Source organism: Lactuca virosa, chromosome 7 (assembly GCF_052849685.1).
Source record: "Lactuca virosa cultivar CGN04683 chromosome 7, Lactuca_virosa_CGN04683_v6, whole genome shotgun sequence".
NCBI lineage: Eukaryota > Viridiplantae > Streptophyta > Magnoliopsida > Asterales > Asteraceae > Lactuca > Lactuca virosa.
In genome coordinates, this window is record NC_136432.1 from 113,166,715 (window position 1) to 113,238,803 (window position 72,089).

Consider the following 72,089-nt stretch of genomic DNA (forward strand, 5'->3'; position numbering starts at 1 on the left):
AAGAAGGAGTGACAAAACCTTTCTTGGTTCCACTTGAAGAAGAGCCATCAAGGGTCCTAGCCTTGGTACCCTTCGAAGAGCTCTTCCTCTTCTTCCCTCTACCTTTCCCGATTGCAAAAACCGGGGCGGAGTTTGGAGTAGGAGTGTTAACAACCGACTTACCCTTAAGACCTGTTTCTGTGGTCTTGAGGAGTCCCTGAAGTTTGCTGAGTGTGACCTCTTCCTTATTCATGTGATATGTCATGCGGAATTGATCATAGCACGATGGTAAGGAGTGCAAAATGATATCTATTGCAAGCTCCTCAGGGAAGTTCACATTAAGCTTCAGCAACCGATCCACATACCTTTGCATTTTCTGCATGTGGCTCGTGACGGATTCCCCGTCCTTCATCATGGTTGTTATGATAGAGCATATGATTTCATACCTCTCTTGTCGTGCACTTTGATGGTATCTTTCCATCAGATCTTGGTGCATTTCAAAAGGGTAGAAGTCCTCATAGGACTTTTGGAGTTCCGCTGTCATGGTGGCCAACATGATGCATGCCACTTTTGTAGCATCCCATTCATGTGCCCGGAAGTCAGCGATCTCCTGGGGAGTTGCAGTGGTCTCATCAATCTCCTTAAGCTCCTTGTCAAGGACATATTCTTTGTCCTCGTAGCGGGTAATCATCCTAATGTTTCTGATCCATTCATTGAAGTTAGATCCATCAAAAGTGACTTTCCCACACAAGTTCATAAGGGTAAAGGAGCCATTAGGATTAGAGCCAGAAGCAACATTGTTTGAAGACATCTGAAAGAAGAGAACAAGATTAGTTTAGATATTAAGAGAGTCCTTAATAAAACACCCAAATGTAATATTAAGGCTAGGATCCAATCACAAAATATTATAACTTAGAAGAGGTATGCCGTAATCCAAGCTATAACATATTTGAAAGGTAGGTGAATCACGATTCACCAATTTCCACCATGAAAAACGAAATATAAATATTAGGTTTTTAATTGGTTCTTAGAAATTCCTAGATTCTTTTGAGATTCAATGAACTTTTCAAAGGCATGTTTCAATCTCGAGTGTGCCCTCCAAGTTTTGTGACTGGGATACCGAGGATCACAAAACGAGGTGTGAAGTAACCATGCAAATCACTTGGTACCCTCAAGGTTTATCACTCAATCGATGTGCCGGTAAACCACACACGCTCCACCGATGATATGGTAAACCTTAAGTCACCCTTTACCTACCTTGTTAAGTCCAAGTTAGTGTGCCGGTTAACCACACACGCTCCACCAACGACTTAAACAAAGTGTAAAGTGTAATTTCATGGATTAGCACCTTATTCACATTTTCCTAAAGTAACTAAGATTGGGAATTTAATAAAAGCATTTAGTTACTTTATAATATTCATCATACTTTTAATGAGAATTTATAAGTCCTTGTCTTACCCGTTCGGCTAACGACCCTCCACCGATCAAGGAAGCGGTGGGTGAGAGTGGACACCCATTAAGTTGCCATTTTATAGGCAACAACCTTATACCCCCTTATAGACTGGCTTCGTGAATGAGGCGTACTAGCGGTAAGACGACTTGACGTTATACATATATATATTAGTAACTTATAATATTATAAAGTATAAGGGTTGAATTTTAGCTTTTAAAATTCTAAGGGTTGGAACTAAAGTTTTAATCAAGACTTTACATGTTCCAAAACTTGAGGGCAAGTTTTGTAAACTTCCAAAACTTTTCATTTCTTATAACTTATGAATTAATTGAGTAATAAAAATGAAGACTCTTCATTTTTATAACTCTTGTGTTCTTTTAATGGCTTTAATAAAAGTGAGACTTTTGGTTTTCCATAACTTGAGGACAAGTTATGGACTCCATTAAAACACATTATGATCATGAATTAAACTACCATGAAGGTTACAAACAATTCCTATGATCATCTAATCTTCATAAGTTCAAGAACATGAATATGAACACTTTCAAGAATCAAAAATTACACTTAAAAAAAAACTTGTAATTTTAATAATTGCCATTGTAAATGGATTAGCATAAACATTACACCATCTAAAACAAGCTTTAAAACATCAAAACAGTTTAGGGTAATGTTTCTAGTCCATTTCCAGCAACAAATGTGCAAACTTTCATACGAGCAGAAAACAGAAAAACGATTTTTTTCAAGCTGTTTGCACACAAAAAAAAAACAACAAACGAACCTGGCTCTGATACCACTGATGGGTTTTGAGCATTCTAACACTTCCTAAGTGTACATGCAACCCTAAGAACCTTGGATCTATGTTTGTCTAATAATCATGCAAAGTTGAATTCCAAGGTTATATTCCTATCTAGCATACATGGGGAACATTTTTAACTTGAATGAAAGATAGAATAACTTACCTTGTTGTTGATTATGATCCTTGAAACCTTGTGAGCCTAGCACCCCAAGTGTGATGCCTCAAATGCTTCACACAACACCAAATGCAAAGGAATAAACTTTGAGAGAATCTTACACTTGCAAAATCGGCTCTAGCCCTCTTGTTTCTTAGTGTCGCCGATTTTGGTGGAGAATGGGTTTCTTATATAGTGTTGACACATCTAGGGTTACACCATGTAAACCCTAATGTGTCATGACTCTTCATTTCCATGACCCATGGGTTTGTAACTCCCATGGAGCATCCTATGGGTGGAACCCAACTTGATAATCCATGGAGCCTCTTAGCCCACTATATAAGATATGGAAGATTTACATAATCTACCCATATATTTAATTAGTTATCTTTTGATCACTTAATTAATTCTAAATTAATTCTTGATTAAACTAATTAAATAATATTATTAATATATTAGAACTTATAATATATTAATAAACCATAAGTGTTATTTCTCTCATTTTAGTTTATCCAATTGCATGGTGCCATGCAACCCAAATGGACCATGCCGGGTCGGGTCAAGTACATACCAGAAATAGTTATGGACTTAGACACCTTATCCAACAGTTCACTCAGGAACGAACATGACAGTTAAGTCCCAAAAGGAATATAACAAGCTGGTGGCAGATGTAGAGAAGATGCCACAGGATGAGAAAGACAAGTTGCTATGTAACGTGAAGGCCATGAGAATGATCAGATTCGCCTTGCAATCTGACACTTTTCGGTTGGTTGGTTCATGCACGACGGCCAAAGAAATCTGGGATAGGTTGAAAGAACTCTATTCAACTGATGAAGATCTTGAACACTCCATTCAAACCTTGCTGCTGTCAGAATTTGGAGTTTTCGAACAGAAACCAGAAGAAAAACTCATACAAACTTTCGATCGGTTCAATCATCTCCTAAGTAAGATGATCACGCATGGAATAGAAAGAAAGTTGATCGAGCAGAAGGTGACCTTCATGAACGGTCTGAGACCAGAATGGATGGCTGTGGTTTCAACCGTGAAAGCGCATGAACAGTTTAAATCCTACTCACTAGCGAAACTTGTGGGAATACTTAAGTCCCATGAGAGTGTAGTAACCAAAGAAGCGAAGGTAGTTTCTGGTGTGGGATCGCTGGCCCTTGTCTCCAAAGGAAAAAGCATTGCAGAAGAAGAAGAAGAGTCTGATATGTCTGAGTGTGACCTTACAAGCGAGGAGTATGCTATGATGGTCACCAATCCAAAGAAGTTTGCACGAAGAAAATTTCCTGTCAACAAGAACCGAAACTAGCATGGAAGTTACAGTTTTGAGAAGGTGAAGGATGAAGCAAAAATCTCTTCTCAAAAGGATGAAGACAAGAAGGAGAGCAAGCTTGCAGAAAACTCTGGGTTCGACTGCAATTACTGTCATGGCAAGAACCACTTTAACAAAGATTGCATGCTGAGGAAAATGGCTGAGAAAAGAGATGGTGAAGATGATGAGGCGTACTACATGCGCAAGTTGGAACAGATCAAGAAAAAGAAGGCGACTAACAGTTCTATGAATGCCTTAATTGTGCAGGAGAATACAGATGAAGATGAGTTCGGTGGCGTTGAAGTTTGGTCAACCGATTCTGAAGATAAAGAGATAAGAAAGCCCACTCATGGAAGAGCTTATGTGGCAAAGGATGTAGGTTCGGCTGGAAGATGTTTGATGGTCACAGCTGGTGCATCAACCGAAAGTGCAAGTGAGGAACCGAACCTGAATGAGGACAAATGTTTTGCAACCAAGCCCGTAAGTGAAAAGATCAACGACTGCGATCGGCTGATCAAAAAGGTACAATCCATCCTTGAATCACTTAAAGTTCCGGTAATAGATTATGAAGAAGAATTAAAAGAATTAAAATTTAAATTTTCTAACTTAAGTGGTAGTCTCATGCAAACTCGCTTAGCGAATTCTAACCTAACTGACCAACTCAGCAGGGTGTCTTCAAAAAGTGAAGAGAGAAGGATGTGGATTGAGCTGAAGGAGGCGGGTTTAAATAGAGCTAGGGATGAAAGTTTTTATTTGCAAAGAGACAATTTAAAGTTTTTAAAACAAAGGAATGTTTTTTGTTTAATTGCTAAGCGCTTATATACTAATATTGCTCAATTGCATTTAAGTTGTGAGATAGGGAAGAAGATTCACAAGATGATCTTGCCCTTCCTTGAATTTAAAGAGGATGAGGTCATCGTTGAGTGTGAATCAATAGTGTCCTCAGAAGAGACATCCATGTCTTACAAAATCGGACTGGACAAGATAGAAACCTTCATTGACTCTAAGGAACATAAATGTATGCTCAAAAATCTTTTAGATGAAAATGATAGGTTAAAAATAAAGTCCGAAACTATTCAATCATTTGACACGTCTAACGCCAAATTAATTTCAGAAAATAAAATGAACTTAGAAAACACGTCTGAATTTGATGAGGAGAGTGAGATGAGCGAAATCTCAGTAGAAGACGTTGTTGATTGCTCTGAGTTTATGAAAAGCGAAACCGAGAATGAGAAACCCCTCATATCTGAAAATTCGGTTGAAATCGCTCGCCTGTCAAGGGACAAGCCACAGAAACTCAAAGAGAAAGCCATGGTTTATCAGAAGGTTCAAACTGTGCCGAATCAGGTCTATGCAGTTACCGGTGTCACTGCAAAACAAACAGCAGAGTTGAAAATCTTGGTCGACAAAGACAATGCTGAAGGGTGTGACGATTACTTCTGGTCAGCCCCTATTGACAACGCAGATGAAACCATAGGCTTATCTGAGCAAACATCATGGAGGGTTAAAGGAAGATATATTGCTGAACCCATCAACAAACCCTCGAGTTTCGACAAACCAAGCACAAGCGGAACTAAAGAAATCCCTGAAGAACCAAAGAAAGAACCGATAGTTCCAACTAGGACAACCTTAACTCAAAAGGAGAAGCCACACGCTAGCTTCAATATCCACAAATCGCAGAAGGAGTTAGCTGAACAGAAACGCTTAAGAAATCAAAGATACATGAAGAATCTAAATGAGCGAAAACGTCATTGGCAATCTCAAAATCCCAACTACGTTTCTCCAAAGAAAGAATCAATTGCTAAAGGAAAGGAAAAACTGAAAGGAAAAGAAAATTTCAGTCCAAATTCCTACTATTCCAAATCTCAGAACCGAACATCGACTTTCGGTTCCAAAACTAGTACGCAGAACCGAACGTCCAGTTTCAGTCCAAACATCAAGGCTAACAACCAAAAGCCTACTTTCGGTCCCAACAAAGGAACTCAGAACCGAAAGTCAAGTCTCGGCCCAAATGTCAAAGCTAACAACCGAACATCAACTTTCTGTCCCAACAAAGAAACTCAGAACCGAAAGTCAAGTTTCGGCCCTCAGTCAAGTTTCGGTCCGAAGACAAGTTTCAGTCCTTTAAACTCACAAACCAAATTAAAACCATTAAAGGATATCAAAGGCAAAGGAAAGCTTAATTCTGAGTTCAATAATAAGAGAAAGTCAGCTAACCCTAGGATTCAAAAGAAAACACCAAAAACATCTAACAACACACCATCTAAAACACCAAAGTTTAAACCAGATAAACCTAAAATCAAGGTTTATACCATCAAAAGAAAAGATCAAACCACTTTACTAAAACAAACATATTTGGTTGATGTTTCTACTGCAATTCCTTTTTCTGTGAAAAACTCACCAGGACCCAAGAAACTTTGGGTTCCTAAATTTGCTTGAATTTGCAGGTGATAAGTGACGAGCAGTTCGATGACGAATGGTATATAGATAGTGGCTGCTCGCGTCACATGACAGGAAGGAAGGAAGAGCTGAGGGAGTTTCGGTCCCTAAAGGATGGTGGATGTGTGAAGTATGGCAATAACTCCTATGGAACAATCAAAGGATATGGGATGATAACCAACGAAGATTTCTCGATTCGAAAAGTAGCGTATGTGGAAGGATTGCAGCATAACCTCATTAGTGTATCACAATTAGTTGTGGGAACAGGCTTGAAAGTTTCATTTGATGATGAGGGATCAGAAATAATTGAGAAACAATCTAAAAAGGTTCTGTTGAAGTCTGAACGCAAGGGAGAGATGTATCCTTTAAATCTCAACCCAATTCGAGGAAAACCAGCTATATGTCTGCTATCAAAAGCGAACACTGATGAAAGCTGGTTGTGGCATCGACGACTATCGCACCTGAACTTCAAAGACATTAATAAGTTGGTGCTTGGTGATCATGTTCGAGGCCTTCCTCTTCTCAAGTTTGACAAGGAATATCTATGTGCAGCGTGTGAGATGGGCAAACAAAGTAGAAAGAGCCATCCTACACGCATCCATACGAAGATTGTTGAAGCTCTTGAACTTCTGCACGTTGACTTATGTGGACCTTCGGCTATCGAAAGCTTCGGTGGTAGTAAGTTCATTCTAGTCATAGTAGATGATTTTTCTCGCTTCACCTGGGTTTTCTTTCTTAAACAGAAATCAGATGCAACTCCCAAGCTGAAGACGTTCATCAAGCAAGTGGAAGTACAGCTGCGAAAGACAGTGAGGAATATCAGAAGCGACAATGGGCTGGAATTCAAGAATAAAGATTTTAAGGATTTTCTGGCAGACAAGGGGATATCTCACAACTTTTCAGCCCCCTATACTCCACAACAGAATGGGATTGTTGAAAGACGAAACTGTTCATTGTGTGAAGCAGCCAGAACTATGCTCAGCTTCGCCTCTCTTCCATTATACTTTTGGGCTGATGCAGTTGCAGCCGCGTGCTACACTCAGAACCGATCTTTGCTCAACAAGAGATTCTCAATCACTCCATATGAGATCTTAAACAATCGAAAGCCCAACGTCAAATTTTTCCACGTGTTCGGTTCAAGGTGCTTCATCTTTAATTCAAAGGAGAACCGAAACAAGTTTGACGTCAAAGCAGATGAAGGAATTTTTCTTGGTTATTCACTCACTTCAAAAGCATACAGAGTGTTGAACAAACGCTCCAAACGAATTGAAGAAACATATTATGTCACCTTTGACGATAATTACATGAAGAAAGATTAAAGGAGTGAAAGTGACTTAGGTGAAATATTTCCTGAATCTGGACAGGTCTCGGTTCCAATATCCAACTTGTTTGAAGAGTACATTCGGTTATTTGATGAACCAGAGAAAGCGGCACACTCAGAAGCGAAAGCAGCAGATAACAAAATTGATAATCTCAAAAAGATCATAGATGAAGCTGCCAAAGAAATGGAAAGTGAACCTCCTAAAACTACAGGTGGTCAACCCTCAACTGACTCTCCAAACAACGGCTCAATGTTCAAGGGGGAGAGCTCATCAGCACCAAAGACAACTGAAATGTCTTTCGAGGGGGAGAATCCTATTCTATTCCCAACTCATAAAGGTCCAAGCAAGGGTGACCATACAGCTCCAAACCCACCCCATAATAGTCCAATCGAGGGGGAGAGTCCGACTTCCACAAAGGATGACAACTTTGATCCTGACACGAGTTACACTTCGCCAGTCGAGGGGGAGAAAGAGACTACAACTGACGAAGGTGATCAATCAGAACTTGAAGAGGAAGTAAATGCAGAGTTGGATCCAACCTATGACCCAAATTATCCTCCATTAGTGAAATGGACCAAGGATCATCCCAAAGCACAAATCATTGGTGAATCATCTGAGAAAGTTCTCACTCGTTCTCAATTGAAAGCGAAACAAACTGCATTATTCTCTAAAGTTGAATTCTGTATGTTTAATTTGTTTGTCTCCAAAGTCGAACCAAAAACAGTTAATACTGCACTTGATCATTCTGATTGGGTTCAAGCAATGCAAGATGAGCTTCATGAGTTCGAAAGAAATCGAGTTTGGAGGCTGATTCCCACACCAAAGGATGCTTCAGTGGTTGGATTGAAATGGGTATTCAGGAATAAATTGGACAAAGAAAGGAATGTCATTAGAAACAAGGCTCGGTTGGTGGTTAAAGGATATTGCCAAGAGGAAGGGATAGATTATGAGGAAACCTTCGCTCCAGTAGCTAGGTTGGAATCAGTTAGAATCTTCCTGGCATATGCTGCTCATAAAAACTTCGAAGTTTTCCAAATGGATGTCAAATGCGCTTTCTTGAATGGAGAACTAGAAGAAACAGTGTATGTTGAGCAACCTCCCGGGTTCGTGAACGAGAAATTCCCTGATCATTGCTATGTGCTGGATAAAGCGGTATATCGTTTGAAGCAAGCACCGAGAGCCTGGTATGAAACTTTAACTCGCTTTCTGAAAATGTCGAAATTTAAGCAAGGTTCGGTTGACCCAACCTTCTTCCGAAAGAAAGAAGGCGAACATCTAATGATAGTTCAAATTTATGTCGATGACATCATCTTCGGCTCCACGAATCCCAGCTTAACGGCTGAATTTAGGAAGTTGATGGAGACTAAATTTGAAATGAGCGTAAAGGGTCCGATTAATTTTTTCCTTGGTTTGAATATTAGACAGGGACCAGAAGGTATCTTTATCAACCAGGAGGCGTATACAAAGAACCTGCTAACAAAATTTGGCATGATAGGAGACTCGAAAGTGAAGGTTCCTATGGCGTTTGGCACCAAGTTAACACCTTCTCTAGAAAAACCTGCCGTTTACATAACACTTTATCGACAAATGATAGGGTCCCTTATGTATCTAACAGCTAGTAGACCGGACATTATGTTTTCTGTTTGTTATTATGCCAGGTTTCAAGCTAATCCAAGAGAACCTCACATGGTGGCGGTGAAAAATATTTTCCGTTACCTGAAGCGAACCTCATCTCTCGGTCTCTGGTATCCTGCTAGATCTGGATTCTTCATTCAAGCCTTTTCTAATGCTGATCTTGGAGGATGTGGCATGGACCGAAAGAGCACTACAGGTGGATGCCAATTTCTTGACGGAAAACTGGTTAGTTGGCAGTCCAAGAAGCAAACCTGTGTGTCACTTTCAACAGCCGAAGCTGAGTATATTGCAGCAGCATCTTGTACCTCTCAAGTCATATGGATTCAAAGTCAACTAAGAGATTATGGGCTGAGTATGAAGAAGATTCATCTCTATTGTGACTTAGAAAGTGCAATAAGGATTTGTCACAATCCTGTGCAACACTCTAAGACTAAGCATATTGCACTTAGATATCATTTTATCAAGGACCACGTAGAAGATGGGAACGTGGAAGTACATTTCGTTCGGTCCTCTGATCAACTGGCTGACATATTCACTAAAGCCTTACCTGAAGCGAGTTTCAATAAAATTTTACAAGGCCTGGGAATGATGGAAGCAGAGTCTGTACCGAATCCTCAAATCTCTTACTAAAAATTAGACAAGCGAAATAGAGCGAACGCTCGGTCTATTTCGGCTCCATAATTTTCGAGAACCGAAATGAACCGAACGCTCGGTCTATTTTGGCTCTATAATTTTCGGGAACCGAAATGAACCGAACGCTCGGTCCATTTCGGCTCTGGAATTTTAAGGAACCGAAATGAACCGAACGCTCGGTCTATTTCGCTTCATTCTTTTAAGATAAGGTTTCGGTTGTACACTTTGTTCACTTAGTTCATCCAAAAATATTTTCTTTTTCTGTTTTTATTATTTTTCAGAAAACTTCAAAAATCCAAAAATATTTTCTTTTTCTGTTTTTATTATTTTTCAGAAAATCTCAAAACTTCAAAATATTTTTTTTGTGTGGTGTGTTTGTTTGCTTGTTCTTTTCATTAGGTCACAAGGGTACCAGTACAACAGAATTTGGAGCTAAGGCAGGTATAATCATTCCCATCTGAACTAGTTGAGGGTCCCTAGAAGCATGCTACTGCATGTTGACCAAAGCCTCTATGACTTAGAGCAAGGCCTTAATGATTCGATCTATACCTATCGTTTCTTCCCAATCAGACTGTTAAAATCAACTCGGTCAAGAGCTACCTTACTCTTCTCAAATGAGTTAAGAGTTTTTCTGCTTAGTCATGACTTTATAGCAGAAGGTACTTTCGGTTCTTTAGCCACCCTCCTTATATTCTCCATCAACTTTCGGTTCACCACTGTAACCCTTGAGACTCTCAGTCTTTACCACTGAGGTTTATGGTTGCACAAAATCTGTGTTTGTGATCTTAGATACGTATACCACGTGCTGAGTGAAACCCACAATCCAACACCAACAACGAATTGACGGTGAATTGTAATATTCAAGATCTAACTGGTTACCTATTGAAATCTCATTTTTTTTTTATTTTTGAGTGATCTTCTATGAATTTGTCTAACACCAAGGCTTTTCTTCCCAAAAAGATCCAGTTTATTTTTGTTTTTGAGATTTCTATCACTTCTTTAGTCACTATAAATTATATCTCACCTACTTGTTCAACAGACCACATCGGTCTCACAAGTACTTCTTCCAATGTTCGGTCTTATGTTAGGAATCGACGTTTGGTTGAAGATAAGCCACCCTAAGCCTATGAATTAAAAAGAAGCCTTTCAATGTTTCTCTACAAACATTTGATCGTTATTTCACGGGGACCCACACAAGCACTTCAAGTCTCTCTTGACTTTGAAGGAAGCGATTCTTGCCCGGAATCACCTGCTTTCTGTCTTCTAATGAGACATCACTCACATCCAATACACATTTTGCTTTATTTCTTTATCTTTTGTCACTCTATTGCATGAAATTTTTTATTTTCCAACATTCTGGTTGCTGTTGGTTCGATTTTTGTTTATTTTTTGGCGAAACAAGGGTAATCCTAAATCTTGGAGCGAAACTGAATTTCAAACGATGATTGAGGATAAGATTTTGGGCGCATGAATTTGAACGGTCTCTATAGCCACGCGTGATGACGTATACCTAGGAGTAACCAACCTGTCACATCGCGCTTTTTCAGGCGATGTTTTAGTGATCGCGTCATTATTATGATGATTTTTCTCTCTCCTGGCAACGGTATATAAAGGGTTTCTAATCTTATTTGTCTTTTACCAGCTACAAATTCTCTCAAATTACAAGGCAAGTTGAAATTGTTCATCTTCTTTCTTCGATCAACAATGGCGACTTCTTCATCAGTTCACGATCAAACTACTTCATCCACATTGCTTTCGATCAAGCCAAATCAGAACATGATTATTGAACTCAATCCGTTTCTATACGATTTGTATATGCTGCAGGTGATTGAGTGTTTGAAGTATTCTCCACTGGTTCTAGCCCTAACACAGGTGGAAGCCGTCCCTATGTCACTCTTATCACAGGTTTACTCTACTGCCTCTTATGACAAGAACAAGGAACGAATCTACTTCCAAATCCATTCTCATAAGGCTTCAATTTCAAAAGGGAGATTTTGTTCCCTATTGCACCTGGCTGTGGATTCATCTGTAATTTCACCAGACTTCATCACCACTACTCAACTTTTCTCGATGCTTTACGAAATGGGATACACTGACGTGCTTACCACAGTAACGAAGGTTAAGAAGTTACCGTCCCCATGGAATGGAATGCTTACTCTTCTCATCAAGAGTTTGGCGGAGAGAAGTGGTGGATCTGATGGCACCAGTAAGGGTTTTCTAACCCTTCTCTACGGCCTTTACAATGGTCTCAATCTCGATTATGGGACGATTATTTGGTCTCAAGTGGTGCAAAGCCTCAACACTTCAACGAGGCATTCTGAAATCTCGTGTGCACGATTCTGGACTCTCATTACACGAAGAACGATTAATTCTTTGGAAATTCCGGTAATGAAGGATGCCCTAGTTGCGTCTATTGCTACGTTTCACACCAAGAAAATCATAATTTCTGATCCTAAGAAGTTCCCTCACATTGGCTCTATCCCAGAGACAATGTACCTGTGTGTCACAATCGAGAGTAAAGTCATGGCGGATTATCGCAAGCTTCCTCCAACGGAACCGAGAGTCCTATCTCCTGAACAACAGGCTGCCCTAGATGCTGTGGACAAGCCTAGTAACCAAGGAAAACGGACTACTACCAAGAAAGAGCCAACAGAGGATGATAAGTCTAAGACTGCCAAGTCTAAGAAGCGAAAGTCTGAGAAAAGGGATTCTTCTAAACCGAAGAAGGTTAAAAAGATGGCGAAAAGGTCCAAGAGTCCTACTCCTCCCAGTTCAGAACACGATGAGGAGGATGAAGAAGAAGAAATTCATCATGAATCACCGAGAGGTAACACTCCTCCCCGATCTCCTACTCCAACCGAATCTCCTCATAACAAACTTCCAACACCACCTCCATGACCGAAACAGACAGTTCCAGTTTCGGTTGCTCCTATTCCCCCACCTACCACATCTCAAACAACAAATTCTTTTCCACCACCACCACCAGTTTCTTCTGTTCCTATTTCTACAACTCCCTTACCACCTCCTATAATTTCCCAATCAACTACCACTACTATTCCTGACTCAACAGTAAGAGTCAACGTATCTGATATGGGGGCGACTACTGAAACAGAACCTCCAGTTACTTCTACACCACTTTCACCCTCACCTTCAACCGATTCCGGTGCCACTCTCGGTGGTGCTAATGATGAGTTTGATTCAACATATTACAGTCCCTATAGGCTTCCTACTGATGAGGATGATGATGCTCCCGTCACACGGCAACACTTGCAGGGCATTCATGAGAAACTGGATAAATTGCTTGATGACAACAAGTCCTACAGTGGTGTTGTGCTCAAAGCCTTTTTGGACACAGCTCTTGAGCAATACACTAATTCCATTGACAAATCCACTAAGGCGGTTAATGAGTCTACTTCCTCTTGCCAAAAGGCCACTGCTGATGTTGCTGATATTGTTCATACTACTCAGATTTTTCTCGAGTCACTTAAAGGGCATGCTGATACAAGTGCAGCTAAGGTGCAAGCCTCTGTGGATTCATTTTCCAAATCCCTTCAAGAAGAGCACACAAAATTTGAAGCTGTTCGTTCTTCCATCCAAGCAAAGAACACTTCACTTCTCAGTTCTGTGTCTTCTCGGCTGGAATCTCTTCACGCTGATCTAGCAAGAGAAAGTGCTCTGAAGGAAGAACTTGCTCTACAAGCATCCACGATTGAAATTCAGAAGGTTCAGCTCGCTCAAGCTGAAAAAGAAATTGCTTTGTTGAAGACGGAGAGAGCTGTTTTTCGCAGCTGTGCAGGGGATATGAAGGATATGCTCACCAACATTCTTGGTGCTCATGATCCTATCCTTACTTTGACCATTCAGAATCATCTCACTACCAAACTTATTCCTGTCCTTGCATTGTTACACGAGATGAAGGGTGTTTCGGAGAGATTTATTGCTCCAAAACAAGGGGGAGAGGGTGCTCATCAACCGAAGGTTAAAACTGAAACTGATTCTGCTCAACCGAAGATCAAAGTTACAACCGAACTGAAGGGTAATGTAGCTTCAGGTTCTGGTTCACAAGCCAAGCAAAAGCAGATTGATGATGATAGATATGACGAATCTGGTGAAACTATTGTTGAGGCTCTTAAGCGAAAGAAGAGGGATAAAGAGCTGGATGAAACCTTGAGGATTGTAAGGGAAGCAGAGGAGAGGGAAATGAGAAACAAGGAAGAAGAAGAAGCCTTAAATTGCAAGAAGGCCTTGTTTCCCCTATGGACTAAAGAGACACTTATCAATCAAGCTATAGATTTTCCAAGTGTTTATTGGTTGGAACCTGTTGCTTCGTTTGACTGTGACAATTCTAAGGACTCGCAGTTTGACATGCCAATAACACGAAAGGCATTCACGTTTCACTGTTTTGATTCGACTGCTGAGGTTCATTTTCCTCATCCTAAGGTTGCTCGTGAGCTTATAGACTTTTATTTGAAGTATGGTCAACCGCAGTACTTGACATGGAGCGCACAGAAGATAATCACTGTCAAGGTACTGAAACCTACGTCTGCTGGGAGGTTTATAAATGTTAATTTTAAAATCACATGAGGATCTGCAAACTCGGTGTCGACTATTTCCCTGGCAGACCTTCCAAATCTAAATCCTCATGACTGGATTCTTTTGTTTAATATTCTGCTCACAAATCCGAGGGAATATGAGCCGATATTGGAGCACTTGAAGAGGATGTTGGCTTCTTACATCCATGAGGTTGCAGCTATGGATCAAGAGATAGCGAAAGTGATGAATAAGAAACCGACCATCAAGTCAACACCGAAACCAGGAGATGTGAATAAGATGAAGATGGGGCAAATAGATTCAACACATCTTACTATGATGTTTACAAAAGGCGAAGCACACAGATTTTTATTCGCTCTTGTTGATAAACATTTATTTTCAACCGACTGCTTGGAGCACATCATCAACATTATTCATCGGTGCAAGCAGAACTCAGAAGCAGGCAAAAAGAACTTCACGGACATGCTTCGGTGGTACATAACGTTTCGTCATCATTTGCTGGCTATCATTCCGAAGGTGTTCAAAACAATAAAGAAGTCTTCTGCAGCTCAGCCGAAGTGAGCTTTCTGTTCCATTGATGCAAAGGGGGAGATTGTTGAGTCTAATTGTGTTGCGTCATGGGCTTATGTTTTGTATCCGGATTGGGTCTGCCCATCCATGATTAGCTAGTAGGGTTAGACTATAAATAATACATGCATGTATGCATTATAAGGTTAACGTTCTTGATTATCGATTATTGTTTTTGTAACCCTAAACACCTCTACAGTCGAAGTTCTTAATCGAGCTCTTCTGAAGTGTTAAAACATTAATCATACGACATATTCAAAGCCATTCTTGTGTTCATAATTACGTTCTTAATTGTTTGTCTGTCTAGAATCTATCGATCCTAATTGAACTTTGTTTCAACAACATCAATTTAAAATGTATTATAAAACTTCACATTTAATTAGTCCATTTTTAAACTGAAATAATATTTTAATACGAACGTATAATTACGAACATATCCTTTCATTATTTATATGCATAAAATATGAAAAATTATTATGTTATAGTTATAAAAATAAAATAAAAACATTGAAAATATTATATTATCATTATAAATTTATATTTTACAGATGAGATGTCATTAAACATTTTATAGGAATAACTAGATTGTAAATAAATTAAAAATATATAAAACTAAACTATAAGAGAAACTAAAGGTGTACAATGAAATATAATTATTAACCATTCAATATTGAGTGATCGAAATAAAAAAAGAAAAAAATATATAAACTATCATATCTAGACCGGTTTGGGTTTGTGTTACAACACTAAAAAACTGCCACTTAAAATATCATGTCGTTCTTAACACCATATCATTTATGTAGGAAATGGTGTTCAGAGAGAGAGAGAGAGAGAGAGAGAGAGAGAGAGAGAGAGAGAGAGAGAGAGAGAGAGAGAGAGAGAGAGAGAGAGAGAGAGGCTCTGATCGCGTTGCTCTCCGTTATAACATTTCTTACCATAACGTCGGAGATGGGACAGTGTTCATAGTGTTACCATGCCGTTTTGCAGGGCCGGTTATGAGGATTCATATGTCGAGGACGAGCCGAAAAAAAGGCCCTTAGGTTTGCAAAAAACCCCTAGATCTTTTTATTTTCTTTTTTGGCTAATTCACCTTAACATCTAGAAGTTCCCAAATCCCACTCTAGATTAATCTGAAAACCAAATAGTATCAACAGAACAGTTCTAAAAATTAAATTTGTATTACCCATGAAGATAATAAAAATCAATATTTTGCTTTGGTAATAACCAAATCTCATTAATATTCACATTTACACCACTGTGACCAGATTTCATATCCAAGAGTTTAAACAAAACTTCTTCCAAAATCAATCTAGTCAAAAAAATAGGATCGTGATTAATCTTCTTAAAGAGCTTCCAATTCGTCTATTTCCATATGTAGTTAAAAGAGGCAGCAAGAAGAAATTTAAGAATATCATTCTGAAGTTGCTTGCTTTCAATCTTCCATGCAAAAAAGTTGCTTGCTTTCAATCTTCCATGCTTGATAGTTACCCTTTGTCAAGCCTCATCTGAGATACCATAATCAAGTTGATCATTGCAAAAAAAACGCATGGCATGTCATTTGTGAATTCCCAATTCCTAAGTCGGTTTTGAGTTTTTAATTGGCCAAAATTTTCAAGCCACAAGATGAAATTGTGTATTAGAATGTTTAAATTGAACGATACCAAATATGTCCCAACGATCTACTTTCTAAAGATATTATCAAGTTCACAGAATTTTCGAAACGAACAGACAAGGAGGGAGCGATCATATAAAAATCCTAGAGGAAGAAAACGTACCTGATCTTGTAGCTTCGATGAACAAACGGAATATTATCCCATATAATCAAACCCAAATGTTAAAAGCAATGCAATTTGGTTGCTGAAGAGAAAATAAATCTTCCCTTTTCAATTTTGGAGATGATTTGCTCCATGATTTCTTGCGATTTGGTTGCTGAAGAGAAAATAGATATGCTTTAATTCTAATTTAGGTCATAATTGAACGTGATTGATAAGAAGAATTGCCACTGTCAAGGAAAAAGAACCAAAACAGTCGTGTAATCTAATGCGAGATTAAAAGTCTAAAAATGTATTTTCGGAATTAACATAAAAAAAATTGGGCCCCCTAAAAAAATGGGCTCTGTGGACATGCCCCACTTGCCCCTCCTTATAACCGGGTCTGCTGTTTTGGGCTGTCACATCAACCATAATGGGGTTTTTTGGATTCATACCCATAGGTTTAAGGATATTAAGTGGTAAATAAAAATAAATGTATATAAATAAGAAAAACCTCCAAAGCGCTTAATAAGAAAAACCTCCCAAGCGCTTATTATGAATTGGTAAAAAAGAACACTCAGACAATGACTAACAGATATCTTGACATCACTTTGGGAAGTAACCAAATTGTATCGGAAAGGTAATAAAAAGATAAGTTAAATATAAAAATCGAAGCATCATTGAATCTTCAATTTGATTCTATTTCATAGACAATTGGGTCTTTGGGCCAAAATGTTCCCATCAAATCAGTTTTAAGTCTAAAAGTCAAAACTGGATTGCAGGGCAATTAATGAACATCTATACAAGTTGAAGAATAGTAACTTTGACTTATTTACATTCACGCGGATGCATACATCTATCTATATATAACGTTTTGTTTGTTTCAAATACAAGTTGAACATAAAAAATAGTTAAGAGCTCTTTCAAGAGAGAAATATATGGAATCTCTAGCTATTGGGTCACTTCGCAAGCCAGCTGCTATGATTCAGTACTCTGGAGTCGTTAAGCCATCTTCTTCACTTGGTACATATACATCTATTTGTTACTTTAAATCCTTCAAATGTCTCCGTTTTTATTTTCATTGTTGAAATACTCTTTTAGATTACTTTGTTAGAATGTAAGGGTCAAATTGGTTATATGGTTGATGATCAAATGAGTCAGTGTGAGTCCTTTTGGATATATAGACCTCAACATCTATCAAATTAACAGGGACTTGATCAAAATACACGTTCATGAAACTTGTCATCCTTCTACACTAATTACCACTAACAAGAATCTGTGTATACTGTCTAGTTTTGAAGCATCAAGCATGTATCTTCAATAAGAATCGATACATGACATTTCAACAAAGGCATGTCAACTATCACATGGCTGAGAGCTTCTACAAACGATCCATGCTCCATGGAAGACCCGAAAAGAAGTTCGAATTGGATGCAACATCTACCAACGATTCTGGATCTGATGCAGCTCATAATACAATGAATCCGATGCAAACCACTGTGAATTTCTTGGACGTTCTTTACAGATTTATAAGGCCGTATGCAGCACTTGGAACGGTGAGATTTTTAATAATATTAAATTACAATGTCGTACTCGTAGTTTCATTATCACCATTAAATTCCAATACGAGTAACTCCAGGTGTATAATATATATAATATCTTATCTCATTTAATAGGCTCTAAATGTAGCTTCAATGGCTCTACTTGCTGTTGAGAAGCTTTCGGATTTCTCACCACTGTTCTTCGTGAGATTGTTGCAGGTAATTTTCGATTGAACTTATGACTATAAACTTTTAGAAGCGTACTTCATAAATCATAAATAAATGCGTTCTAAGAATCTATGTTAAAAAAAATACTACTTTCAGGCTCTCGTTGGAAGCCTGTTGATGCAAATGTATGTCACCGGTTTCAACCAGATATGTGATATAGAACTCGACAAGGTGTATTAAACATGCAACTTATATATATTTGCTAGCCACATATATACATACACACACACACATGGATATATGGCTGATGAGAGTATAGTGTTTCAGGTTAACAAGCCATTTCTCCCATTAGCTGCAGGGGATCTATCTATGAGAACTGCTATTCTCGTCTCTTCATTATCAGCAATTATGGTACTTAATTTACTTATCTGAAATATGTCTCCACGGTTCTTTAGTTTACTTAAGGAAGGAAAGGTAAGGAATTGCGGCTTTTTTTTAAGGAAAAAAAAAAGGATGAAGTATGTTTTTTGAGTTTTTTAAACGAGGGGGCGAAAAGAATAAGCTATTTTTGTTTAGGAAGCTACCAGCCACATATGGGCTGATTGGAAGCAAATTTCCTCCGCTTCCTTTCTTCCTCTTTCTTTTCCCATTCCTTCCATCTCATTTCTTTTACTATATTCCATTCCTTCCGGTTTCAACTCAAGAACAAGAGTGTTAATATTTATTTATGACTTAATAGTATTTCAAGATATAAAACTGAAAGCACGAGTGCACTCAACAATAAGTAAAAGGGGAAATTGTATAAAAAAAAGAAGTTAACTTCGATATTTTTCTTATTTGAGGTAATTAGTATATTTTGATCTATCTCGACGGTATCAAGTATTGTTTTTTCTCCTTGAGGTTTGGGGTTTAAGTTATGACTGTTCATTATTTGGATAAAACCGAATTGTCCGATTGGACAATTTGGATCGAATATTCGGATTTTTGGATTGATTTTTAGCAAAACCGAATTGTTATTTTGGATTTCGGACTGGTTCTGGTTTATAAAATAAAAACCTAATAGTCCAAAAAAACCCAAATAATAATTAAATAATTATATATTTATAGTATATCTTTAATCATTTATAAATTTGCTAAATTATATTGTTAATAGATTAGAAAACTTCATACAATATAATACCTTAATATGTATTTCGTATCAAAATATTTTTTGTCTGTGAAATGCTAAATTACAATAATTTTTTCTTAGTAGTTTTTTATATATTTTAATTCACAACTAAACTTTTTTAGTTTATTTTATAGAGGTGGCTAATATTCAAGTTATATAATATTTAAAAATTTTAGCTCTTGAAAACCGGATTGTAAAAACCGATCTAACCGGATTGTAATTTGGTTGCATCAAATCAGATTTGAATTTAGTTTGGATTTTTCGGATCCATGTTTTGAAAACCGAAATTAAATTGAATTCACTTGATTGGATCGGATCGAACCGATACATCCAAACGAACACCCTAGTTCAAGTCATTTATGTGATACAAATGAAATCATAAGTAATTGTAGTGTAAATTAGATTTACCATTTCAAAAAAGAGAAAAAAAAAATAACCAAACTTTCACAAAAAAATTAAGTAAAGACTTAAAGTTTCAGTTTATTTTATCAAATTAATCGGCTCTAATATTTTTCAAATTTGATCAAGCAATTGTTGTTGAAAGAATTTTTTAAGTAAACTAATATTTTCTATTATTTTTAAACTAATCAGCTCTAATTTTTTTCAAATTTGATCAAGCAATTGTTGTTGAAAGAATTTTTTTAAGTAAATTAATATTTTTCTATTATTTTTAAACGGCTTACATATTCTACTCATCTACTCTAAAATCTTCATTTTTCGTCACAAACAAGACTTGAATACTCGATCTTTGGCTGAGAGACTTGTATTTGTCAACTCCTAATACTGCAATGCCAAAGGCCCTTTGAGTTATTGAAATTTGAAAATACCCCCTAATTTATAATGTTATTAATATATAATTTTTTTATTAAATTGCAATTTTAGTCTCTATGGTACGCACATTGCTTCTAGTTTGGTCATAGTTTTGGAGAATTAAAACAACAATCATCATGGTTTCGAAATCCTTCAGTTTTGTTCTGTACTAAAATTAGCGTCTATATGAATTCGTTAAGTACGTATAAAAATTACCTCTCCTTTTTTGTTTCTTTCTTATTTTGTATGTTTTGTATTTTAGATTTATTTTTATTATTAAATGAATAGATAGGACCACCCACCCCTCAACCGACCCACCCTACCATTCTCAAACTTGTCAGCGACACCCATTTTCCGGCATCGGTTGGCGTATCCGCCACCGGGTTACCACCGTCGCCACAGTCCGAAAAAAACCAACTCGTCCCCCTCACCCTTTTCATATTCGGCAAGCAATCACCACCGCCGCAGTAATATGCACACATTAAAGAAAATTATCAGCTTACTTTATTTTGATATTACATATAATATAATTCAAACATAATTTTTTTTAGCGGTTGGTTAGTCAAAACTTAGTATCATCAAATTAGTAAAATTCGCTAACACCCAGATTAAAACTCGAGATTTCCAATCTAAAAGACAAAGTCTCTACCAAGTAGACTACTTCTACACCGACAAGAAAAACATAGTTTCTTACCTAACTAAAAGTAAGTAATTTTATATAAAAAAACATAAATTAGTTTTAAATATGTAAATCACAGACACCCACGAATAGTGGCTAACTTACACTTGTCACATTTTTATTTAATTTGACAAATGTTATTTTTTGATTATTTTAAATTAATTTTTTTTTCTACATGTCATTTTATAAGTTTTTTTATTTTTTTAAATTTCACATAATATTTTAATATAATACATAATAAATGGATATCAATGTCATTAATAAACTTACCTTTTAATTTCAAAATTCTCAAAATTAAAGCTCATTAGTTTTTTTGTTTTTTTATTTAAATTATTTGTTTAAATTTAGAAGATAAAAAAACATTTTCATTATAACAATTCATTATTTTTCTTATTTTCCTATAAATTCAAAGTTTTTAAATATTTAGACCTTTATATTTAATTTTTTTTTTTAAATTAATCCATGTAATACATTGGTCTCACAACTAGTATATATATATATATATATATATATATATATATATATATATATATATATATATATATATGAATAATTTTGCCACATGTCATCTTCTCTTTCATTTTAACACTTGTTATTTTCTAGATTTTTTTTGAATTATTTAATATCTACTTGTCATTTTTATAGTTTTTTCATTTTTTATTTAAATTCCACCTATTAAATGCCTCCTTATATTAATTAATTTTATTAATATATTAACTAATGTATATAATAACTTTATATTTGTGAATTCTTCTTTCTATTAATATATTAATTAATGTATATGTATATTAATGTAGATAGTACATTCTATTTTTGAATTCATATTAATTAATTTTATTAGTATAGATTAATTAAGACCAAATTACATAAATGGTTCATGTGGTTTACAAAAGTCACAAATTCAGTCATTACTTATTTTTTTATGAACATGGTCATTGTGGTTACCAAAACTTACGTGAATGACCTTTTTTTGCTCACGCCGTTACTTTTGGTCCTTTTAATAAACTCGTGTAATACACGGGTTTCACACCTAGTATATATATATATATATATATATATATATATATATATATATATATATATATATATATATATATATATATATATATATATACCCTAATAAATGAAAATGTTTGTGTCACTTGTCATTTCCTCAAGATTTTTGCCACAAGTGATTATTATATATATATTAAAGTTATGAAAAGTTTTAACAGTAAAGTGACACATTTTTTTGTCAATTTTGGTCCTCCAACTTACAACATTGACCCTTCATCTTTATGCTTTTGTTCACAAACAACCCTTTCACTTTGGTTTGAATTTTCATAACCCTCGCCTTTTATTACATATTATTAGTATTTAGTCTTTTGGCAGAATGGTCCCTCATCATTGTTATTATTATTGTTAGACAAAATTACACGATTGGTCCCTGTAGTTTACCAGATTTAACATTCTCTTTTTGGTTTTAAATTAATGTTTTATTTATTAGAAAATACACACCCAATACCATAAACCCACCCACCATCTGCCATCACCACCACCACTAGGGGTGAGCGCGGTGCGGTTATTAGCCAAAACCTCACCACTAACCGCAAATGCGGTTAATCCATTTTCAAAACCGCTTGGTGCGGTTATTTTTGCGGTGCGGTTAGGCGGTTATTTTTGCGGTGTAGTTTTGTTTTTTCGTATGTTGCGGTTATTAACCGAATGGATTTGGTGCGGTTATTTTGTGTGATTTATAACCACAGTTTAGAGCTCAAACGGTTTTAAGAGTTCAAACATATTACGTGTAATAAAAAAACATAAGGTATAAGACAATTAACTTAAATCACAAACAATTAATATCTTAAAAACGTCAAATCAATAGTAATTAACAATAAATTTCTTAAAATTGTCTAATTTCATCATTTTTCAAAGTTAAACATAACAAAAAACCAACATTTTTGTCTTCTAGTATTTTATTCATCTTTTATTCATTAAACTTATCTTATTTTTAATATTTAATATATTAAAATTTAATAAAAAAGTTGTATATAATATATGCGGTGCGATGTGGTTTTTTTGCGGTTTTTGAAAACTAATAACCGCACCGCAGCACAAATTTGCGGTTTTTAAAAATCAGAAAACCTCACCATCGGTTTTTATTGCGGTTGCGGTTTATCGGTTGCGGGTTTTGCGGTTAATTTTAGTTGCGGTGCGGTTTTTTCTCACCCTAACCACCACCACCACCACCACCGCCAAAATTACATAAATGGTCCATATGGTTTACCCATGGTGACAAATTCAGTCCCTACTACCTGAAAAGACCAAATTACCCTCACATTAACGGACAAAAAACAACTAACATGCTACTTTACTTTACAAAGCAATACCTTCCGACCCCGGCAACGCCGGAGAATCTTTTCTAGTTATGTAAGATTTTCGAATTACTTTAATTGCACATGTCATTATTTGGTATTTTCATTTTTTGTTAATAAAAAATTAATCAATTCCACTAATTAACATATCTATTATTATATATGTTAAATATTTATTATATTAAATACTGAAACATTTATTATTTAAGGTAAATATATTTTTCCATAAAATGAACATTTTTGTATTTCAAGAAGGCATGATAGGTGAAATCCAGAAAAATCAATGAAGTTTCTACAAAACAAGTTTTATTTATTTATTTATTTATTTATTTTTTGTTTTTAAATTTGAAGACTCTATTACGTTATTCGGATAAAAATATATTATGATGTAAATTCCACTTGTTCTAAATATTGGCTCGTCTCTTAACCATTTAGATGCCATTTACCAAACAATAGAGACACATATGTAGAGTGTAGAAAAAAAAACCATTGTACAAAGGTTTTCTATAAAAACTTAGTGTAGCTCTAACTTAGTGTGTATATATATATATATATATATATATATATATATTTTGTAGAGCTTATCGATTGCATGGATAACTGGTTCTGCGCCTTTACTTTGGTGTTTGGTTGGGTGGTTTCTGGTGGGGACCGCATATTCAGCCAATGTGGTGAGATTTTCATTAAGTTATATATGTTATGGTATTGAAATATCTACAAACAGCAAAAGTAATTACTCTTTGTATGGTATAAATTCTCAGCTTCCTTTATTACGATGGAAGAGGTTTCCTCTGACAGCGGCTTTATACATGCTAATGGCTCGAGTACTAATGCTTCCAGTAGGATGCTACATGCATATGAAGGTCACACTTTTCTACTTTTATCGATGTTTATATCTTCTTGCTAAAAGATGAAAGTAATACACAATGAACTAAAAAGAGTTGTAGCTTAAATAAATTAAACACCCACAGCTCTAAGAAACAATCTTGTTTGTTCTTTGGAAGATTAAAATTATTCTCTAAGCCTTTGAAAAGGGATTTACATAAACTGATAATATACAAAACTCATCCTACAGCTACTCCACAATGATCTCCTTGAATGCCTTGAAATTTTTTTGAACTCTTTGTTGAGCTTGACTTTCTAAAATGTTTTTTTTTCTTAAGTTGATTCATATAAAGTAGATATATATTAAAATATATCTTCTTTAATTCTATCAAAAGGGGTTTTGCATAAACTCGTAATGTGAAAAAGAAAAACTTAATAAATAAAGATCATATTTAAGTGGGTCTAAACCCGGACCGGATGGACCCGGACCCGGACCCGGAAAACCCGGAACCGGTTAACGAGACTTTTTAGAACCGGAAACCGGACCGGTATATAAGAACCGGTTCCGGTTCGGTTCCGGGTAAAGTAGGTCTAGAACCGGAAAACCCGGAAACATTAAAGTGGGTAGGTTGGAACCGGATAAAGTGGGTTTAGAACCGGAAAACCCGGAAAAACCGGATTTTTTTAGTAATTACTTACTACTTAGTAGGTTGAACTTTGAAAATTTTCATATTGATATCCCGACTTTGGGGAACTTTAACTCATTCAATATGAAACCAAAATTGACAAAATTATATTTTAAAATCATGTACAAACTCTAAACTACACTCTGCAAAAAAACCGCATGTCAATTCGACTGTAAACGAATGAGATATGCATGTGTTAACATTTTCACAGAAAACAAAGTACAAAAACAAATAGCTGAAAAGTTGAAAATTTTCAGTTTTGATATCCCGACTTCGGGGGTCTGTAAATCATTGAATATTAAACCAAAAATGACAAAATTATAGTCTAAACTCATGTACAAACTGTAAATTACAAGTTGGAAAAAACCACATGTCAATCCAACTTCAAACGAATTAGATATGCATGTTTTAAAACTTTCACAGAATGCAAAAAAACTGAAAAACTAAAAACTTTCAGCTTTGATATCTCGACTTTAGAAGACTGTAAGTCAATGAATATAAAACTAAAAATGGCAAATTTATAGTCTAAAATCATATACAAACTCTAAACTACACGTTGGAAAAAACCGTATGTCAATCGGAGTTGAAACGAATGAGATATGCATCTTTTAAACGTTTCACAAAAACCGGTTCCGGCCCTAAAAGTGGTTTCGGTTCCAAACACCGGTTCCAGTTTTTAGACCCGGTTTACCCGGACCCGATGGACCCAAACCCGGATTACCCGAAACCCGGATAAAACCAATTTTTAAACCCGGAATCGAAACCGGTTCTATATATTCCGGTTCCGGTCCGATTCTGGTTCCGGTCCGGTTTTCCGGTTCTAAATCTCATCCCTACTACCAACCCACTAGAAAAATAATGTCACCTATGCACCACCTCATCTCCACTATATGTTCATTATCAAACTACTAGCCTTTAGAGTGTTGGGTGTGGGCAACGGGGTTATCAAGCCAAATATTGTCACCTTACATTTTAACATGTTATAACATGAAGTGGGGGTGGTGTTCCCATGTTATAACATGGTGTTAAGAGGAGAGAGCAAAAAAAGAAAAAAAGAATGAAATGATTTGATTGGGTGTTGCCTCTCGTGCTCGTTACCACATTTCATAACACCACATCTCATAACTAGAGGCTGGCGGTGTTCCAGCCGTTACCACGCCGTTAAGCTGCCTCCACGTAGGCAAAAACGCCCCTCCACAGGCCCGTACCGAGTAGTCTTAGAAATAGTTGCTACTCCACATTTTTTTTAGTTTTTAGTTTTTTTTACATTAGGTTAAATGAAAAACATAACTATTAAAAATAAATAAATATTTTACACATAAAAAAAATTACATTTTACTAATAAAAATCCTTACATTACTTAAAAAACAGAGAAATTTAAAAGAGAAAATTAATGAAATGACAATAAGAAAGGGGTTGTTTGAAGATTTTAACCATGAAAAATCAAGTTTTGTAAAATGATCATGACTTCCACAGAGAGGGGCTCTGCAGAAGCCTTAAACCTCTGAGGAATGGTACTATCTCTGAGAAATTGAGGTGGCAGGGGTAATATTGTAAAATCACACAAAAAAATATGGTTCCTACTTGCTTGGTTGCGGAAGTGCGAACGGCTTAGGCCGTTTGGGGGACGTTGCTGCGGAACAAAGGCCGGAAGACGAACAATCGAATGATCAAAGAAAGATTGTTGTTACATATTGTTGCGTTTTTTTAAAAATAATTGTTTTTTTTTTTACGATTTTGAGTACCATTATCTTTCTTGAATTAATTATAAGTTATTTAGGGTGTATCCTAGTTTATTGATAAGACACAGTTCGGAAATCCCAATTTTTGTCATGGTTAGCCGAAGAACAGTTTCTCAGAGGTGTGTGGATGAAGAACAGATCCGTAGAGGACCTTTCTGCGGAACCACAAAACCCTCTGCGGAATTGCGTTTTTTTTTTTAAATTGTTTTTTTTACGATTTTTTTTATCTTTTTCCCCTGCCACATCATTTCCCCATTGTTGTTCACATTCCTCAGAGCTATAAGGCTTCCGCAGAGAGGGTCTATGCGGAAGTCATGGTCATTTTACAAATCTTAGTTTTTCATGGTCAAATTCTTCATACACGCCCTATAATTTGGTCGTTTCATGAATTTTCTCAATTTAAAACCTATATTGCTTAAAAAGAATAAAAATTGCATTTAAACAACATTTTTTTTCTTAAGTAATGTACTAAAAATTAGCCCAAAATTAAACCAAGAAACCAAAGTTTGCTCCAGAATTACTTAGGCCTGTTAAACCATCCTTAGCCAACAAAAAAATTAGCCCAATAAAAATATGTCTACCTATTGAAATTTGACTAAGCCCAAATTTTTAATTACGTGCCCTATTTACTATTGTTCTTACTTTATTGTTTGCAGCCACACAATAAATTACACAGGCGCCTCCTCTTTTCTTCTTCTTTGTCCGAAAATTTGTAGTGTCTAATTCTGATTTGGTTGAAATCGTTGAAGAGATAGTATTGGTGGTTATTTGTTTCCCTCAATCTTCTCGCATTTTTTGACCAGCCAATCAAAAGCCCCGTCTTCTTCCTTGAAACGCACAACGCCACAACACACCTACGTCCGGTTGGGGCGGTGTTCACAACACTATGCCACGTTTCGATGCTCACACGTGAAAAAGCTACCATATGGAGTAGCCTTATACTAATTTAAAAGATTCCCGACGAAAATGGAAACAATTAAATTCCAAGTAAAGATAATAAATGTTGGAAATTAATTGATCAGACAAAGGTGGACAAAATTATTGAGGGTATTACCAGATCACTTTGCTAAGTGAACTTGATCCGTGCATCGAAGTTAACCTGTTTCGTGGCCTTTCTTTGTCACTCTGTATATTGGAAATTTTCTTTGGGTTTCACTACATTAGAATGCTTGCGTAAAAGATCCATTTTATCCATTATTTTGTAATCTAAAATTTTCTTTTACCAAATAAATTATAGAAAGGTATTTCACGTTTAGTGGAGTAGTTACCACAAAAAATGTCTTTTTAATTTTTTTTTTTTTTGGGAAATAGAACTTTTCTAACCAGGGTTTCGTGCCAACTTCCGTACACCGACTATTTATCAATCTTGTTGTTAGTGGATGGAGGTTTAGTCATCTTAAGAATTTCGTATATGTATTGTTATCATGAATCCCTACAAATTATCCCTTCATACCCAATGAACTAGGAACTTTCTTCCTACACTTGGTTTAAATGTTTATTTTATTTTTTCAAAAAATAAGGTATCTTATAAGATGAACGCTCCCGTTCTCAATGTTTATTTTATTTTTTTTCAAAAAATAAGGTATCTTGTGCTTCCGCGTAACAGTCCGACAAAGTGCAGGATGATACATGTTTATGACTGTGATCTTGACACTAGATTATGGAGGGAATGAGAAGGCGAGAAGGATAGGGAAGAAGGGAAGTTTGTATTGTCAAGAAAAGCTATAACATCCCATGCAAGCAACATGTGGTCGGACATGGTAATATATATATATATATATATATATATATATATATATATATATATATATATATATATATATATATATATATATATGGAAAAGTTCAATAGAGAACCATAATTATTGGTTTTCCAAGGAACCAAATTTTTTTTTTGAGTTCTAAAACTTATTTTTTATCGAAAAAAAAACTAAAAATATCTAAATTCATAACTTAACATTGTGAATGTTAAATATATTTTTCGGATTCACCGTGTGAATTTGACGAATTTTTTTTTTTATCGAATTTGATATCATTGGAAAATGGATAAAAAATTATGAATTTCTGTATTTTTAGTTTTTTTTTTGATAAAAAATAAGTTCTAAAAATTAAAAAAAATATTGGTTCCTTGGTTAATTATGATTCTCTATTGAACCTCACCCTATATATATATATATATATATATATATATATATATATATATATATATATATATATATATATATATATATATATATATATCAACCCGGGCTTTCAAGACCTTAGAGAACTTTTATTCGCGTATTATCTAACCAACTTCCTGAATAGCATGAAGTCGGATGAAAATATGGCCGTTGTGTACGCAATATAGAAAGGTGTTAGATGTTTACATAGAACACAAATAGTTAAAGCTTGGGAAACGATTTGTGTTTGTGAGTTGTTTATATGTATAAGATGCATATGAATTTGAGAAGTGTTTATCAAGTTTTTGGATTGAGAATTACCATATTTTATGCTTCATATACAACGATTAATGGTCGAGACAGTAAACAATCCCGCATGCAAAATAATGGTATTTTACCTAAGTTTGAATGGGGAGGAATCTGGAAGGTCGAGGACAAGAATTCTTAATTATGAAAATGTGGTAATCTATGAAGATAATCATGTGAGAGAAGATGGTGACAAATTATACACAAAAAAGATCTCTGTGGAACAACATGTCTTTTAAAGGTCCTAGATATAAAGGTTATTGAAAATAATTGTTTATGTATGTTTTACGTTGAGCCTTTACATTGGCTTTTATAACCATGGTACATAATTGAATACAAGGAAATGATCTGATTGAGAACTAATACAAGAAAGTATTAAACTAATTGATTACAAGAATAACTTAAATATGAAAGTTATTTTGTAGTTGTAGATGTATATGTAATACGCCCCTTCAAGATGGAGGATCCATCGGAGACTCCAATCTTGGAACGTAGACGTAGAAATACTGCAAGACTGACTGGTTTGGTGAGAGTATCTGCAAGCTGGTTCGGTGAATTTATATGTAACACGTGAAATAAACCATCCTATACCATTTCACACACAAAGTGGTAGTTTAGAGCAACATGTTTCATCCGGTAGTGATAGACTGGGTTGGCACAGGAATATATAGCGTCGGTGTTGTCATAAAAAAGTGTTGGTTTAGTAGAGGATGCCAAACCAAGATCGTGCAATAGATTTTGTACCTAGATAACTTCAGTTGCAACATTTGCTAGAGCTTTGTACTCAACTTCTATGGATGAACGGGAAACCGAATTTTGACGAGCTGAATGCCATGATATGATATTAGATCCAAGGTATAAATAGGCTATCTTAGAGTGACCGCTATTGGTTATTCCACCCCATTCAGAATCCGAGAAGGCCTTGATATCAAGTGAGGAGCCTTTTTTGAGGAATAATCCATGATGGATTGTACCCTTTAGGTAGCGAAGGACCGGTTTTAAGGCTTGCCAGTGACTTTGTGTTGGTGAATGCATAAATTAAGAGAGGCGATTCACAACAAATGATACGTCAAGCCAAGTGAAGGCTAGGTATTGTAGGGAACCCACAAGTTTCTAGTATGGTTTTGGATCAACATTCGGGGAGCCATCTAGTGGGGTTTGAACAACTGAAGGGTACAAAGGAGTAGCAACTTCTTTGGTACCATCCATGTGAAAATTTGATAAAAGATCCTATGGAGATGTTGAGATAGAAATAGATCGGTGGGAGTAGGTAGGACTTTAATGCCAAGAAAGTAGTGAAGAGGGCCAAGATTTTTTATAGAAAAACAGTTTGCAAGGTTATTAGTGAACTAAGTAAGGAATTTTTAGTCATTTCCAGTAAGCACAATATCATCTACATAGACCATGAAGTAACATGTGACATTATCATGATTATGGATGAAAAGAGAGGGGTCTGCCATGGATTTGTTAAAACCAAAAGTGATAAGAAATTGTGTAAGCTCCATGTACCACGCTATAAGAGCTTGTTTGAGTCCATATAGAGATTTCTGAAGCTTGCAAATGTGGTTTAGGAACTGAGGATGGATGAAGCTGGGTGGTTGGGACATGAATACTTCCTCGTGAAGTGTGTCATGCAAAAATGCATTGTTTACATCAAATTGAAGGAGTGGCCAATTTTTGGAAAAAGCAATGCATAAGATGATACGCATGGTGACAGGGTTCGTGACAAAACTGAAGGTTTCAAAATAGTGTTTGCCAAATTGTTGGAGGAAACCTTTGGGTACGAGGTGCGCTTTGTATTTGGCTACTGTACCATCTGGGTTTCTTTTGACACGAAAACCCATTTGCAACCAATGGGTTGTTGAGAGGTTTGAGGGACAAGTTCCCAGGTGCCATTTTGCCAGAGAGCATTCAATTCATGATCCATGGCTTCGCGTAATTTGGGGTCTTTCATGGCTTAATTGTGAGTATGTGGTTCAAGGGTGGCTGGTATGGGATGAAGGGTGGTGGTGTTTATGAAACTGTGTTTAAAGTATTTGGAGTTTTTTTTGGAGCTCGTTTTTTAGGAGGAGAAAATGGTGATGGAATAAGTGTAACAGCGGGAGTGATTGGTGAGGATGATGGAGAGGGTTGTATGGTAGTAGGAGATGAAGAGGTATGTGGTGAGGATGGTTAGGAGATGGGCGAGGATGGATGTGCAGGAATGGAGAAGCCGGTGGTTATCTTGATCTGCGAGAATAAGTTATAAGTTTAGGAAAAAATTAGAGTGGAGAGTTGTGGTTAGGTGGAGTGGTATTTTTAGTGGGGTCAATGGTATTTGTGGGAGGCAGACGGTACGGTATAGGTGGTGTTTGTGAGGGGATTAAAGATGATTGGGTAGGTGCAGGTGAGGAGATGGGTGAAGGTAAGGAAGAGAAAAAGTCATCAGCTGTGGGTAGGGTATATGATTGTGATTCGTGATGGAATGGAAAATCATCTTCAATAAATTGAACATGACGTGAGTGATATAGACGGGTTTGTTAAGATCAAGGAACTTGTAGGTGGACTTGGAAGTGGAGTAGCCAAGAAAAATGCATGGTGAGGAGTGTGGCTGAAGTTTGGAGGTAGTATATGGTCTTGGCCATCGGTAACAGAGGCATCCAAACAGTTTGAGTTTGGAATAGTTCGGAGGCTTATGAAAAAGTGTTTGAAAGGGACTTTTATTGTTTAAAATGGTGGTAGGAAATCGATTGATAATATGAACTGCATTTTGAAAGGAATGAGTCAAGTATTTAAGTGGGAGTTTGGCGTAATGGAGGGATAGAATGGTTTCAAAAATGTGTCTACAACGTTGTTCCGCAACTTTATTTTGTTATGGAGTATGAGGTGGGGTGGTGTAATGAGAGATATTGTGGGTGTGGAATAAGGGAAGTAAGACAAGATGCTCATCCCCATTGTCAGTGAAGAGGGATACTATCTGATGGTTGAAGAATTTTTCAACAAGTATCTTGAACTATGGAAAGTGATGTGATTATAGAACATGGTTTGGCATGCGGAATTAAAGATTACACAATGAACATGGTGATTCCGGTGTTTAAGAGATGTATTGAATATGTATGGTGTTACAAAAAGGGACACATATCTACATCTACATAAATAACATACACTCACACACTCAACTTTTACACCTCTCAAGCACACCTCCATAAGTGGTATGAATCCACCTTATATAGAGGTGTTTACATGTATCTCTCTCTCACTCTCTATCTCCGGTGGCGGAGCTTGAAGTTTTGGTTTGGGGGGGCCGAGAATGGAATATGTATAAAAATTGAAGAACAGGGGGGGGGGGGGCAAAATCAAATTTTATAGTTTTATGCACAATATGTAACTTTTTTATAAGTTAGGAACTAATTATAAAAAAAATATATAGGGGGGGGGCACAACCCCCCTGGCCCTATATAAGCTTCGCCTTTATCTATCTCACGAGTCAAAAGGCTAATGCACCACATAGAAGTGGGTTTTACAAAAGTCAACACATTACAAAGTCATACATGGAAAACTTTCTACCTTAACATTCTCCTCCTCAAAATTAGGAATGGATGACCCACTTCAAATCTTCCAAAATCGAGCAACTACGCGATCCGAGCCTTAAGGGTGGGTGACACATGTCGAAATGAACTTCAAATCTTTAATTCTTCCATGATTCTTCAATTTGGGCTCTAGGATGTGAGACCATACAAACCGAGCATCAACGAATGATCACGAGCTTCTCAAACTCCAAATTGATCACCCAAAAGTTGAGCATAAAAACACACCCCAAAAATCTTCAATAAAACCAAACCCAATTCGAAAAGAAATCACTTCCAAACTTCCAATTGCATCATTTCGTGTACTTCAAAAATTCAAGGTCACTTCGGTCTTCAAATCCGCGTAATATGAAAAATTCAAGTTCGAATTTCCATATAAATTTCTCCCCCTTTTTATAATCGAAATTTGATTATAAAACCTTCAAGGAAAGAGAACGTAATCTATTCGGAATTTTTCGTGTCAAATCTCCCCCTTAACATGTGGCATAAACTTTGTGCTTTAATCCGGAAAACCCAAAAAATCTTCAATGTTTAGCTTCGTTCACGGACCGCCTTTGACAAAATTTCTCAAAAATGTGTAGAAATTGTCAATTTCAAAATTCTGCAGTGACCCGGTGCGCCCAAAACAGCCAAAAATACAAAACTCTCCCCCTTTTTCGAAACAGGGTAGAAAGCGTCAATTTGCATTAACTGCAGGGGCCTGAAATGCCTTTTCTTCAATTTCTCAGCAAAATCAGTCGTTTTTCGAAATTGGGCAAAAACTATCAAACTTTCGAAACTTCAGGTACTCTTTTCGAAAATTCTGCACAAGTCTTCAAAATTGTCGAAAACATGTCACAAATTGTCGAAAATTTTTAATATGTGTCAAACTGTCGAAATTTCAGGGGCTGTTTTCGAAAATTCTTCCTCCTTTCTTCAAAACTAACTAAACTTATACCATCTTGTCAAAATTTTGTAAAAGATGTCAAACTTTTGTAAGTGCAGGGAACATTTTCGAAAATTCTGAGTTTCTTCCCCAATTCGTACGAATCCACGTTCACTGCACCATTTTAACGAATTTCTGTTCTTCATCACTTCGTTAGAAATCCATATCATCATTTTAACGAAAATTTTCTCTCGTTCGTTAGTTTCAATCACCAAACCCATGGCCCATTTTAACGAATCATAAACTCAAACTTTCGTTATTCATTCCAAAACAAGGTTTCGTTAATCAAGTTCCAAATCACAGATATTCGTTTTTTTTTCATTCAAACCAAAACATCACGCTGTGCTTTTCATCCACGAACTCAAAATCACAGAAAATCAAACATTCGTTCTTTAACCCCAAAATCAATTTTTCGCATATAAACACTTTCGCCTCTTCAATTCACGAACCCAGTAAAGCTTCGTTACATTAATACAAGCCCATCGACAATTCATAATCTTTCCAATTCTCAGTTAAACTCAATCAACAAATGAACATCAACCCTTCGAAACTTCAAAATCCAATTCATCGATTTTACTGTTCGTCCCAATCATCCTTTGACTATCAAAAGTCAATCCAACCATCGATTCAGCCTTCGCTTTTCGAAATCAGATGACTTCTCAAACAATTCGTTCTTCATTTTTCTACTATTGCTTCCCAGTAGACATTCAAGAACCAAAATCTAATCATAAGAAACCAATGATTAACGAACCACCAACCAACGAATCCAAGTCCAAGTTCTTTTCGTTCCCAAACCATCATCGATATCACAAATCTATAACAATCAAAAGTACAAGGCGTGACTCACAAACTTGAAATCACGTCCTAGTTCCAACCCTTCGCAATCATTCAATTCCAGATATGCCAATTTGATTCATATACCCACTCGATTCTAATACAAATTTCGATTTCAGGATCAAAACTCAGTCGAATGCATTTTAATCCAAGTACAGTTTGACTCCCCAAACCATTGATGCGAACATCGATCGACTCCAACATACATCGACATCAAAACCATAAAAAACGAACTTAGACGCATAATCAATACTCAAAATGAAACCATATCCATCTGAATCTTTTTCGATTTTGAATCTTGGAATCGAGCTTTGACTTTGAAATTGACTTTTCAATTGAATCAACAATTGACATCTTGATCATAATCGATTTTAGATTTATATAAATCAAATAAGATCGACTCACAAGACAAACTTTACAAGAATCAATTATCAAGACAGACAAGATGAAATCGAATTCGTGGTCAAGAATAATGAGACGTACAAGTATTTGAAGCATTTTACAAATGAATCAGACTAACAAATAACCTGGAAAAGAATTCGGGCTTTTACAACTGATTAAATGAACAGTTCTAGGCTTAAGTGATTTTGGGCTAAATCGATTTGAAATTGGCTAAATCAAAAAAAAAAAAAAAAATTGATGAACAGTGATTTGAATTCTTGTTGGACTCAATTGAAAACAACTTGTATTTGGCTTTGACATTTGAATAGAGAACAATGATCAGATATTGGTTTCGAAATTGCTTTATGAAAGAAAATAGATTGAATCTCCAAGTAGGCTTGAAACAAATTCGATCCAACCGAGACAAAATGATAAAAAATTTAAAACGCAACGCACGATTCAATGAGACTAAGAGAGATCATAGAGAGAGACTCACCAAAAATGCTCCAATTGTGACAAATTTTGCCAAACCGAGAATCGTTCTTCAAAAAATCACGTTGATCTTTGAAGACCCGCTCTGATACCAATTGATGTGATTATAGAACATGGTTTGGCATGCAGAATTAAAGATTGCACAATGAACATGGTGATTTCGGTGTTTAAGAGATGTATTGAATATGTACGGTGTTACAAAAAGGGACATAGATCTACATCTACATAAATAACACACACTCACACACTCAACTTTTACACATCTCAAGCACACCTCCATAAGTGGTATGAACCCACCTTATATAGAGGTGTTTACATGTCTCTCTCTCACTTTCTATCTCATGAGTCAAAAGGCTAATGCACCACATACAAGTGGGTTTTACAAAAGTCAACACATTACAAAGTCATACATGGAAAACTTTGTACCCCAACAGAAAGAGCTTGGCAACATCAAATTTTTGATGCATTAGGTAAAGCTAGATATATTTTGAGTAGTAGTCAACAAATATAACATAGTATGTAAATTGATCAATTGATTTTTGAACGGGACCCCATACATCAGAGTAAATTAATTGCAATGGTTTAGTGGCAACAAATGAATTTGGTCCAAAAGGTAATTTGTGACTTTTATTAACCGCGCATGAGGGACAATGAGTGTGGGAATTTGACAGGAAGGTAGACTTAGGGCCTAGACTCAAAATAATTGACTTAAAGACTTTGATGGACGAGTGACCAAGTTTGTGGTGCCAATGAAGAGATTTGTTGACTGTTGTGAAGTTGAGTTTCTTTAAGGATATGATGGTGGCATGATAGATGTCATCAATGTTCTCCACCCCCCCCCCCCCGCATTAGACGTGCCCTCGTACGAAGACCCTTCACAGAAAAATAATAAGAAAAATATTCAATAGAAACATTGTTAGCTTTGCAAAAATTTAACTACTGAAATAAGATTGCACTTTAGATTGGGAACACACAATATATCATGTAAGTTTAATGATTTTGTAGGTGTGTGGATGTGTGTTGAACCAGTGTGAGAGATTGGTAATTTTCTACCATTTCCAAGTAGAATTTCGTTTGGGCCCCATATTCAGAGACATGTTGGTGCGGAGTGCACACATGTATAAGATCAAACTAGATGCCGGTTCGAATTCAAGTCGGGGGTGCAGGGGCAGCGCCCCTGGGTCCGAGGTTTCCAAATGGGCGGCGCCCCTTTGGCGGGGTCTAGGGACAGCGCCCCTAGCGGGGTCCAAGGGGCAGAGCTCCTGGCTGGGGTCCCGCTGAATTTTACATATGGGAACATATTGGAAAATTCAGATTATTGAGGGTGATTATGGTAAAACTAACGAAACTCGTTAGTTTTGGTAACCCTTGATCCTCATTAATCTGGATTACCCTGACTTGCTTCCAAAGCAACTAATGACAACCCAACCCTAATGAAACCCAAATTTCATTTATTATATAAACGACTCTTCCTGTTGTGGAGTGAGATCTGAAAATTAGCTCTCGTTTTCTTCAAACTCTCACAGAATCTTTCTAGCAAATTGGCTTACGATTTCTGTGCCTAGAATCGTAAGTGTCCACTTGGATTATCCTAGACTGAATTTCTTGCAACCCAAGCATAGGGTAGAAATATCAATTCGGAAAGTGTTCTCACGATCCAAGTTGGTATTCAGATCTCCACCATAAACCTTATATTATCCAACCCTAATGAAACCCTAATTTCATTTATTATATAAACGACTCTTCCTGTTGTGGAGTGAGATCTGAAAATTAGCTCTCGTTTTCTTCAAACTCTCACAGAATCTTTCTAGCAAATTGGCTTACGATTTCTGTGCCTAGAATCGTAAGTGTCCACTTGGATTATCCTAGACTGAATTTCTTGCAACCCAAGCATAGGGTAGAAATATCAATTCGGAAAGTGTTCTCACGATCCAAGTTGGTATTTAGATCTCTACCATAAACCTTATATTATCCAACCCTAATGAAACCCTAATTTCATTTATTATATAAACGACTCTTCCTGTTGTGGAGTGAGATCTGAAAATTAGCTCTCGTTTTCTTCAAACTCTCACAAAATCTTTCTAGCAAATTGGCTTACGATTTCTGTGCCTAGAATCGTAAGTGTCCACTTGGATTATCCTAGATTGAATTTCTTGCAACCCAAGCATAGGGTAGAAATATCAATTCGGAAAGTGTTCTCACGATCCAAGTTGGTATTCAGATCTCCACCATAAACCTTATATTATCCAACATCGTATGTCTTGGAGATAGTGAACAATAGATTTGTCTCCTTTAGGATTTTTCACAAGATTGGATTTCAGAGAGATAACACCAGACTTGGAGGTGCTGGCGTAACTTAAATTCAACCGTGCCCAGGCTTCTAGGACAGTATTTGCTGATGAGATGAGATGCTGAATGGATTCTAAACTACTCCCAAAGAATGGCACTGATAAAATAAGTATTGTGGATTTTCTTTCTTTCACTTTTTCTTCTATGAACAAGGTTTCAAGTTGTAATCCAATTAAGGTGGATTCAACTTGCTTGCGCCAGACAAGAAAATTTATAGTAGTGAGTTTGATGGGGAAGTGAGTGGCGACAATCAATTGAATGGTTGTTTGATTCACCATTGGTAGGTCTTGAATGAATGATGGATTAGGGTTGTTATGAGAAGGGATCGAGGATTGCTCAGTGGAGCTTGTGGATCTTTGATACCATATAAAGGTTATTGAAAAGAATTGCTTATGTATGTTTTACATTGAGTCTTTACATTGGCTTTTATAGTCATAGTACATAATTGAATACAAGGAAATGGTTTGATTGAGAACTAATACAGGAAAGTATTAAACTAATTGATTACAAGAATAATTTAAATATAAAAGTTATTTTGTAGTTGTAGATGTATTTGTAATACTAGATTTCACTGATATGTTTCTTGGTGATGTATGGGATGTTAAGGTTATTGGATATTTGTATAAAATATGTTCAAATGAAGGTTTTAATGATATGGTCATGGGTTTGGTTTAAATTTAGAACAAGAAGTACATGTACTAAATTCAAGCAACATAACAGAATCAAACATACGTCAAGGAGATTAGATTCTTGACAAATAACTTTGTTGTGAATGAAAGAATGATTTGTATGGAGTTTGATGGACTATCATTAGCTTCTTGTATCCTAGTTCTTTAAAAAAGGTGGCTAGTCTATAATGTCGATTATATTCCAAAAGGAAGATCAAGTCGAGAATATTAAAACAAGAAGCGGGTGTAAAAATACATCATTGTTTAATATTATCTCCAATCAAGTAATGGTTATGATCGAAAGGGTTGAGTATGTTGTAAAGGTTAGAGAAATATCAGGATGGGTTCGAACTATTTATAAAGAAGATGATATAAATTAATGATGAAGAATGTAAATTTTAAAGTTAAAGAAGACATTGGATCATGAAAGTTTGGATTCCTTGGAAGAAGATAAATACGAGGAAACAAGTTATGGTCAATAAAATTTTGACCGAAACAAAAAATGGTAGTAATGAAAAAGAAGACGACGTCAATATTTTTGGTACTGATAAATGGATGGATGCAATGGAAGTGACGATAAAAGTTGAATCAAGTGAATATATTGGTAGACATAAAGTCGCGACTCAGAATCCTATAGTAGACGGGGATGTTATGAAGCCTTAAAAAGGATGAAGTAGATGTTTATGTTGTAAAATTCCAAGTTAAGCATGATGAAGGACATGCCATCACCAAACATGGTATCATTGTTGGCATTGCTACCTTGGATTCACTGTCTAATTGGCATAGCCTCCAAGAAGATTTCCAACGAGAAACAAAAAATTTGAGTCTAATTCTAAAAAATGTTTTACTTCTTTCATTGTTTCTAGACCAATACATGATATATAACTTATAATACATGAAATTCAGATGTCATAAGGTTCTAGAACTTAATCATTGATTAACAATAAGCTCTAAACCCCAAATTAACACACTAGAAGCTGAAAAACTTGAAAAACCTAAATATACATAAATAGAAGCATAATTATCTAACATTATCCTAGATTATTGATATAACAACTTAGTATAAGCTACATAGTTTATAACTTCGTTAGCCACAACACAAAACTTTAGTTCATAGAAGTTAGGGTTAGAATAACCCCAAAATTTCACTCAAACTTCAAATCACACAACTATATAGAGTTTTCTGAATGACGAAATAAGAAGAGAATCAGTTCTAGAAATCTAAGATACGATATTTAACCATTGAAATTTCAACTTATATAAAACCCACAAACCCTCGCCAGGATATGGAAAGAAGAGTTACGGATCAGGGAAAAGAATAGTCCCTGTATGACAAATGTTACCACTAAGACTTGGGGGAGTGGTGCGGTAGAGGGAGTGCGGTTTCGCCACCTAGGTAGCGAACACCTCCTCCTGGGTGCGGGTTGGATGCGGTTTAGACCGCAGTGTGGTAAAAAATTGTCCCGTTTTGTGATTGGGTGGGGAAAAAATTAAAGTTTTTATTTAAATTTTCTTTTAAAATAAAATGTGACACCACTCCTTGGGTGTGGCAAGGAATCACACTTTTGTGGTAAAAAATGATATGATGCTTATGTAGCAATGAAGGGAGTGCAGTTTCGGTGGCACCAGTCCCTCCAGTCTAATATTACAATTTGACTTAGGAAATAACTATTAAGTTCACAATTTCCATATTCAACCCTTCCCTATCATATAAGTGATATTTCTACTCCTAAATGGTCATATGGCCCGGGTCAAATCCTAAATTTTGCAAATTTTGCAATTATGATCCCTCCACCCTAATTTCTTCCATTAATCTTCCCTTATCATTCTAACAAAATTTAAAACATCAAAATTTCAATTAATATCATTTGTTTTTATTGTTTTATTACTTATTTAATTTATTATAATTTAATTTTTCCAAAATTTATATTTTCACCAAAAATATTCCTAAAAGTTCTAGCCTTAAAATACGGATGATACAGTATAAAATACAAATTTCAATATTAATAATCATTATGCATCTCCTAGAAAATGCTCTAAGATTTCTTTGATGATTTCATTAGAGATCGAGAGGGAAATCAAGGTCATGAAAGGTCCTCTGTAATCACATTACATGCATCTTGAGGTTTGTCGATACTCAATCATACTTTGACTAATTAGGGACTACCTAGCCTTATCTAGAAACATCAGACATTTATTCCAATTCCTTGAATTCTTCTTTTTTCTTTTATAGATAATTTGAAGCTTCTCGTGGCCTTCTGTTGCTCAATAAACAAAATACACAAAGCTAGACATAATCTAATGTATTCAAAAATTATGTACTATTTTGCAAAACAATATTTTAGAACATTAAATGTTAATGATAACTACTTTGCGAAAATATGCGAACTAAAGAAAAAAAATATATTACAAGTGATTATTAAAATTGTGGTTGTTTAAATCATATGATTTTGTACAACTTAAGAGGAAATAACATGAAAAAAAAGAACTTGTAAAGCAATTTAAAGACGTTCACAAACATTTTCACAAACTAAATTAAAGAATATTTATATACATTCAACATATATCTAGATTATATTATAATTTCAATTAGTTAAGGACTTAAAAAGATTCCACAATTGCGACATCAAAACATGGAGTTGAGATGTTGCCACTATTGGTGGTGTCGCCATGATATTTCTTGTAGTACAAAGGGTATTTAACACAATCAAGTGCTAACAATGATGGAAAATTAAATAATTTAACAACTTACTTGCGACCCATTATTTAGAAAAACTGCTTAATAACAGTTTTGATCACCGACTTTGTTTTATATAATATCTGCAAATTGTTTGGAAAACCAAAGATTTTACCATATAAAGAGTCTCCTTATTTTCGAAAATTACCACATTTGCACCTATAAATAGTCCCTCGTCTATCTGGCAACCAGCTATACTTTGCAAAGTAAATTCCCTTCACACAGAACTCACAGGATCAAAATTCTTTGGAGGTAGTACTTTTCTGTTTAGCAAAGTGTTTTGCGCAATATTGGTTGTCAATTAGAAAGTAAAAGTAAGGTTATCTTCATGCAATTAGCTTCCATCTTTGGTCATTTTAGTGAATAGAAACATGGGTCTAACACTACTTAATTTGAACTCATGCGTAGTTTCCCACTACGTTTTTTAGCTCCCATTGCTCGTTTTATATATATATATATATATATATATATATATATATATATATATATATATATATATATATATATATATATATATATATATATATATATATATATATATATATATACTAACCATGATTTTATCTTTAACGTATTGCATGGCATCATGATATGGATGATGTGTCATCTTAAAAGGTCTTATTTTGTTTTTGTTACATATTATAGTAGGATGTTGCCAAGAGTGGTATATATTTTATTTTAAACATGTGTAGACCAATGTGCTTTAATACTTACCTACATGGTGCTTTTTTGCTTGATGATGTTATTTATTCTTGAAATTCTACAGAATTCTATCCATGGAAGATCTAGTTTACTCTCAAGACAAACACTCTTTACTTTTGGAATACTTAGTATGTTCTCAATTGCCATAATATTCTTTAAGGTGAAAGTAATACTATCTTGGCTTCTAGTTTATGTTATCTTGTAGAACTAAACCTTTATCTATAATATTGTCATTGGTTCTAACTAAATTGTTATTCTGATAGGACATCCCCGATATTAAGGGAGACCAGATGCATGGAATTAAATCACTTGCTTCACGTCTAGGTCAAACACGGGTAATTAGCTAATTAAAAAATCATAGGAAGAAACAAATAGAGAAATATTTAGTTTTGAATACTACATAAATACATAATGTGTGATAGAGTACTGATAAGTCCATTTCATCTTATGGTAATAATAACACGCAATATTGTTTTGTTGACTTCAGTTTTATCTACAGTAAGATTGTATGATTACATATGACTAAAACTTATGCAGATGTTCTGGAGTTGCATTTGGGTCCTTGAAATCACTTATATTGTTGTTGCCTTTGTGGGAGCAACGTCAAGCATCACTTGGAGTAAATATGTAACGGTAATATATATCCGAGCAGTAAAATAATTCAAAATAGTGATAAAAACTTTATACAACAATTTTTTAGGATTGCGGAAATTTTATTAAATAAAAAAATGGGTACCAAAACGTTAAACAACAAAACAAGACAACCACATAACAGTAATGGTCTTTCATTTTATGTAACTATGTTAATAATCAATCACTTAGACAGAGCATTCTCGAGTAATAAAATATTAATTAAGGTTGTGTTTGACACTTATAAGGTAGCTTATTTTGTGAGCTTATTGTAATTTATTGTTTGATGATAACACAAAAGTAGCATCTAATAGCTTATATGCTAGGTTATAAGGTTGTTTTTTTATATTAAGTTTCACTTGTTAATAAACTAACTTATAAACTATAAGTTGTTTTCGGCTGGTATGCCAACCTTAGTGTTTACCAACCACAACAATGGTTTATTGTAGCAGCTACTTGAGATAATTTATTAATAAGCTATCTTATAAGTTAAAATCTAGCTTCTAAGCTAGCACACCAAAAACAACCTAAATATAACATAGGTTCATAAATATAAGCATGTTTTAGGAAATATTCATAAAAGCACACTACATAGTTGCAAGACATATTTTCTATAAAATATTTGGTTTTAGGGACAATTTTGCATACACACAAAGACGACTATTTCTATTGTAGAAAGGGGAGTACAACAATACCATTTTGTAACGCTCATATCTTTTTTTTTTCTATGTAGATATTGGGACATCTGACGATGGCATCATTACTATGGATGCGTGCCAAATCTGTAGATTTGAAAAGCAAGGAAGACATACAATCAATGTATATGTTCCTATGGCAGGTTTGTATCAAGATCTAAGTTCATAAATATATCATTAAAATTTAAGAAATATGGGTATCATTTCACCCATTAATAGAAAAAAGGAAATTAGGCTTTCCTTTATCTAGTTCATTAGATTTACTTTGTTGCAGCTCTTCTATGCCGAATACTGCCTACTTCCATTTTTACGCTAAACCAATAGTTTTACACTGAAGAACAATAAACCAATATCATTGAGTAAAATCAAGTTTCATACAGGCTTTCTACGTACGGAATTTTTTATTCACGTTGTGATGATGATTAATGTTGTTAGCCATGAAATTATCTGTTTATTTTTATTTTTTCTTTGACTAATGTATTATTTTTATTCCTATATGGTTCATTGAAAGCTTCCATTCCATATATATTGGATAAAAATTAGGTTTTATAAGTGATTGATTGCCATGATTCCTATGGAACTAATAATATATGTATTTAAAATATTACAGACACCATGTCCCAAACCACTACATGTTTACTTAGAATGTGTTATGACACCACAGACTTCACTATATCTTCGCTACCACATCACTAATCTAGGAAATACCTTTATATATATATATATATATATATATATATATATATATATATATATATATATATATATATATATCAATTATGCAGTCTTTTGTGGTCGACACAAGTCTCCATCGAGGAAACATAATCTTGAGCGTTTGAGATTGACATATCTCCATGTCTACGTTCATATAGATATCTTGCACAAATGAATATTTGATCATTTATCTAAGGGTTGTATCACAACTTGGAGTTGTGAATATGGAAAGTGCATTGGATGTCTCACTCTCTACTTATTTGTAACATCCCAAAAACCATGACAAAAATTTTCATTTTTAAAAAATATTTCCAACAAAACCATACAAAATTTAACCATTTTTTTTCAAATCAAATCCATAAAATCAGAGTATCAATAAATCTCTCAAACTAAACTAGCAGTAGGATGTGTACAATCACGTCTTCGCTTTGCCCCGATCATCTAAAGCACCTTAAAACATTGAAATCAACAACTATAAGCCTAAGTTTAGTGAGTTTCCCCAAAATACCCCACATAACAATACATATACAATGGGCCCATAACATCAGACTGGATTGCCCCTGAGCCCACAACATGAGACTGGGTTGCCCACTCCCGGCATACAACTCATGACTGGCTTGCTCTCGAGCCCACAACATAAGACTGGATTGCCCGTCCCGACCCTCAGCTTATGACTGGATTGCTCCCGAGTTTGTTGGCTTGCAGCACAAAGCAGTACCGCCTCAACCCAACCATATTATGTCAACATATGCAAACAAATAAACAATAACCATCAATAGATGTAATCATACATATCTACCAATTTAACAGGTCACTATAGTATACCAACATCCTACATACAAGGACACATATTGTAGTACAAAGTATAGTGAGAAAACTCACATCGAGTATAGGAGATAACAATAATGATCATAGATCCGATAACCAACTCTACAGGTCACCTATACAGGAAACATGGACCAAATCTCAATCTACATCCCAAAACGCTATGTTTGACCTAAAGTCAAACTTGTTCAAAAAGTCAACGGTCCAGACCCAGTCAAAGTTAACACTCCAAAAGTCATTTAGCCAGTCGCCATGTCGTGACCACCCATTGGTCACGTCGTGGCATATTGGAGACAAAAGAATTGCGAATCAGACCCTCGTCACGTCATGACAAACGCTCTGGACAGACTAAAGCCTTAAGCTCTTAATTATTTAAGCCATGCAACCAAATCTTCCAGAAGGACTTCTCTATCTCAGAATACCATAAAAATCGTAGTTTTTTAGACATGCATGTCCAATGCATGTCCCAAACACATGTTAGGTCAAAGTGGAGGGAAAATAAGCTCTAATCCCATGTATGAAACCCAAAACTCACTAATATTCCAGATCTGGGACAAAGGATAGCAATGGAGTCTTGGGAACTCAAAAGTTGTCAACTTTATGGGACCCCAACACTCAAACTTCCATAAATTATGAGAAAAATTAGCCAAACACTAGATATAATAATCTTGAGTTAAAAAGGTAGGAACTTGAGAACTTACAAGAGTCCTAATGCAACCAAAAATGATGATGGAGTGGCTAGCAAGCTGAAATGATGTACCAAATGCCTTTTCTTTTTCTATAAGGCTTCAAATCACCAAAAATGGAGCTCAAAGATCAATAATGGTAGATTAGGGTTTTTCAAGGGTGAACGAAGGTGGTGGAGGCTGAGGGTGAGCAAACCATAGCCCTCACTTCCCTTAAATAGGGGGCCAATCCCCGTTTGACACACAAGGGCTATCACGTTGTGACCCTCATGTGGTCACATCATGATGATTAAATGGGATGCATGTTTCCTCGGGCATGGTCACGTCGTGACACATAAGTGCTCATGTCGTGACCAAGGTCTAAATCCTTAAAAATTTAATTAATAATTAGGAATCAATCCTACCTAGAACTGGGTGTTATAATTCCCCCTACTTGAACTAGATTTCATCCTCGAAATCCTCGACTACACATAGATCTTGATAGTGCTCACGTATCTTTGACTCGAGCTCCCATGTCCACTCGGAACCCTTCTGATGCTGTCACTAAACCTTCACTACGGGTACCACCTTGTTGCACAAGGTCTTCATTTTCCTATCTATAATATCCAACGACCTCTCCACTTAATTCAGGCGCTCATTGACATCAATGTCATATAACTGAACCACCGTTGTATCATCGACCAAGCACTTTTGAAGCTGAGAAACATGGAAGGTGCTATGAATTTGACTAATCACCTCTTGCAGATCCAACCGTTAAGCCACCTTGCCCACTATGGCCACCACTCTAAAAGGTTCGATAAAATGGGGGCCCAACTTGACCTGCTTCCTGAAGCGTATAACACCCTTCCAGGGCGATACCTTTAGTAGAACCATATCTCCAACCTAAAACTCCAACTCAGGCTGACGTCTGTCTGCGTAACTCTTTTGTCGACTCTTTCCTGTCTGTAACCTCTGCCTGATCTGCTAAATGAGCTCTGTCGTTTGGAGAACCACCTTAGTCCTCCCCATGACCCTATTGCCGACCTCTCCCCAACAAACTGGGGTACGACAACTCCACCCATTAAGAAGCTCATATGGAGGTGCACCTATGCTGGAATGATAGTTGTTGTTGTAGGAAACGTTAGCTAGGGGGAGGTAGGAGTCCTAACTACCACCAAAATTGATGACATAAGCCCTCAACATATCCCCGAGCATCTGGATAGTCCGCTCCCTCTGACCATCTGTCTGCGGGTGATAAACAATGTTGAACTGCAATCTCGTACCAAATTCATCATGAAACCTCTGCAAAAACTGAGAAGTGAATCGCAAATCCCGGTCAAATACGATGGAAATCGGTACATGGTGGTGAGCAACGATCTTACATACATATACATCGGCCAACTTCTCGGCTGAAGAACTCTCCAAAATGGCGAGGAAATGGCCACTCTTGATCAGACGGTCAACAATAAACCATATGGCATCAAATCCCTTGGCCTTCCTCGGTAATTTGGTGATGAAATCCATTGTGATCTACTCCCATTTCAACATGGAAGCCTCCAAGGGCTGCAATTTGTCATGCGGTCTCTGGTGCTCTTCCTTGACCATCTGGCAGGTCAAGCATCTCTCTACATACCATGCTATCTCTCGCTTCATTCATAGAAACCAATAGCTAAGTGTCAAATATTGATACATATTCGTGGCTGCATGATGAATCGAGAACTTGGACTTGTGTGCCTCCTCCATCAATGTCTGTCGGACCCCACCAGGAACTGGGACACAAACCCGCCCGCACTAGGTCATAAGCCCGCGACTATCGGCGGCAAATCTACCAATCTGGCCCTTGATCTTCTTTTTCTTCTAATTCTCTCTCGTGATTCCCTTAGCCTGAGCCTCCCTAATCAAATATAAAAGTGGCGAGTCGATGATCATCCTCAAAAAGAGCCCTAGAACAGAAGCATTAGCCGCCTTGCAGTTCAAAGCGTCGGCGACCACATTGGCCTTCCATGGATGATAAATAATCTCATGGTTATAATCCTTGACTACATCAAGCCACCTACGCTACCTCATGTTTAGATCCGACTGATCCATAAGATATCTCAGGCGCTTATGATACGTGTAGATGGTACAACGGACCCTATAAGATAATGTAACCAAATCTTGAGGGAAAACATCACTTCCCCCAACTCCAAATCGTGTTTCGGATACCTAATCTCATGAGGCTTCAGCTGCCTAGAAGCATACGAAATGTCCCTACACCGCTACATGAGTACCGCCAAAAACCCGTGATCGAATCATCATAAAACACCATAAAATCCTCAAAACCCTCTGAAAGGGTCAATATCGGGGCCTCACATAACTTCTGCCTCAGAGTCTCAAATGCAGATTAATGCTCAGGCCCCCAACAGAAATCCACACCCTTCTTTGTCAAGCAAGTCAGAGGAACAAAAATCTTGGAAAAATCCTGAATGAACCTCCGATAGTAACCTGCTAATCCCATAAAACTCCTGATATTCGAGGGGGACTTCGGGACCCCCTGCATAACTGCCTCAATCGTAGCTGGATCGACTAGAATCACATTCTAATTGACAAGATGTCCTAAGAACTGGACCTCTCGTAACCAGAACTCACACTTGGAGAACTTGGCATAAAGCCTCTCCCGCTTCAGTACCCCAAGTAACTCTCGAAGATGCTCCTCTTGTTGCTCCTAGTCATGGAGTAGACTAAAATATCATCAATGAAAAAAATGACCGATCTGTCGAGAATCGGTCTGCATACCCGATTAATCAAATCCATAAATGATGCAGATGCATTGGTGAGCCCAAACGGCATCACCATGAACTCATAATGACCATAGCGAGTCTGAAACACGGTCTTCTTTACATCCTCATCTATGACCCTCATCTGATGGTATCCCGACCTCAAATCAATCTTGGAGAACCAAGATGTACCCTGCAACTGATCAAAAAGATCATCAATCCTAGGAAGTGGGTAATGATTCTTCACCGTTAACTTGTTTAACTCCCAATAATCTATGCATATACGGTGAGATCCATCATTCTTCTTCACAGACAGACATGGTGTTCCCCAGGGTGAACTGTTCGGTCTGATAAATCATTTGCCAAACAGCTCCAGGAGTTGGGATGACCACTCTTGCATCTCTGGCGGTGCGAGGCGATGCGACACCTTAGCAATCAAGGCTGCACTAGGGATCAGGTCGATCCTAAACTCAACCTGCCTTGCGGGATGCACACTGGGTAACTCCCCCGGAAAAACATCTGGAAACTCTCTAACTACTAGCACATCCACAACCGACTTCTTTTCCTTACCTCGAGTGTCAACCACATATGCGAGATATCCTAAATATTTACGCTGATGATACTGTCTATCCCTATCATCTGACCAGAAAGTCGAAACAATCCTGGCACCCTCTCCATAAATGGCTAGCTCTCCCCCACTTAGGGTTTGAACAACCACTAGTTGCATATCGCAATCGATCACAGCTCCAAACCTGCTCAGCCAGTCCATCCCCACAATCACACATACATCCCCCATAGGGATGGGAATCAGGTCAATCAGGTAGGGCACCCTGAATATCTCCAAAGTACAATCGTGAAACACGCTTGTGTTCATTGATGATGGATAACAGATAATAGCTTATATATATATATATATATATATATATATATATATATATATATATATATATATATATAATAGATAATAGGTTTTATAGTATATAATAAAAACATCCATCTTACAGACATATATGAGACATATATGTGTAGTTGTCATTTTGTATATCTGTTTTAGAAAGATACACATATTCTTTATTAAAAATATTTTTTTAAAAGTATCTCATTACAAAGCATTGATACTTAGGTAACTTTGGGGTTTTTTGTGTAATGCTCGCGTTTTCCGCTAGGCATTAATAAGATATGTAATAGTTACGGTTAACAATTGTAACTTATTGGATGTAATGAACGAAGAAATATTTGAGTATTATATGATTTATGTGTAAATTATGTGCAATATATATGCACTTATAACGATATAATAAAATAAGAGTAAAACATGCGTCTAAAATAGAATAACAATTAGACCTAATATCCCTGAAGAAAAATGAAGTAGTGGCGGTGAGAATTTCAAGGATATAAGAAACGCCTAAATGTCACTTAGGTGGAAAACGTTATAACTTTTCTAATATTTCAGCGGTATGTATTAGCACAAAAATCGAATTTTTGATTGGTTGATTGCTAGCTGAGACAATCTAAACGATAATTAAAGATCCCGTCGATAGGATTTCAACGATACAAAGACAGTCGAAAACGGAGTCCGTATGAAGAAGTTAAGAATTTTACATGATCTATTACAATGTAATCTTTGTAGACTGTTAAATTTAAGTTCAGATGAGAATTAGCCGACAACGTCTTAATGAAAGTTGTAGTACTCGGAAATACCTACGCGTAGATATAAAGTACGTCAAAAATGGAGTTCGTATGAATGAGATATGAATTCTTAATAATAAGAGACATGTGGGTCCTACTGTTATTATTACTATTATATATATATATATATATATATATATATATATATATATATATATATATATATATATATATATATATATATATATATATAGAGAGAGAGAGAGAGAGAGAGAGAGAGTGTGTGTGTGTGTGTGAGAGTGTGTGTGTGCCACTATCTTTAATAATTTAATATTTACCCATTAGACCATATAATTGTATATCTTTTCATTTTCATATTATATACTATAATTTATCGTATTTTAACATATTAAAATATAGTATAAATTACGTCGTTAAATAGATATCGATGATGCGGTGAATATGAGACCAAAAATGGAATATTATGGCGCTATTTTAGTTTAACTCTTACTTGTATCAAACTTTATACCCCTTTCGACAACTTATTAAAGATATACGATATAAATCTTCATATTATTAAGCTACGTCGACAATGGGTTATGATTGTATAAATAAAAATCATATATTTTTGTATAAATATCGTCGAATCTATTTAAATAGTTATTATTATGGGTTAAGGCACTATAAATGTTAATATTTATAGGTTAAGGGGAGCGTTAGGAAAATAGTTCAACTATATATAGAACTCTTATTTCTCTTCATTTCCTACACCATTCTCTCGTCTCTTTATAGAATTTTTCTTCTCACACTCAAGCATTTCGTTACCTCATGATTTGACTTATCTTTCTGTATTTTTAGTATAGTAAGGTGAGCATTGAAATGCTACAAGAATCTTTTTAGAAGAAAGATTCAGCGACGAAGTTCTGACCATAGAGTTTTAAGTTTTCGCTAGAAACCCTGTAAGTTGAGCTACACCTATTACAATTTACGTGTAAATTATTTTTAATATCGTATTTATGAAAAGTCATTATACTAATTGATCTACTTAAGGGGATGATCTTACATGGTTGTCCCTTATCAGCTATAGATCAGTAGACTTTGAATTAATGATGAATCTAGAATAATTATTAGTCGCAATATATATTAGACTAAGACTCAATGATAATTATACTAGGTTAAGTCAAAGGAAAAGATAGTTGCTAGAAGCGAAGTGTTGTCCAAGTTTCAAGTCATCACTTTAACAAGTGAGTGCATAGTTGCATTCATCTTACACATAGATATGAAGTATCTAGATAATTACATGCTTTATATGTTTATTATCTGTGCCAAAAATGTTATGTTTTATATAAAATAGTATGATATGACATTCAAATTGATTTAATCATGTAAGTATTATACACTTATAAATATGTATTGCGCAGTGATAGGGAGTGGTAGATAGGAGATGATAGATAGGTGATGGTAGATAAGTAATGATAAATAGGAGATGACTAGGAGATGCCCTAACCTTGACTTGCGATGTTGCGATGTACTCATCTACCGGAGTATAGTTGAGGATCACTGAATAATCCAAGCAAGTCATGTGGAAACACCGCCAGGCTCATAACCTGTAGGTGATAAATTAGGAGTTCAGGCGATGTAGTAACTATGTATTCATGCGATGATACTCTAACCCTTACTGGACACATATTGGGGGAGTAATCCTCGAAAAAGTACTATCTATACGACATAGGCGATGATCCTTAGGAAAATTCCTTAGCAACAAACACATACGAGAATGCGATGTAGGCGATGATAGGTAAATTCGATGTAGGAGATAACCCTTAGGATAAAATCATAGGGAAGAAAATATACAGGAAAAGGGGATTGGTAATCGGGTTAATTGGTTGACATGAAAAATGTGAATAACAAAATTAACTATATTATTGTGGGTTGACAAGCCTATGTACTCACCAGTTTTCCCAACCTGACCCACTCAGTTTATTTGTATCACAAGTTTCGATGCAAAGATACATTACACCGAGAGATTAAAGGAGATGTAAATCATTAGTGTAAATTAATGTAAGTTTTGTTTATGCTAATGTTTTGTATCAACTATGACATCCCAAGTTTTGAAAAGATATCAATATTGAACGTTTCTTCAAAAATGTTTAATGCTAATATTATCTCACATTGAAAAAATAATTTCGGGACCAATTCCACAGCAAAAGAAATACTCTGTTTTAAAAATAAGCATAAACAAAAATTTTAAAAATGACTGTAAATTTGGGGATGTCACAGTTGGTATCAGAGCATTAGTTTAAGTGAACTAAGAGTAATAAATTTATTTCTAGACTTAGACTTAGAATGCTAAGCGATGAATATGAGATGAGTGTCTGCTACATTTAGGAAGTATGGCTGAATAAAAATGAGCACCGACTTATTTAGGGAAGATGCCTAAATTACTTTTATGTGCTAAATGATTTATGCTATAAGATGCCTTATATGGTTTATGATTCTATTTTTTGATCGGATCTCTGGTCTATTGCCGACTGGATTTGGAAATTTTATGTGCCCAGGTTTCTGAACATTTAACTACGATATTAGAACTGACATATAAGTTTTTGTAGTGATAAGGAGATTTATACGTCTATCGTAAATAGAGCTTTACCAAAACAACGAGTTTCAGAACCTGAAGAAGGGGAAGATGAGTGTCGATGAGTACACCACCGCATTCACCGAGAAGATGAAGCTATTCCCCTACTTGGTGCCTACTGAACTCTCCAAGATAGAGAGGTTTGCTAACGGGTGCCGGCAGACTTTGGTTCAATGGTGAAAATGGCAACTACTTTAAAGACAGCCGTCAGAGCAGCCAAGAACGTGGAGACCCAACTTCGGGAGAAGGGTCTGGAGAGAACAAAGACCGGAGAGAAAAGAAAGTTGGAGGGATCTATAAGATCCGATAAGAAGGGGAGATTCACGAAGTCTGAACCGGACGCCAATAAGTATGGGGGTAGCAATGAAGCCAAGTGGTGTGCCAAGTGAAAGAAGAAGCACTTCGGAAGATGTGATGGAGATCTGACTTGTTATAAGTGTGGGAGGACCGGTCATTATTCCAGAGATTGTACATTTGATAACAAGAAATGTTACGAATGTGGAGATGGTAGACATATTTTGAAGAACTACCCAAATAAAAACGAAGCAACATGGAAAAATGTGCCGCCAAAGCCGAAGACAATGACCTATCATATGATCCTTGATAAGACAACAATAGGTCAGGAATAGAGGAAGACTTATTCAAGTATAGGATATAAAGAAGAAGATGAGTAGTATTAGGGTGTGTGGCCTAATGTAATTGGAATGTATCATAAATAAATCTCGTAATCACTTTTGAATAAGTAATATAATCCCTAATTATGTTAAATGACTATGTGCGATTCTTGTATGGTGACTTGGAAAACTACGAGACAATCCTTGGGACGAGTATGATTAGGTGTGAAAGATATTAAAGGCCTAAAATACTGGAAGCACATGACTCGTACTTGGATCAGGGAATGTCATAAAGTTACTAAGGTATTGGTATTTGAGTTTGTTTCGTTTGTTTCTGTCGTTACTATCGTTTCGGTAATGATTACAAAGATGACTGTTATTCCAACCCTAGTAGTCATATCAAATCGAGTCCGACTTGAGAATAATTCTGTGAAATAAGTTAATTGGTTCAGAGAACCATGTTCGATGTAGTATTCGACTCAAGTCAGGAGGTTAAAGGAAAGGATAATCAAAGCAATCAACAAAAGTGTCGTGACCGTCGGTAAAGTTAAGAAGCCTGTAGCTAAAATTGCTACCTGTTGTAATGTGATTGTATCGCATTAGAAAATGAAGCAAGGTGTCATCCATGTTGGATTCTGACTTAAAAAACCTGAATCTAGCCATTGCATCATACGACGAAAGGTCATCAGATGCACAACCCATCAGTCTGTTATATTAGTCGAAGTAAAGAACTTATCTTAAGTTATGTTTTTTTAAGAAGGAGCAGGAGTCTCAAATAAGGAACGAGTTTGTAACTCGAAGGTTACGATTGAAATCCCAACATAGGATAAAGAGTGGGTGCAAGATTGAGCACCGCCAACAGTCAAGAAGTCCTAGAGTTAGGTACTCATTTGAAATAACATAAGAGTTATGATTACCACCAATGATGGAAATGTAACGTGCGCAGTCATTATACAAGCCCAGTTTTGTTGATGATTTCGGGACGTAATCATCCTATGAGGAAGATAATTGTAAAGCCTACGTTAGGAACTGATAAGATGATGTAATAGTTACGGTCAACAATTGTAACCTATTTGATGTAAGAAGGAATAAATATTTGAGTATTATGTGAGTTATGTGTAAATTATGTGCATTATATACGTGTTTATAATGATATAATAAAATAAGAGTAATATACGCGTCTAAAACAAAATAATAATTAGACCAAATATCCTTGAAGAAAGCTGAAGTAATCGCGATGAGGATTTCATGGATATAAGGAACGCCTAAATGTGACTTCGGTGGAAGAAGTTATGATTTTTCTAATATTTCAACGTAACTATATTTTAGCATAGAAATCAAATTTTGATCGGTTGATTGTTAGCCGAAACAATCTAAACGAGAATTAAAGATCCTGTCGATAGGATTCCAACGATATAAAGACATTTGACAGTAGAGTTCGTATGAAGAAGTAAAAAATTTTACATAGTCGATTATAGTGTAATTTTCGTAGACTATTAAATTTAAGTTCAGATGAGAATTAGCTGACAGAGTCTTAATGAAAGTTGTAGTACTCGGAAATACCTACGCGTAGCTATAAAGTACGTCAAAAACGGAGTTCGTATGATCAATATATGAATTTTTAATAATTAGAGACATGTGGGTCCTACTGTTATTATTACTATTATATATATATATATATATATATATATATATATATATATATATATATATATATATATATAGGGGAATGCTCATGCGAAAATGCAAAGATTATGTAAAAATGAAAACAACCAATTAGAAGATTACACATCATTAATCATATGCTTTAATTAAAAAACTTTTTAATTAGTTGTAAAGGTTATTTATGTCATTTACAAAAAACAGGATTCCACTCATTCAGGATCGGTTACATATTATAACTGAAGTGGAATAACTTACAAATTTGAATCTTTTCAATAGTATATATATATATATATATATATATATATATATATATATATATATATATATATATATATATATATATATATATATATCCCACTTTTGAATCACAATGGAAGAATATACCGTCCATATAACTTTTTCAGATTTCCAAACTTACCATTCCATGTGCAAATTAATATATATATATCCCACTTTTGAATCACAATGGAAGAATATACCGTCCATATAACTTTTTCAGATTTCCAAACTTACCATTCCATGTGCAAATTACCTTTATATCTAAACGTCAAGACTGTTTTTTTTTTCAAAATTTGTATCTTTGCTCAAGTAAAATTAACGCTTATATATAAATCTTAAATCAAACATAAAAATCAACATTGATATAATCCTTAAATTGAACATAAAAATCAACACTGTTATCATCCTTAAATGAAATATAATAATCAACAAGGAAGACTTCAACCATCTGCTGTTGTTTTGGCTTCTTCAACCATTTCTACATACTAATTTCATTGATGCTTCACCATGTGGATGAGAAGGTGGTTGCTTCATTGATGCAACATCATCGGAGTCACTTCAAACAAAACTTCAGTCAATGAGGTTGTCGTTATGTGTTGATCTGCAAGAGCTTCTCAAATCTCTGCTTGAAGGAAAATTAAGAAAATGAGTTCAAATATAAGCATTAAATAAATGAATAAAGAAATAAGGTTCAATAACTACACGCTAGCAAGATCCACTCGCTGAACTTGAAAACTTATTGAAAACAGTGAAACTTGCAATCTGCATTTAGCATACAAAATAGTTGAACAACCTACCAAAGCCAAAAAGAAGTTGTATAAGATACAAAGTATATAGGAAACCGAAAAAAAGAGGGAGAAAAGCAAAAAAGACAACAGAAAAATGACAGTCTTGAGAGTAAAGGCAGCACCAAGGTTTATCAGTAGTAGAAACCAAGCAAACAGAAATCGCCTTTTGAGATGCTAATAATAAAATGAAGATACTAATAATGACTAATGAGTAACTGAAGATTAATAAAAGCTAAATTCAAAAATCAACTTCTGTAACTAAAAGTTAAGATTTTCACATTTTGTATTGTAACACATTTTTCATGCTTTATAAATGTTAATAACTCATAAAATATAGGATTATAAGGGATAACATTATAAGTTACATGCATGTTAAAAGATACATTTGCATTCTTCACAAAATCACTTATTATACATAACACAAATAAAGTGATTTTGCCAAAACAAAGCACACAATTGTTGGTAAAAGATGAGAAACGAAACAGAGGTTTTGGGACCAACTTTTATGTGTTTTTCTATGTCCCTCTATCAAAGATTACAAGAGTACTTTAAATAACATAAATTTTAACTACTTATCCTAAAAAGACTACAACTACTGCCTACTAAATCTTTAGTGACAACATGGCCATTTACTTATTCATACTCTAAAGTCTAAACAAAAGACTAAAATACCCCTAATAAAACCTTATGCTTTGAACCGGTCACCACTTTTGCCTAAAACTCAGAATTAAACCCAACGGAGACACATTCATTCCGATTTCAACATTCTAGGAACCGTCGTTTCCAGTTCCGGGTATGCTCTATCCTACTCGAAACCTTCTTAGCATCTAAAAACCGATTCTGATTGCAGCAAAACAAGCAAATTCAAGAACACACAGTACAAATCGCATTTAATGGATTTACCTCAGGTCATTCAATGCATAATCAGGAGACTTGTTTTGAGTTAGTTCCTCCTGAAGAAAAGAACCACAGATCAAGAAAAGAACTGGGAATCACAATCTATTACGACTTTTTTTTGGCTGAAATGAATGGGATTCAATAGCCAACTAAACCATAAAAAACTCTATAAAGATAGAATTAAAAAGAACAGAAAAGAAAACAAATTAAGATGCAAATGAAACAACTCAATCTCTTGTTCTATAATAGTCAATCCGGATTTTAAGAATTCCCACCGATTAAAAAAAACTTATTCAATCCGGAAATTAAAAAATGTTGTTGATTTTTCCGTCAATTTGAATCTCTTTTACACCTAAACGAATCTTAAGAGAAATCCACATGGATAGTTGACATATCGCCATGAACCCATAGGAGGTAGTGCTCCGATTGAAATCAAAACCTCAAGCAACCATATCATTTTATGAAAAAAAAATGGATGAATCGAAATAAAGAAAGATACAGTTTGTTCAAACAAATTAGGGAAAAAGCACACCTGAAATCGTGAAATGCAACAATCAATTCAACGGAAATTAGGGCAAATCGTGAAATCACAGCGTCCCTTCAAATCTTCTCCCGGTCTTTGATTTCTCCATTTTTCTTTATGTTTGTTTGCTTTCTTTGTAGTTTGGTACTGATCTAAAACTGAAACTCTGAATCTTGATCGTTCAGGTTCTCGATGGAGGTGATGCGGTAGTTTTTACACAAACAAAGATATAGAGAAGGTGGATGGGTTCCGGTGTTGCATTTCCTTGGTGCGATGGTGCTACTATGGTGGTTCGTCATGGTGGAAAGGACACTGACGGTGGGAGTTATGGTGACAGATTGTGGTTCGCGGTGGAAAAAAGGGAGTAGCCGAGCAGACCCCGACTTTGGGTGGTTTAAGGCGGAAGGAGTAAAATCGGAGTCTAGGGTGGTGGTGATGTCGATGGGGCATGGTGACCGCATCAGGTGTAAGTCACCGGTCTTGGTGGTGGGTTGGGGAGAGGAGGAGGCAGTGATTACGTTTGAAAGAGTAGTTAGGGAGAGAGAATACAAACAAAGTGCGGATTGCAAACCATCCAAATATCTAAAATTATAACCGCCGCACTTAACATCGTTAACTAATTACCATATTATCCTTAATATTTAAAATAAGTTTTTAATCAATTGTAAATGAGTTATCATTCTAAAAACACACGTGTAATCTCCTAAATGGTTCTTTTCATTTTCACAGCTTATTTAGGTTTTCGCAGAACCTACTTTTATATATATATATATATATATATATATATATATATATATATATATATATATATATATATATATATATATATATATATATATATATATACTTGGTTTAAACCCGTGGAAACCACGGTTAACAAATTAAAATAATATTAATACTTCAAAAGATAATCATTAATCAATGATTTTCAAACGTTTATTAGTTTACAAAGTTAGATGATTTGGATGTAACTTTATAATGGTTGATTCAAATTAATATGTAAATTGTTTTGAAGATACGACCGACATTCTTTATGGTTTGATAAATGAAAAAAAGTGATGATGGTGTGTAATGAAATATAATATTGAATAGACTAAAACTCGTATACTAAACGGTTGATATATATATATATATATATATATATATATATATATATATATATATATATATATATATATATATATAATGCAAAAAATAGCAACTTATTTATCCTTTGTAGCAAGAAATAATAAATTCCATGGAAATGACTTTTGAGACAATTAGATACCCTTTTATAAGTTATTGAAATATCTTTTTTCAAAAGAATAGTAACAAGAACCATTAACATCAATTATAACAATGTACTTTTAAAGTGCATTCTTATTTTAGCAATGTACTTTCATATTGCATATTTTTTTCAAAAATTATAAACTTATTTCTATTTAATATCAAGAAATAGTGACACGAACCATTTACATCAATTCTAGCAATGTACTTTAAAAGTACATTGTTATTTTAGGATTATCTTGCGAAATAATTTTTTTTTCAAAAAATAGTAACTTATTTCCATTTTATAATAAGGAATATTAAAAGTCAATGGGAATGGCTTTCTGAGACAATTAGATTCCCTTGAATATGTTTTGAATTTTTTTTTTCAAAAAAATAGTAACATGAACAATATTCGCATTAATTATGGCAATCTACATACACTTACGAATAACCATAACAAAATGGAAAAAAGTATGTCATAGATAAATTTTTACCATTGAAGTCACTTTAAAGTGTAACATATGCAATAGTTTGTAACATACTAACATTGACTCGTTAGTAATCAATATAAAGAGAAATCATTCCACAGTTGAGGCCATACACATATAATTACTTATTGAATATGTCATTATATTAATAGTTGAACATTCCAGACGGAAGGACCATACACATGAATATGACAAAACTTTGTCAAAATAATCTTACATGTGTATTTTTTTTAGTTGCACAATGCATGTCACATGTCAACTTGCCCATCAGATCAAACTTTCAAGGTTTCTTGCTCATGTGAATTGCTTTACGTCGCCTGGAAGGATTGAAATATATAGAATATATTCGTTGTATAACTGTATTCAAAAGATTTAAAAAAAATAATGATTGATTATAAGAGGGTAGACTTTTCATTTTCTCGCAAATTCTTGACCTATCAATTTTTGTAAAAAACATATAAACCAATAAAAAATATTCCTTTTGAAAACAAAAAACAATGTATAAGATACCTCTTGAATCTTGATATGAGTTGCCTCTTACGCTTTGACATCTTGTACTCCTTAGAGTTTGATCACTTGCCCTCCCATCGTTGGCTCTAAACCAACCTAATCATGTTCTTATAGAACAAAAGAACACCATTAGCTACAAAATCATCCATCAGTTAATGTTGTTCACACATCAATTGTTTATTTAATTTATGCAATTTGAGAGTAAAATTATGTAATAAATGTCCTACCTGATCATTGAAAGTCTTTTTCAACATGTTCTTAAGAGCAATGAAAGTCTAGAGCTCCACCTTGATCCTGACTAAAAGAATACTAATAAACAATCATTACCAAAATCTGATTATAAGAACTTGGGTTTAAATTTAAGAGTTATTACCTGCTAAGAAGTGGCCACTGAAGAATGTTTGATGTAGGTGGGTGCGATGAACACTAATTCACATTCATCGCTAATCAACAATCTTACTGAAACATTTAACGATTGCCATTCATTTCATAAAAAACTATAATTCATAAGCAAAGAACATAAACTAAAATTAAAAGAAAAACATTGTTATTGAGTATTATTTGTGTTTACCTGGAGAGAGCAGCAGGCAGATAATCGAGAGCAGGTGTAATCATCAGTGAGGCTACTAGAGGGTTTTCTAAACAGATAAACAAACCAACCATCTAAGCATCGGTTTGAGATATTCCTTTGAACACCCGGATTTCATGTTTTATCAACCCGTAATAAAAAGTGGTAGCTTGACTTCCTAAAATATGGTAGTTTTGTTGTAGATGGATTTGCATTCTGAAAATGAACGAAAAGTTATGTACTCGTTCAAGAATCAAAGGTTTAGATCGAAGAATTGAAAAGAAAAGGTAAGGACCAAGTACTTACAATCTCGTGAGTACATTCCCTTTCTGCTATTCACATCAGAAAAAGAATTCCTAGACCGATTTCTCATCAAGAGACCGACTCATCAAACAAAAGCAATTGATTAAGAGGGTGGGATAAGAAGCAAATCGATTGAGATATGTAATTCAATGCAATCAATTTTTTCCTAAAATCTCGGGATCTTTAACAAACTTCGGGTGATAACGTCCCTTATTTATTGGCCATATTTACTAACTTTGTTATCGAGGAAAAAATTATGAGTGAGAATGGATGCCAAACAAGGTAGATTCCTATTATAGTTCCTGATTTTTAATTTAGATTTTAATGTTTGATTTGAAATGGCTGAATAATGTTATGCCTTCGGTATTAGGATCAAGGAGGAGGGTATATGTAGAATTTCACATTGAAAATTTTTGGCGGGAAAATATTCTGAGAATGGTTTAAGAGATGCCACATGACAAAAATCTAGTTATTTATTAGATTAGGGGATATATATATATATATATATATATATATATATATATATATATATATATATATAGAGAGAGAGAGAGAGAGATAGAGATAGAGAGAGGGTCCCATTGTCTTTAATAATTTTATAATTACACATTAGACCCCTATACTTTTATATATTTTTATTTTTCATATTATACATGATTAAATAACGTAATTTATCATACTTTTACGTATTGAAATACAGTATAAATTACGTCGTTAAATAGGTATCGACGATGTGGTAAATATAAGACCAAAAATGGAATATTTTGGTGCTATTTTTGTATAATCCATACTTTTATCAGACTTACACTTCATATTCCTTTCAACAATATATTAAAGATATACGATATAAATCTGAATATTATTAAAGTACGTCGAAAATGGGTTATGATTGTATAAATAAAAATTAGATATTTTTGTATAAATATCGTCGAATCTATTTAAATAGTTATTATTATGGGTTAAGGTATTATAAATGTTAATATTTATAAGCTAAAGGGAGCGTTAGGAAAATAGTTCAACTATAAATAGAACTCATATTTCTCTTCATTTACTACACCATTCACTCATCTCTTAAGAGAATTTCTCTTCTCACCCTCGTGCATTTCGATCCCTCATGATTTGACTTCTTTTTCTATGATTTTAGTATAGTAAGGTGAGCACTGAAGCGCCATAAGAATCTTTTTAGAAGAAAGTTACTATGACCAAGTTCTGACCACAGAGTTCTAAGTTTTCGTTAGAAACCCTATAAGTTGAGCTACACCTATTACGCTTTTCTTATGTTTAAATTTATTATCGTATTTATGAACCAATAAACAAGATTTATTAGTGATTCCAAGTCGTTATACTGATTGATCTACTTACGGCGATGATGACAAGGCTAGATTTAGTGAGGTGTTTAGTGTGGGATTTCAAAACAGTATACTATGTATGCCAAATGGACCCTACCTCTGATATGATCTTGTCTGGTTGTCCCTTATCAGCTATAGATCCTTAGAATTTTAACTAATGATGAATCTAGGCTAATAATTAGTCGCAACAAATATTAGACTAAGACTAAATGATAATAATACTAGGTTACGTCAAAGGAAAAGATAGTTGCTAGAAGTGAAGCATTGTCTAAGTTTCAAGTCATCACTTTAACAAGTGAGTGCATAGTTACATTCATCTTACACATAGATATAAAGTATTTAGATAATTATATGCTTTATGTGTTTATTATATGTGCCAAAAATGTTATGTGTTAGATAAAATAATATGAGATGATATTTAAATTGATTTAATCATATAAGCATTATACACTTATATATATGTATTGGGCAATGATACAGGATGGTAGATAGGAGATAATATATAGGTGATGGTAGATAGGTAATGATAAATAGGAGATGACTAGGAGATGCCATGACCTTGACTTGTGATGTTGCGATTCAGTCATCTATAGGAGTATAGATGGCGACCTCTGACTAATCCAAACAAGTTACTTGTACTACATTATACTTATAATGGAAGGGGTTTGTCCTATCCTACCCATTCGGCTAACGACCCTCTACTAGTCAAGGGTACGGTGGATAAGAGTGGATACCCATTCAATCGCCATTTTATAGGCAATTTCCTTAAATACCCCTTATAGACCAACTTCGTGAATGAGGCCTACTAACGATAAGACTGACATTTACTTATACATATATAATATTAAACTTTTAATTCTATACAGTATAAGAGTGTATTTTACACTTTTAAAATACTATGTGGTTCAATCTATTAATAAATTAGACGTTTAATTTGATTAACTTAAACCATATACTTATGAATTAATCAATTATCTCTTTTAATTAAACACATAATTAATTTAATAAAACCATAAGGGTGTAATTTGAACTTTTCAAAGTAATAGGGTTTTAGAATTCAATATTTCAAAATTAATACCTTTTAATTAAATTTTAAATTCCAAAACTTGAGGACAAGTTTTGAAACCTTTCAAAACATTAAGGTTTAACTATTTAAATTTCAAAAACTCAAACTATTAAGTTCAAATTTAAACTATAAAACTTAAGGGGTGTAATTTGAAACTTTTCTAAATTACTAGGTCAAATATTTGACTTATAATAATCCTATATTATCCATATTTAATAAAATCCATCAAGTTTGATAAGGATAACCATTCCAAACATAAAAAATCAATTTTAGGCAAGAAAAACGTGTTTTGGAAGTAATCCTCAACAAAATCTGGTAAGAAAATCGAAATTCCCGGCACCAGACCCTTGGACTCGTCGAGTCCACTATGGAACTTGTCGAGTAGGACCTACTTGTCGAGTCCGTACATGGACTCGGCGAGTCAGCTAGTCAGAAGGCAAAAAATTCGATTTTCTTGAAATTTGGCAATTCACTTTTTCATCTATTCACTAGAAAAACGACCTAGGCTCTGATACCACTGGGTTTTGAGCATAACATCATTCCTATGGTGTACATGCAACCCTAATTGCTTTGATCTAGGTTTTTCTAATTTGAACATACAACATTGAATACCAAAGCAATAAACCTATGACTAGCATATAAAAATCGATATTGACATATAAACTAGTTAGAATGATTACGTCAACTTGTTATGTATTAATAATAAGAACTCCTTGACCTTTGAAAGCTTAGTGCCTCAAATGTTGCACCTCTAATGGAATCACAAACACCATTAGCAACAAGGAAGAACAAGAGAGAGTGGAGAGGCTCAAAATCGGCAATGGAATCCTTCTAGGGTTTCTAGTGGCCGATTTTAGCATGCCCAAGGGTTCCTTATATAGCTGAGCAATCAGGGTTTCAGTCAAAACCCTAATCCAGTTGCTTAGTCCTTAAGCAGCCCAAAGGATCCTTCCAGAAGGCCCCTTGGACGATGTCAATATGGACTCCCATATAGAATTCGTCAATTGCTTCCTTATGGATCCTAAGCCCAACTTTGTAACTATCTTATAATTACAATATCAGTCCCTTTGATTTAATTAATCTCTTTTGACCACAAAACTAATTCTAAATTAATTCTTGATCAATATTAATTAAACCATATGATTTCTCTTTTAATATATTATTCACATAATATATTAATAAATCACAATTAATCCTCTTTCTCCATAATTCATCCTATCAATTGCTAAGGTGAAGGCAACCCAAAAGGACCATGCTCATAACCAGGTCAAGTACATACCAAAATAGTTATGGGCTTAGACACCTAATCCAACAGTAAGACCATGGGTAGTGGCCATGGCAAGATAGGAGTGTTGTAAGACTGCGGGGTGGCCCGTAGCATTCACTGGGTTGGCGGATAGCGTGGGAGTGTTGTAAGACAGCTGGGTGGCCCGTACCATTCACTAGGTTGTCATATAATGTAGGAGTATTGTAAGACTACGGGGTGGCCCGTAGCATTCACCGGTCCTTGTGCAGCGATGAGGGCATGGAAAATCCAGGATTGGTTATGGATTCCTTCGGATGGATTAGACCAGAGTTGGTCGGTTTGAAAAATTGTGGGAAGGCCACAACATTCATGTAATTAGGAAAGTGGTAGGTCATTGGACACCGAGTGTGATATAAGACTACGGTTGGTCAAGTAGCATCCACTTTTAGCATTGGATTTGGTGGCTTCAAGTTTGTCGGGCTGATTTGATCGGTTGGAGCCATATGTGGCGAGATAGCTTGGGAAATTATTGCCTGATGAGGCTATCTTTCGGAAGTCGCGTGGGGCGACTGTTTGTGTCTTTTTGACTCAGCAACCGGGTGGGAATCCAGTGAATCGGCGAGTTCGCAGGTAAGTTGGGATTGGGGAAGTCTCGGCTGCTTTTGGAAAGCAACTAGGGGGCAACAAGATGAGGCGAGAAGTATTAGTGATTTGGGATTCATGTGTGGAGTTGCTTGTTATTCGGGGAAAATGGTAATTCACTTGAAGTTCGGATTAAATAATCTCATAGTAATAGATTTGACCCAGTTGTGCAGCTCTCGTCTGAGTATAACAGTTGCAGAGATGAATCTTCTACTTGAAGGATTATCTGAGCCTTCTGTCAAGTATAAGTGTTCTGCAGCACTATATAGTTAGTGATTTTGTTCCCAATAGAAGCATCAAGATAATCAAGGGTTGGAAGCGTTTTTTTGGTCTGAATTCAATGAGGTTTTGGTATGGTAGCGGTTCAGTATGGGCCGTCTGTCGGGGAGTCAGACCAATTCGAGATTTCAGGTTTTGGGAAACTAGAGGTGGTTTTCTGCATGGGATTAAGGATTCGTTCATCTCCGGGTTGGAAGGCCCTGCTAAGGTTGGTTTTGGTTGCCTTGAGAAGGCTGTGATATGCTCGGGGTTATGGTCGTGTTGCTCAGGTGGTCTGGCATGCTGTGGATGGTAAGGAATGATTTTGATGATAGAATATAATATAAGTGGGGGAGAGTTGTAACACCCTGTTCCAAATTGTTTCTCATTTAGAGGCGGGTGATGTAATTTGGATGATTCGGGTGTTCGGTTTGTGTTTTGGTGTCGAGGGATATTTCGGTAAAGTGTCAGTTCGGGTTTTATGGAAATTGGATTCTTGTTCTGGAAATATTATGGCGGATATGAGATGATGAAAGCGTAGAGCTTCTCATTACCTTTTCATGCACACAAGGATTGTCATAATCAGATTTGTAATGAAGAAGTTATGGTTTTCGGAGTGTTTTAGGGTTTAAGAGGAAACCCTAGTACGCATGGCTACCTAAGGAGTACGCGGGGTGTACATCTGCATAGGACAGTACGTGAGGCGTAATGTGGTGTACGCTTAGCATACCCCGAAGGGTGGATCGGGAGTGCGAGGCCTCGTACGCTGGGCGTACAAGGAGTACGTGGGGCGTACAAGAAGTTAGTGGAAACCCTATTTTAGGGTGTTGTACCCTATATAAACATCTTAAGTCATTAGGGTTGGCCTCTTTACCAGCCTCCAAGCCCCCAAAACCCTAGAAATCGTCCTTTTGCCTCCATTGATGTGCATTTGAGATCTTGAGGAGAATTTGGTGTTGTTTTGCTCATTTTTAAAGAGATTGATGAAGGAGGAAGATTCATAGCTTGGTGGGGGAACTTAGAGATCCAAAATCATTCATCACTTTGAAAGCTCCTAGAGGTATCAAGTTACAATCTTGACTTGTTAATGCATATATCTCTTCTTGTCTTGATTTTCATGCACGTGGGTCCCTTTTGGGTTGATTGATGAGTTAAGATGTTTGAAGGACTTATTCTTTTAGATATGAGTTTATTATGGGATTCTTATGCATAAAGGTGCAAGCTTTATGAGGCTTAAGGTCTCATGCATGGGTTAAGTTACCCAATAAGTCATTTTGAGCTTTAAGAGCTTCATTTAGTCATGTATGAACGTAAAGTTAGCAACTTTACATGATTATCCCGCTCAAGGAAGTCAGATCTATGATTTGGATCAATGTCTTAACGGATTAAGAAAGAAAAATGAGTTTGTGTTGAATGGAGGAGTACGTTGGGCGTATAAGCCTGTAGGCGCAACGTACAAGCCCTTAAGCCCATACGCTTAGCGTACTGAGCAGGAATGGATTTTGGTGTTTGGGCTTAGGTTTGGGCCATCTTTTGGGCTTAGTTTCTTTGGGCCTTGTTGGGCCATCAGGTTTTGATCTAATATTTTTTTGTGGAGGCCCACTATGGGATTTGGGCCCAATTTGGAAAATTGGGCCATATTTGGGCCTTGGGTGTTTAATTGGAATTTGGGCTTTTGGATTGTTGAATTGGGCCTTGGCTTTGGACCAAGTTATGAAGAGGGTAAAATGGTCTTTTAACCTAGTTTGGACACTTTGTATGGGTCGGATCTGATTGTTGATGGATGATTATCTTGTGATTGATAGCATGAGGATTTTAGCGGCCCAACAGTCAGAGATTTATCTGCGGGATTCAAAAGTGCAAGGTCAGTCTCCTCACTGTACTATTTGGTCAAAGGCACCAATGCCGACCTATTTGTTTATGTATTATAGGAAGACCAGGGGTGGCCCTTGGCACTTGTATGAAAGACAAAGAGGTGGATCCTGGCAAATCCGTATGCAAGACCTGAGTTTGGACTCTGGCAGCTAAGTAGGTATGTAGTTGTAGATTGTATGCTAGTTGTCTTTGTGATACTTGCATGAAAGACCAGGAGGTGGCTCCTGGAACTTGTCTGTAAGACCCATGGTTTTGTCCCCGGCTTGGCAAGGAAAGACCATGATACGGCTCGTGGCATAATGGCAAGACTATGGTTAGCACATATCACCTCCTATTGAATGTTGGATATGTTTGATATGTATGAATCGTATGTTATGTATGGTATGTGGTATTTGGGGAACTCACTAAGCTTTGTGCTTACAGTTGTTGTTTATGATTTCAGGTACTTCTAGTTTGAAAGGGAAGGGTTTTGCTTGATCGCAGCACATACACCTATATTTTTCACAACCTTGAGATTTTGGGATTGTACTCTGATAACTGTTTTATTATAAAGTATATTTAAGGATTTTTTTAAATGATAAATGGGTTTTTTCATTGTTTTAAAACTGCGACATTTTCATACCTTTGTATTTTGGGATGTTACACCTCAGAAGACCAGGGTTCGAAACTTCCTCCGATAAAGAAGCTTGTAGGAAAACTCAGCCAAAGTATGGTAAGAGTACCAACTCCCACCAAAATCAATGATGCAGGCTCTCAACATATCATCGAGAATCTGAATAGTCCTCTTACTTTGGCTATCTGTCTTCGGATGATATGCAGTACTGAAGTGTAGCTTGGTACCCAACTCCTCATGGAACCTCTTCAAAAACCTGGAGTACTGAAGTGTAGCTTGGATGATATGCAGTACTGAAGTGCAGTACTGAAGTGTACTTTGGCTATCTGTCTTCTGAGACTATAGACATAGGCACCTCGTGACGAGCCACCGCCTCCCGAATATAAATATCGGCCAAATTCTCGGTCGATGGTGTAACGTCCCAAAAATGTCACCCAAAAATTTCATTTTAAAATTAATAAAACGGTAATCCAAAACATTGTCATACAACCAAGAAAGACAAAATTGTATCACTACATCATAAAATATCAGAGTAAATCTCAAAACACGGAATAAAGTGGTTTGTGCTCTGAAATCATCTCGGGCTCTTGCCCTTCGAACCATAAGTACCTGAAACATAAACTGAAAACCATAAGCACAACGCTGTGAGTTCCCCAAAATACCATATACCATACATAATAAACACATACTGTGCCCCCGCCCTTCATCGGGCCCCGTCAGGCATGAAGTCCCACCTGTCCTCGGGCCCTACACTCCTGTCAATCACCAGGCCCCATGTGACATCGGGCCCTGTCCGATACACATCTAAGCATATAAAAATATAATCATACTAACACATACTCTAATCACAAAGATTACAACATACAATACAGTCATCGGGCCTTCCCCGACATCAAGCCCCATTCGGTATACATACCAATGCATACACATACAAGAGTCACGAAAACATCTAGCATTTACATAATAAACCATGGTCCGACATTAGTTCCTTCGACCCGCTAACACAGTGAGAAAACTCAGCTTAGACTGGTGAATCTCACAGATAAATCTCTGGATGTTGGTCCACTAAAATCCCCGCACTATCAACATAAAATAACATCCAATTAATAATTGGATCCCGACTCACACTAAAATTCCAAACTAGGGTAAAAGACCTTTTTACCCTTTACCTAAATTGGCCCAAGACCAAGGCCCAAGCCAACTACCCAAAAGGCCAAATTTCCAAAATGATCACCCAAAGCCCAAATATGGCCTAATCTTCCAAATTAGGCCCAAATCCTTTTGTAGGCCTTCAACCAAAAGAGTCCAATAAAATAGCATCAGCCCAAAAATATAATTATTATGGCCCAATAAAGCCCTATACTCCTAAGGTCCAACATGGTCCTAATACCGAAAGGCCCAAAATTTCGAAGCTCGCTGCTGAGTACGCGGGGCGTACTCAGCTCGTATGCCCAGCGTACGCCTCAGATGCCTACTTTCTTCATTAAGCTCTTATTCGGTTAAGACCTCAACCCAACTCTCAGATCTGAATTCCTTAGGTGACTTATCACATAAAGTTGGAAACTTTACGTGCATTTATGACGTAATGGGGCTCTAAAGCTCAAAAGAGATTAACAAAGGGTCTTAACACATGCATGAGTCCATAAACACCATAAAGATTGCATTTTTATGGACCAAGATACTAAATGAAACCTATATGTACCAACAATCACTTATGGAGTGAATCAAGAAGCTCATCAATCACTCTAAGGACTCAAAAAGCATAAAATAGCCACATAACTAGATATAGCATCATAAATTAGCAAGATGTGAGATTTTTACCTCAAAAGTCTAGCAAATGATGAGCTAATCCCAGTTCATCAAGATCCAAACACAACTCCAAGTGGTCCACTTCTTCTTCTCCGTCACAAAGCACCAACAAACACTCTTTATGGCTCAAAACTCACAAGAACACACTAGGGTTTCGATTTCTAGACAAGGGAAGGTGGAGGTTGGTTAAACATGTCCAAAAGAGTCTATAATGGGGTTTAAATAAGGTTCAACCCTATGCATGTCCCCCAGCATACTCGTATGTACGCCCAACTTACGTGGGTGATGTACGCGACCAACTTAAGGCTTGTACGCTAAGTGTACCCAAAGAGTACGCCCATCGTACCAACCAAGAACCAATTTTGTAAAGAATTTTTACTTTAGGGTTTAAAATGAGGCATACCAAAATACGAATTACAGACGAACCCTCCTAATAGCAAGGAAATTTACGCTCTTAGTCAATCGATCCACGATAACCCAAATAACATCAAGTCCCTTGGTCGTCCTTGGTAACTTGGTGATAAAGTCCATGGTGATCTGCTCCCATTTCCAGACGGGGACCTATAAAGTTAGCAACTTACCATGCGGTTTCTGATGCTCTGCCTTGACCTTTCGACAAGTCAGGCACCTCTCGACAAACCATGTTATCACCATCTTCATGCAGGGCCACCAATAACTGAGTCTCAAGTCTTGATACATCTTTTCGGCTCCAAGATGAATCGAGAACCTAGACTTATGTGCCTCCTCTAACAATGTCTGATGGACACCACCATAAATTGGAATCCAAACTCGCCCACACTGGGTCAATAGCCCTAGACTTTCGGTGACGAGTCTATCAATTTGACCCATGTTCTTCTCCTTTTTCCAGTTTTCCCTCTTGAATCCAATAGCCTGAGCCTCTATGATCATATCCAAAAGTGGTGAAATGATGGTCATCGTAAAACACAAGTCTCTAACATGAGTATCTGTCGTCTTGCATCTCAAAGCATCGACCACCACACTGGCCTTCCCCGACTGGTATAAGATCTTGCAGTCGTAATCCTTAACAACATCAAGCCACTTGTGTTGCCTCATATTTAAATTTGGCAGGCCCATGAAGTACCTCAAACTCTTGTGATCTGTGTAGATAACAAAGTGAACCCCATATAGATAACAGCGCCAAATGTTGAGGGCGAAAACCACTGCCCCCAACTCCAGATCGTGAGTCGGATAATTCGTCACATGAGGCTTTGGTTGCCTCGAAGAATAAGCTATCACATGCGCCATTTACATCAACATAGCACCCAAACCTAAAATAGATGCATCACAATATACCATAAAGTCATCAACTCCTTCAGGGAGTGCTAGAACTGACGCCTCACATAACCTCTGTCGTAGGGTCTCAAAATCCACCAACTGCTCAGGTCCCCAATAAAAAGTGACATCCTTCCTGGTTAACTTGGTAAGAGGAATTGCAATCTTGGAGAAATCTTGAAAAAATATTCTGTAGTACCCAACAAAACCAAGGAAACTCCATATCTCAAATGGCAATAACAGAACTTCCCACTGAATCACCACTTCAACTTTGGCCGGATCGACCGAAATACCATTTTGGTCAACGAGATGCCCAGAAACTGAACACCACGCACCCAAAAACTCACACTTGGAGAACTTGGCGTACAACCTCTCCTCTCATAGAACCCCAAGAATATCACGAAGGTGCTCCTCATGATGCTCCTTGGTCTTAAAATAGACCAAGATATCATCAATAAAAACGATCATTGATCGATCCAACATCGGTCTGCACACCCGGTTCATGAGATCCATGAACGCCGTCAGTGTGTTAGTGAGCCCAAAAGGCATCACCACAAACTCATAATGAACATAACGAGTACGGAAAACCATCTTCTGAATGCCATCCTCCTTAACTCTCATCTAATGGGAGCCTAACCTCAAATCGATCTTAGAGAACCAAGACACTCCCTGCAACTGGTCAAAAAGGTCATCAATCATCGGCAGTGGGTAATGGTTTTTCACCGTCAACTTGTTCAACTCCCGGTAATCAATGTACATTCGTTGTGAACCATCCTTCTTCTTGAAAAAAAGGATCGATGCTCCCTATGGTGAGCTGCTAGGTCGAATAAATCCCTTCCCTGAGAACCTATGGAGTTGTGAGGACAAATCCTACATCTCAGGCGGCACAATGCGATATGGCGCCTTTGCAATCGGGGCAGCACCAGGGACCAGGTCAATCCTAAACTTCACCTGTCTCTCAGAAAGCACGCCTGGTAGATCATCTAGAAAAACATCAGGAAATTCTATAACCACAGGGACATCGAAAACTTAATTCTTCTCCTCAACTCGAGTGTCAACCACATATGCAAGGTAACTCGAACATCCATGATGAAGATACTGTCTATCCCTAGTGACGGAACAAAACATTGAACCAACTCTAGTGTCCTCCCCATAGATGGCCAGCTCTCCCCCACTTCGAGTACGGACTACCACATACTGATGCTCACATTCGGCCAATGCTCCGAACCGGCTCAACTGGTTCGTACCCACAATCACATATACATCTCTCATTAGAATAAGAATGAGGTCTATCAAAAATCCCACACCAAAAATCTCCATCACATAGTAACGGTAAACATATGAGTCTGAAACCGTGTGGTCATCGGCAATGGCAACGTCCAGAGGTCGATCCAATAGTCCGAGGGAAACATGAAAATGCATACTTAATGAAGACAACAAGAAAGATCGACTCGCACTAGAGTTAAACAACACTAACACATGTAATGGATTCACTAGGATTATACCTACAGAAGCATGGATATAAGCGTATAGGAAATATAAATTAACATAAATATAAATGAACAGATACCAATAATGACGTCTGGCGTCACCCTGAACTCCTCTACTGTAAACTGGAAAGCTCGTCCTTTGTCCTTTGGGGCCTCGTCCTTCCCCTAGCATCTTTCAGTGATGCCCAAAGTCGCAGGAGCTAGAGTCTACACTGGTATCGAGGCAAGCATGGGCAATCGACCTTCACATAGCCCGTCCGGTTGTAGCTGATGCAGACAAGAAAACCCGTAGGGCAATCCTTTGCAACATGCTCCTCCTTTCCACA

General features: G+C 36.0%; 1 protein-coding gene and 1 long non-coding RNA gene across 2 annotated transcripts; one reads left to right on the top strand and one right to left on the bottom strand.

Moving 5' to 3' along the window:
- Window positions 1–17,497: 17,497 nt before the first annotated feature.
- On the top strand, window positions 17,498–43,567 carry LOC145123438 (homogentisate phytyltransferase 1, chloroplastic-like). The gene is made up of 12 exons (XM_079058642.1): window positions 17,498–17,618; window positions 17,889–18,151; window positions 18,272–18,355; window positions 18,461–18,535; window positions 18,632–18,715; window positions 23,894–23,986; window positions 24,077–24,178; window positions 41,755–41,850; window positions 41,954–42,025; window positions 42,228–42,323; window positions 43,054–43,158; window positions 43,290–43,567. The coding sequence occupies exons 1-12, from the start codon at window positions 17,534–17,536 to the stop codon at window positions 43,329–43,331; spliced, it is 1,197 nt and encodes a 398-aa protein (XP_078914768.1). The 5' UTR covers window positions 17,498–17,533; the 3' UTR covers window positions 43,332–43,567.
- Window positions 43,568–55,132: 11,565 nt separating this feature from the next.
- LOC145123597 (uncharacterized) lies at window positions 55,133–57,570 on the bottom strand. Its single transcript, XR_013715204.1, has 4 exons — window positions 57,015–57,570; window positions 56,489–56,538; window positions 55,500–55,590; window positions 55,133–55,419 (listed from the first exon to the last, which is right to left on the bottom strand). It is a non-coding gene; the product is annotated as an uncharacterized LOC145123597 (long non-coding RNA).
- Window positions 57,571–72,089: the final 14,519 nt, after the last annotated feature.

Excerpts from the sequence above, each read along its gene's own strand:
- LOC145123438 (XM_079058642.1), top strand. The coding sequence starts at position 17,534 with ATGGAATCTCTAGCTATTGGGTCACTTCGCAAGCCAGCTGCTATGATT. Across the intron at positions 18,536-18,631 it reads GTGATATAGAACTCGACAAG|GTTAACAAGCCATTTCTCCC; the intron begins GTGTATTAAACA and ends ATAGTGTTTCAG. Across the intron at positions 42,324-43,053 it reads CTTGGAGTAAATATGTAACG|ATATTGGGACATCTGACGAT; the intron begins GTAATATATATC and ends TTTTCTATGTAG.